The sequence below is a fragment of the Carica papaya genome, chromosome 7 (assembly GCF_054855325.1).
Source record: "Carica papaya isolate Zhongbai chromosome 7, ASM5485532v1, whole genome shotgun sequence".
In the NCBI taxonomy this organism is placed as follows: domain Eukaryota; kingdom Viridiplantae; phylum Streptophyta; class Magnoliopsida; order Brassicales; family Caricaceae; genus Carica; species Carica papaya.
Window position 1 is genome coordinate 13,992,995 of NC_142315.1, and position 72,089 is coordinate 14,065,083.

Genomic DNA, 72,089 nt, shown 5'->3' on the forward strand with positions numbered 1-72,089 from the left:
GTAAATGAAGTTCAGTAAATTAACAAAAAAATAAGCCTCCCTCTCGTTTCCTTCATCTCTGTCTCAATCTTCTTCTTCTTCTTCTTCTCACACTAAAAGGTTGATGAGCTCCATCTCCGTCCTCTCCTTGTCCGCAGCTTTTCTCCATCGTCATCATCTACCAAGCTTTCTGCAGCTTTCTTTATTCAATCATTGCAGACAACACATAAGGTAGAATCATGCATCAACTGGTTACCTTTCCTCTCTCGTCATTTTCTGTCAACTTCCCTCAGTCGTAGTTTTCGTCCAATCATCGGGGACAGATTGGTCAGCAAACCCGAAATACATGTACACCGACCGGAAATAATTTCTTTTTTCCCTTTAAATCATTTTGATCAAGCGAAACCTACACTCATATCCGCCACTTATGAGAATGCTATATACATCCGCAAACTAAGCAAAGCAGCAGTCGGCTATGAATGCTGTTTGGAGAAGCTTTATCTTAGTTAGGACTTATTTTAGTATGTTTAGCAAATTAATCAAACATTTAGACGTGACCCAATTTTAGAAACATCTTGATTTACGTAATAGTAACTAAATATGGATGAAATCAAAATCTCCAATCACCCCATCAGGTATTAAGGTTTGAATACAGTAAATATAGAGACTGGAGAGAAGAGAGAGAGAGAGAGAAATGATGAATGTATTAGAATAGAAAAATGAATTAATAATAATAATTATGGGTTGAAGAAGGAAGTTCCACACTTGCATTTCCATCCTTCAGGCTCATAATTTGCATATTCAACTCCAAAATGATGAGAGTTTGCAGGTATTTGAATTGCATTGCATGGCCTGCAACCACCGCACTTGTGCTCACAGTCGGGCGGCCTGGATCCAAGTCTGCTCAGCTCTCTTCCATACACCTAACAAATTATATATAACTAATTAATTAACACACCATATATACACATATATCACTATAATTAATTGACTGATACCTGTTTTGAACGAAAGCCAGGCTCTGAAAAGCTTAGGGTTTGGCCTGTTTTTATCAATTGCAGCCATATTATGTTAGAACAAATTGAAAAATACTGCTGAATTTTGATAAAATAAGAGAGAAAAGATTTTAAAAAAAACAAAAATGGAATTTTACGTGGTTGGGGAGAAGAAGAAGAATCATATGAAGTTAAATGGTTGCCTGTTACAGCAACCCAGCTGATGATGACATGCGTAGAAACTACTGTTATAAAAAACCACATCTTTCTCTTCACCATTCTTCTATAATAATCACAATATGCGTCTGATTGATCAGACAGAATGAAGCCTATCTGTTTCTATATATATATATATATATATGATGTGTATATCATGTATAACTAACTGTTCAAAAAAAAAAAGAAAACTTTGAGGATATATAAACATATGTATATATATATATAGGATAAAATTTCTAAAGTTTCAGAGAGGACAAAACAACACCTTTCAAACACAAAAAAAAAAAAAAAAGGGATTGAAGATTTCCTTCTTTCTAGGCGGAGGGATTTTGCTTCCCATACAAGTGATTCTGTCTTCTTGTTAAAAAGTAATACAAAAAATTTAAAAATTAATTTTTTATTGACAAGTCATGTGAAAAAATGTGTTGTAGTAATAAATTCATCTAACGTTTGTACTCTTGAGTGATCAGTGCCTATATACAGTGTCTAAGCTCAGAACAACAGTATGAGGCTTTTCAATTCTGATGGAAAATAAATTCCCGCTATACATACAATCACACAAATTAAAAAATAAAAAATATACAACATTTATGGTAATTTGATAAGTATGACAGTAAAATCGATAGTCAAATAAGAGTTTCATATAAACAACAAAATACTATAATTTCTCTTTCCCTCAAAATATACACAAATTCTCTCTCAGGGAAATTATACACAAAAAATTCCCTCAACAAATCTATAGAGACTATTTGGATCAATTTAATGAATGAATTTGCAGGTAACCCAGAGAACTCAATCTATAGATAGATCAATTTTTTGTAATGAAAAGAAATTATGGGGATCTTTCATACTATTTGGATTTTGACTTGAAAGTTTTAGTTTTTCTTAGAAATTTATAAAATCCCTAATTCCCAGATAACACAAAAGTAGAGCCTGCAATACTCTTATCAACAAAACAACAACAGAGTTGAAGCTCCCAAATGGTAAATAAACAGATAAAGCATTATACTATTTCCAGACCAGTCCTTTTATATAAATAATCATTAATTTCCCTGTTAATTTTCATTGTCATACTAAAAGAATTAAAAGTAGAGGAGTAGAGACAGACAAAATATTATGTGCAAATTTTGGAAGTGAAGTAAGTAGTTGTCAGGCATAGCTGAGAGCTTTAATTAAGTAGGAGAGAACTTCTTTAAGTTGGGTCAATTTCAGACAGCTTAGCTGACAATGAACTTACTTGTACATATATATATATGTACATATTCATGGTTCTCTCAATCTGAACCGTCCATTCTGATTAATCTGAAAATGGGCTGCTCTGACTCCGCCATTATTACCTCATTATCGAATTTATTGCATGATCATCAAATCTTGAAATTGCTTTGACTCTTAATGGGTATCCTTCTCTCAACTTTGACTTGGACCATTCTGCAAACTACAAGTTTTTGTTGAATTAAAGTCGCTATGATCAGAGTAAAATAACATCAAATGGAGATTACTCAAGGAAAATAATTAAGTTTGATCACTAATTAATTTAAAAACATTGGAAATTTCTATGAACATCTCGGTGAAGTTAGCAAATACTTTTGTTTTCAATTAATTATTATTATTATTGGGAATGAAAAGGAAAGGACAGAGAAATGGGATAAGAAGGCAGAGAGGGGGCCTCAACACACAAAGAGACACTTGGTGATGAAAAGACAAATCCAAATTAAATTGAGGTCAAACCAATTAACCACACTCACTTCTGCCACCTACCTGCGCCAGCCTCTCTCCGTATGTGCCTGTCTATATATATATATATATATATATGTAGTTAACTCAATTCAATTATTTATTTAAATTAAAGTAATATCAAAATCAAATCTAACGTAATTAAGGAGAGAGAGTTTGACATCCCAATAATAATTTATATCTTAATAGTTTCAATATTGAAGGTTCTACATGAAATAAACTAAGAGATTATCATTTGTTTGTGTTACCAAGTAGTCTTTGAAAAACTTAAGGAGAGAGAGCGAGAGTTTTTAGAATAAATTGTAAAAAATGTTGTTTACTTCCATTGATTCAATTTGTATTTATATACAAAAAGTCTAATTTTAGTGTATTACAATTATTAGAATACAAATAACTTCACTTGTTTAAATTTCCTTTGTAGTTATTTTCGAACATTTGTATTTAATTTGAATTCTCTAACAATTTTTTACAAATTAAAGATGGTAAAGACACTTAAAATTTATTATTTAAAATTTAAAATTTATTTTTAAAAAGGTTTCATAAAAATATTAATAATTTTATTAGTAGATACGATAAATTATGTAAGAACCCTGGAAATTAAAAGGAAATGTATATATTTATTTTAAGTGCGGAAGCGAATAAAATAGATTATGATTAACATCCCTTACACAATAATCAAAATGAATTAAACGTATGAAAGAATAAACTAACTAAATGAACTACTATGAATGAATACTATAAGGAAAACTAATAAATTCTTAGGCTTCTACTCGCTGTCTTCCTGCAGAACGGGCTCGGGAACCAAGTCCTACTGATCTAAAATTGTTAAGTAAGGAATGAGCTACACTAACCCAGTAAAAATATCACACTATCTCACTGTCACAGAAGTAAAGGTTGGTAGAAAACAAAAACGACCAATGGAGCATAATTTATAACAAACTCATTTATCAATAATAAAAACCTTTACTCTGCACTTACCTCAGTGAGATTCATGAAAACAACTTATAAAAAATAATAACATCATAAACATCATAAGATCATGCACACTCTGTAACATAACACATATCATGCTTTTGTATTTCAATCATCAAGCAACGAATTTCTTCTTTTATCAGCCTACTAGTATCCATGGAGATCCATAGGGGGTCCCCGCTACACGTGAACCATTCACATTAATAACTTAATTCCAGGGTCGTCCCCATACCCTATCTAGTATGTGCACCAAAATCATAAACCTCAATACTCTGTCCGGTATAAGGGTGAAACGGGTCGTCCCCATACCCCATCCGGTATGGGTGCCAAAACACATAAAGTCTCCATATCCCGTCCGATATGAGAGACCACGTTTCCGATAGGGTTCCTTATGGACCCGGTCCGTCTACCATCTTCCAGGATATCTATTCAAGCTGTCGACATTATCCATTTATCAATTCACATACCTTTTTTCATTTTTTTTAATCTCAATTATCCAATCAAACATAAACACGTAAACCAGTAATGGACACTAAACAAGGCAACACAACATCATATTCACAATAATTCAAATCATAATAAATGAAACCGTGATTCATGCATACGAAACCATAAAATAAACATATCAGGCACCATACTGCATTTAAAACTGTAAAATAAATCAAACAACATCTGACTGAAAAATACATCAGATTCGGGCTCCATTAGCAGTCTTAATAAATTATACATATCTATTAATTCATAAAATACCGTTTTATCATTTATTAAGCTTTAATTCCATGATAGGAAATAGGGTGAGGGATCCTTACTTGTTTCAGAGTCTGAAATCGGGTTCTCACTGCGCTTAGATTCCTTGAATTTTTTCCTGGAAACTGAAACACACTTCCCGTACCTGCGCATGTCCCCAAAAAATTCCAAATCAGACCCAGGGCCTATTCGGCCAATTTTAAAACTCTGGCATGGTGGCTCCACCGTGCTCCGGCGATGGCACCGCCGCCCACGGCGGCGATCCGCCTCGGGTTAGCCATTTTCGGCCGAATTCGGCCAAACTTGCATTGGTTCCTGTGATAAAACACCCCTAGGGTCCTCGGTGGGCCAAAAAATTCAAAAAAATCGAGACTTACCGACGGTGAAGCTCTTGGGTGCGGCGGCTCCTCCGGCAGAAGTTGCGATTTGGTATTTTGCTCCGGTCAACCTGTAGAGAAAAGAATGGTAGTCACAGTGGTATAAAAATTACATCAAACGGGAACCGGGAAGGGCCTCATCGGAGGCAAAAACTGAGGAAACCCGCGGCGGCGCTGCTGGACTTTGGCAGTATTTTTCGGCCAATTGGCCAGTGGTTTGGCTCCAATTTGACCACAGGGAGGTTCAGCATCAAAAAACGAGCCAAGGGGAGAAATTTTACCTCATTTGGCGGCCGAAAAATCTTCTGGTGCGGCGGCGGGTGGCCGCGGCTGGTTCCTCCGGTGGCTAGGTCGTCTTCTCCGGCGAGGGTTCTGGCGGATAGGGTTTGGGGATGGGTGTGGATGCGATTATTTATAACCTTCCTCTTTTAATCTGAGTCGTCCATTATAATTTAATCTGGACCGTCCGATCGTGATTAAATTAGAAATAAATATGGATCGTCCATCAAGATGGAATCTGGACCGTCCGTACGTGATTAAATCTGGGCCGTCCGCACGCGTGAGATATGGGCTGTCCATGCGTGCTTTTGATTTGGGCCGTCCGTGCGCGCGGAAACTGATCTGAGCAGTCTGATCGCGCGCACGCAGATCGCCTACGTGTCTCCATCCCGCGTGGCTTCCCGCATCAGCGTCCCTGCCACGCGGTGTGTCCTGGTTGGCCGGGGCTGTTGACGTGGCGCTATTTTTCTAAATTGCGTTTTGACTCCCGATTTTCGATTTTCTTTTCAAGAACACCCCTAGAATCCAAATTTTCACCATTTTTTTCCAAAATCAATTTCAATTAAATCCCAAAAATAATTTTATCCCATTTTATTATTTTTATTTCTATTAAATTAAATTAAAACCTTATAAATTAATTATTAGAATAAACTAAAATTAAACAAAATTCCAATAAAAATTAAAATAAAATAATAATAAAAAATTTGGGTGTTACAACTCTCCCCCCCCTTAAGAAATTTGGTCCCCCAAATTTGCCTCTTACTCTTGGTCGAATAAATGGGGATACTGGGCTCTAAAGTCTGATTCTAGCTCCTAGGTAGCCTCTTTTGGCGAGTGGTTCTGCCACACTACTTTTACAAATGATATTTTTCGGTTGCGGAGTATTCTGCTCTTTCGGTCCGTGATACTGACTGGTACTTCCTCATAAGATAAGTCCTCTTGGAGTGGAAGCGGTTCATGAGCCAAGACATGAGAGGGGTCCGGGTTGTACTTATGTAGCATGGATACATGGAACACATTGTGGACCTTGGAGAGCTCTGGAGGCAGTGCTAGTCTGTAGGCGGCAGTACCAATCCTGTCTAAGACTTCATATGGTCCAATAAATCGGGGGGTTCAGTTTTTCCCTCCTGCCAAACCTACTAATTTTCTTGAAAGGAATGACCTTAAGAAACACCCGGTCACTTTGTTCAAACATTAAATCTCTCCTCCGGATGTCCGCATAACTCTTCTACCTGCTCTGAGCTGTCTAAATGTTCTTTTTGATTTTAATTATTTTTTATGTGGTCTCCTCCACCAACTTCGGGTTGAACAATTTTCTGTCGCCCACTTCTTCCCAACAAATCGGTGACCTCATACGGAGCCATGCCAAAGCTCGCTTGGTAGCTGTTGTTGTAGGCAAATTGTATCAGGGGTAGATGGTCGTCCCAATGGCCCCCAAAGTCAAGGACGCAAGCTTGAAACATATCCTCAAGTGTACGGATTGTCCTTTCTGACTGTCCATAGTCTGACGATGGAAAGCAGTACTAAGAGACAGCTTTGTTCCCATGGCCTGCTGAAAGCTACTCTAAAATCGAGAAGTGAACCTAGAGTCCCTGTAGGATACCACTGTCACTAGAACTCCATGCAATCTGACTATTTTTCGGATATACATTCTTGCCAACTTGTCCAAAGGATCGATCATCCTGATGGCTAAGAAGTGGGAAGACTTGGTAAGCCAGTCAATAATTACCCAGATGGCGTCATGTTCTGAACATGCCTTGGGTAATCCTATTACGAAGTCCATGGCGATATGTTCCCACTTCCACTCCAGGATCGGTAAGGGCTGAAGTAACCTGCCTGGGTGTTGATGCTCTGCCTTGACCTGCTAACATACCAAGCATTTAGATAAAAAGTCAGTTATGTCCCTCTTCATCCCATTCCACCAAAACCGGGGTCGCATGCTTTGGTACATTTTGGTGCTTCCGGGATGTATGGCAAACTTGGAGTTATGGGATTCTGTCATGATGTCTCTCTTTAACTCACTGTCGTCTGGGACACACACCATGTCCTAAAACCGGAGTAACCCATCGGCAGAGACTCAGAATTCTGAGCTCGCTCCCTGTTCTGCATCATTCTTGCGGGCTACTAGGGCGGGGTCGACTGACTGGACTTCCCTTATTCTCTGTATTAACTCGGGCTGGACAGTCAGACGGCCCAAACATGCGACTCTCTTTAGGTCCTGAAGCCGAACCTGTTGTGTGGCCCCAATTTGCCTGCGTTCTGAAACCATTAAATGGGCTAAGATACCTGCATTTTTCCTGCTGAGGGCATCTACCACCACGTTGCCATTACCCGGATAATACAAGATATCACAATAGAGGAGATGAAGTCAAACAATTTCGTCAACATACAGATGGACTAACTTACTTATAGGATCAATGATTTTGATGGCAAAAAAAGTGGATTATCTTGGTCAATCGATCTACAATGACCCAAATTGCATCAGAACCATTAGTGGTCCTAGGTCCATGATCACATATTCCCACTTCCATTTTAGAATGAAAAGATTGTGCAACAGCCCACCGGATCTCTGATGTTCAACCGTAGCCCTCTGACAGGTGAGGCATCGAGAGACATAATTCACAATGTCCATCTTTATTCTTGGTCACCAATACTGAAACCATTAAATAGAATAAGATACCTGCACTTTTCCTACTGAGGGCATCTGTCACCACGTTGTCCTTACTTGGATGATACAAGATATCACAATCATAGTTTTTAAGGAGTTCCATCCACCTTCTCTGACGCATGTTGAGATTTTTTGAGTGAATATGTGCTTTAGACTCTTATGATCGGTATAGATCTAGAAGGTCTCTCTGTATAAATAATGGCGCCAGGTTTTCAAGGCGTGTATGATTGCGGCAAATTCCAAGTCATGGGTGGGGTAATTCTTCTCATGATTCTTTAACTGTTTGGACCCATAGGCTATGACCTTCCCATGCTGCATCAGGACACAACTCAGGCCTAGATAGGAGGCATCACTATAAACTGTATATCCCTCCGATCCACTCGGTAAAGCTAGTACGGGTGCAGTAGTCAGCCGCTCTTTTAATTCTGAAAAACTTCTCTCATAGTCCTCATTCCACTCAAACTTGGCATTCTTCTTTGTGAGCCGAGTTAGGGGAGCCGCTAGACTAGAGAATCTTTCGACGAACCTGCGGTAATAACCTGCCATTCCCAAGAAGCTATAGATCTCCTTAACTAATGTTAACTTTTTCCAGCTAAGTACCGCTTCAACCTTTTCGGGATTCATTGATACTCCTTCCTTTGATATGATGTGTCCTAAGAAGGCGGTCTGCTCAAGCCAGAATCTACACTTACTCAACTTTGCATATAGCTTCTTATTTCTGAGGATCTGCAAAACTTGAGCTAGATGGTGAGCATGCTCTTCTCCACTTTTTGAGTATACCAAGATGTCATCGATGAACACAATAACAAATTGATCTAAAAATTCTCTGAAGACCCTATTCATCAGGTCCATAAAGATGGCCGGGGCATTGGTTAGCCCAAATGGCATGACTAGGAACTCATAGTGTTCGTACTTGGTTCGAAAGGCCGTTTTGGGGATGTCTTCTGTTCTTATTTTTACCTGATGGTAACCTAATCGTAGATCTATTTTGAAGAAGACCTACGCACCCTGCAGCTGATTAAAGAGGTCATCAATTCTGGAGAGGGGATATTTGTTCTTGATTGTGACCTTGTTCAATCCTCTGTAATCAATACACAGTCTCAACGTTCCATCTCCTTTTCTGGCAAATGTGACTCCGGCACCCCAATGAGACACACTGTGTCTAATAGAACCACTGTCTTGTAGTTCAGTGATCTGTTTCCTCAACTCTTCCATCTAAATGCGGCTCATGCGGTAAGGAGCAACCGAAATGGGCTGGGTGCCTGGTTGTAGATCTATAGTGAACTCAACATCCCTGTCCACTGGCAGTCCAGGCAGTTCGTCTGGAAACACATCTGGAAAGTCTCGGACTACCAGAATCTCTTGGATACAAATTTCCTTCTTGGGCTTGCCTAGTTAGAGAAAATAGCAAGGTTAAAGTATTTGAAAATTAAGAAAACTTGCCATCAAGGAATAAGTATCAAATGATTTTATTAATTTGTAAATGGCTCCCCATTAGGAGGATTAAATACAACCTTCTTGTTAAAGCAATCTATGGTAGCATGATACGCCGCTAGCCAATCCATCCCTAAAATTACATCAAAATCCCCCGTGTCTAACCCTATTAGGTCTACACTCATTTTTCTATTTGCTATCTCCGCAGCACAAGCCCTGTAGACAACTTCCCTTAATAGTGTTTCACCCCCAGCATAGACACAAACAACATTGAATCAACTTTATCAAGTGATACATTAAGTTTGGATGCAAAAACATGTGAAACAAATGAATACGATGCACCAGTGTCAAATAAAACATGAGCAATATGGTCACAGATAGTGTACATACCTTGTACCGCGTCTGGGTCGGCATCGGCATCCTGTTGTGTGAGGTTATAAACCCTGTCCTGAAAAGGAGGTCTTCTTTGGTTCTGGTTCCTCGGACACTCTCTCGCATAGTGCTGGGCACTACCACATATGCGACAAGTGTTGTTGAGGTGATAGCATGGTCGGTCCACGTGATCCCTCCCGCAGTGCTGATAGATCTTGCCACGTGCTGCCCATGGAGCCTGGGGGGGCTTGGATCGCCGATTTGGGCCTCTTATTTTATTGGACAGGCACAGTAGGTGCTGGTCTGCGGGGTGGAGCTGAGGGTCTGTGACTCCCTGCTGACTGGGAAAGGGTGTTGAAACTCCTCTCCACAATCTGCGCCTTTGCCAGAACGGCTGAATATGTCTTGAGCTCTAGTACCAATAAGTGCCGCTTAATCTCTAGGTGGAGGCCCCATTGGAACTTCCTAGCCTTTCTGCCCTCATCCATCAATGTCTCAGGGGAGTATAGGCCCAGCTCTAGGAACTTACGAGCATATTCAGACACCGTCATGTTTCTCTAGATCAGCTGAACAAACTCTGTCTCCTTTAAATGTCGGATGTGCTCGGGGAGGTACTCCACCTGAAAGGCTGCTAAGAACTGCTCCCAAGTGACTGGTGTAGGCAGGGTGGTCTGCTTGAGCTCCCACCAAAGATCTGCTTCCCCCACCAGCATGTAGTAAGTAAGAGTAACTCTCTGCTCAGGAACCACTCCTAAGGTCTTGAAAGCCTTCTCTGTCTTCGCCAACCAGTCCTGGGCATCTTCGAAAGAGGACTCCCCTGCAAAAGTAGAAGGGTTTAGTCTCTTGTACCTCTCTACGTAGTCCGGGTCAATCAGAAAATGAGCTGAGTCCCGTGGAAGAGAGACTAGGCAGGGCTAAGGATAGACTGGGGGGCCCTCTGGTGGCACCTGCTGATATAGTGAGGGCACCGAATTATACTGTGGCGGTGCTGGGCAATACTGTGGCTGAGGCACCAGATTATACTGCGACAGTGGTGTCGGGTGGTACTGTGGAGGAGCAGGCTCTTGCCGGGGTGGCTCGGGATCCGCTCGCTGCAGCAGTGGCTCAAACTGTGGTAGTGAGGGAGGGTCGGGTAATTCCCTTCTCTCCTCTCGACCTTGCTGAGCAACAATGATCTTTTCAAGCATCTCAAATATTCTGTCAACATCTTCCCGAAGCAAATCATCCCGGGCTTCTCGGTTTAGTGGGGTCTCCCTCTCCTCATCTCTCTGCACCTGCATTTCACAAGAAAGGGTTGAGTAATAATTCTCAGTTTGGTATTCCTCTAAGTATTATTGTATAAGGGACGGGTCCGAGGAACGCGACTTTGATACCAACTGTAACAACTCCAGAAATTAAAAGGAAATGTATATATTTATTTTAAATGCGGAAGCGAAATTAAATAGATTATGATTAACATCCCTTACACAATAATCAAAATGAATTAAACGTATGAAAGAATAAACTAACTAAATGAACTACTATGAATGAATACTATAAGGAAAACTAATAAATTCTTAGGCTTCTACTCGCCATCTTCCTGCAGAACGGGCTCGGAAACCAAGTCCTCATGATCTGAAATGGTTAAGTAAGGAATGAGCTACACTAACTCAGTAAAGATATCACACTATCACACTGTAATAGAAATAAAGGTTGGTAGAAAACAAAAATGACTAATGGATCATAATTTATAACAAACTCATTTATCAATAATAAAAACTTTTATTGTCCACTTACCTCAGTGAGATTCATGAAAACAACTTATGAGAAATAATAACATCATAAACATCATAAGATCATGCACACTCTGTAACATAACACATATCATGCTTTTGTATTTCAATCATCAGGCAATAAATTTCATCTTTTATCAGCCTACTAGTATCTATAGGGATCCATAGGGAGTCCTCGCTACACGTGAACCATTTACATTAATAACTTAATTCCAGGGCCGTCCCCATACCTTGTCTGGTATGGGTGCCAAAACCATAAACTTCAATACCCCGTCCAGTATGAGGGTGAAACGGGCCGTCCCCATACCCCGTCCGGTATGGGCGCCAAAACACATAAAGTCTCCATACCCCGTCCGATATGAGAGACCACGTTCCCGGTAGGGTTCCTTATGGACCCGGTCCATCTACCATCTCCCAAGATATCTAGTCAGGCTGTCGACATTATCCATTTATCAATTTACATACATTTTTCTATTTTTTCTTAATCTCAATTATCCAATCAAACATAAACACGTAAACTAGTAATGGACACTAAACAAGACAACACAACATGTGTTAGATTAAAATCGTTATTGTGACTTAATTACTAAGTTCATATTAGTTCTTAATTTCTACTTTCTTTATTCTCCAAGTAGGCACATATTTATTAATCCATCCATGCCTTGTGGATAACTTCTTTTACTCATCACTTATTTCACTGTTAGAAATTTATTCACATAATCATTTTTCTTAATTGTCTACCGCTCATTTCAGTTTTCTATTTATCTAAAAAAATAAAAAGAAAATGAAGTAATTCAATAAATCTAATGAAAAATATCATAATATTCAAAACAAAGACACCATTTAACATTAAAACAACCTTTAAACATAAAAATTTAGATAAAAATCCTAACCATATATGGGAATTTAAACATAAAATTCCTAAAGATGCATTATAAAATGTAACACCCAACATTTATTTATTTTTATTTTTATTTTTATTTTTATTTTATTTTTTTTTATAAATATAATTATTTATTAATTGAATTGAATTGGATTTATTTTATTTTAATTTGATTTAATGAAAATAATAATAATAATAATAATAATAATAAAAAGTGTGAAAAATTAGTTAAGGATTTAATTGAAAACAATTTTGGGAAAAATAGGTGAAAATTTGGGTTTTGGGAATATTTTTGAAAGAAAAATAAAAAATCGGGGTCAAAACGCAATTTAGAAAAGTTACACCATGTCAGATATCCGGTCAGCAGCCCCAACCAACCAAGACACGCCAGGTGGCAGAGGCGCTGAGGTGGGAGGCCACGCGGGGGGAGCCACATGGGCGATCCGCGTGCGCGCGATCGAACGACTAAGATCCATTCCCGCGCGCACGGACGGCCCAGATTAAAAACGCGCACAGACAGGCCAGATTGCATCGTGCACAGACGGTCCAGATTGAATCGTGTAAGGATGACCCAGATTGAATCGCGATGAACGACCCAGATTCACTCCCTATATAATCGCGATCAGACAGTCTAGATTAAAAGTGATAGACGGCCCAGATCAAAAGTGGATGGGTATAAATAACTCCATCCGCACCCAAACCCTAACCCTAGCTGCCAGACCCCCTCACCGGAGAAGATAGCCCAGCCGCCGGGGAGCCGACTGCCACCACCCGCTGCCACACCGGAGCAATTTTTGACCGCCAAACAAGGTAAAATTTTCTCTTCTTGCACAAAATTCAATTTTAAACCCACCCATGGCCAAATCGGAGTGAAAAAACCGATCAATTGGCCGAAAAACGCCGCCGAAGCTTAGCAACGCCGCCGCAGGGTGTTTCAAAAAATGCCTCCAATGAGGCCCTTCCCAATTCCCCTTCGATGTGATTTTTCTACCATTGTGATCACTGTTTCATTCTCTACAGGTTGACTAGAGCAAAACACTCAACTGCAACGTGAGCCAGAGGAGCCGCCGCACCAGAGAGCCCCACTACCAGTGAGTTTCAATTTTCTATGTTTTTTTGGCCAACCGAGGGCCCTAAGTGTGTTTTCTTGCAGGAACCGATGCAAGTTAGGCTGAATTCGATCGAAAACGGCCAAAAACAGCCAACCCGAGGCGGGTCGCTGCCACGGGCGGCGGTGCTGTCGCTGGAGCATGGCAGAGCCGCCGTGCCAGATTTTCAAAATTGGCCGAATAGGCCCTGTGACTGATTTTTGGGTTTATTTGAGGCATTTATAGGTACCGTAAACTCATTTCAGTTTCCAAAGAAAAATTCAGAGAACCTAGGGACCGCCCGTAAGTGCAGTAACCATTTAGTTTTCGGCGTAAAATTAGGTAAAGACCCCTCACCCTATTTCCTATCATAGATGTGAAGTTTGAATAAATAATAATACGGTTTTTTGTACAAGTTAGATAGATATGCAATAATTAATTACAGTTTGTTAATGGAGCCCGAATCGGATATTGTTCTCTGTTGATTTTTGTTGATTTATTTTATAATTTAAAGGTATGATGGTATCTGGTTTAGGGCTTTAAATGCATGTAGTACTGTCTTACTTGACCACTGTATAATTTTGGGATTTAAAATATGACTGTATTACCGGGTGCATATTCATTGTTTATGTGATTGTGTTTAATTTGGTAATAGAGATTAAGGAGAAACAGGAAAGGGATGTGATCTAATAAACAAATAAGGTGACAGCCTCACTAGATTTTCTGGGAGATGGTAGACGAACCAGGTTCATAGGGAACCCTACCGTGAACGTTGTCTCATACCGGACAGGGTATGGAGACTTGATCATTTGGCGCTCATACCGGACGGGGTATAGGGATAGCCTGCTTCACCCTCATACCGGACGGGGTATTGAGGTTTAATGTCTTTGCACTCATACTAGACGGGGTATGGGAACAGCCTTGGAATTAAGATTGAGAGAAATAGTTCATGTGTAGCGGGGACACCCCTATAGATCCCCATGGATACTAGTAAGTTGGTGAAACGAGAAACGGTGATGATTAGTTATTGTTAATGAATATGAATTTATGATATGTTCTATGTTACTGATTGTGCATGAAGTTATGATCTGTATGATGTTATTGTTTTTATATGTTGTTTTCACATATTCAGCAATGGTAAGAAAAATGGTAAATAATTTTACTTTTAATGAATGTATTGGTTTAAATTTAGTGCTATATTGGTTGTTTTTAGTTTTCTACCAAGCTTTGCTTCTGTGCCTGCGATATAGTGTGATGTCCTTACTGGGGTAGTGTAGTTCACCCCTTATTTAGCCATTTCAGATAAGGAGGACTTGGTTCCCGAGCCCGATCAGCAAGAAGGCTGCGAGTAGATGTTAGATACTTTATAGTTTCCTTTATTTTTTCTATTTCTTATATTTCTTTTAGAGAATTTATTCCGTGATATTTATTTAGTACTTTTAAGTTATCGTATAAGGGATGTTAATCTTAACTTTTATTTCGCTTCCACACTCAAATTATTATATGCATTTCTTTTTAAATTTTTGGGGCTGTTACATAAAAAATTTTTTCGGTTAATGTTAAAACATTTAAATAGTAAATAAGCTTATTCGTTCCATATAACAGTAAAAGCTTTAGAAAATTTCCCTTCTTTTAAAGTGTATCTTTCTAAGTTTCAATCAACAAAAATTGTTATTTACTACTAAGATTACACTAACACTATGTAATCTATAACACATGTACAAAAGCAAAAATTATATTAACTATTATATTGGAGTCAAAACATAAAGTAAATATGTTTTGCTTTTCATAAAAAAATTATCAGTAGTAAAAGTATCATGTACATTAAGTTCAAGAAAATTTTTTGCTACTCTATCTAAAATATTAGAATAGAAGGGCAGAATTGTTTTAGGAAAATAACCATTTAGTTAATGAATTATGCTTTATTTTCTAATTGAATTAAACATTTTTCATCACAAATTGATCAATTATAAGCTAAAAAATTATTTTAAATTGGAAATTTTTCGTATAAAATTTTATATAAATAGTAGAATTTTCTACTATCTTCCTTAAGTAGTCCAAAAATTTACTTAATGTAAAAAATATGTTGGTTATATTTATCGTGAGGTATGACTAAATTGAAAAAAATTCTTAAAAATATTGATTATCTCGTGTCTTATTTTTAAAGATATGATATAATCATCTATATATAATTTAATTATTTTTTAAAATTTATTTTCGGTTACTATAATTTTAAAACTTTATAGGAAGAAAAAGGAAAAGTAGAAAAGAAAAAATTGTCTTTTATCAAACTTTCTATAATTGCAAAAAAAATTATTACAGAAAGTAGCTTTCTTTAAATCATAATGAAAAGAACTTTTAAAATTTAATTAAAACGTGGCCAATTGTTTAAGAATGAAATAATAATTTTCCTATTATTTTGTTCAATAAAAGATACTAAACTAATTTGATATTTATTCATAATATAGAGGAAATTTTTTGGATCGATAATACAAAATTTTTAACAAAAACTGACGCCATCATCAATAATAACATACATAAAAATAGTAGCACATATATGTATATTAAATTCACTAATATGTACTTGCAATTTTTCCAAAGCTAGGTAATATTATTTAATTATAGTGGAAAGAAATTCAGATTATAAGGACTTAAATTAATGTAATTAAAACAAAATTATCTTTTCTTGTTTCTTGATAAAAAATTTGTATTGAAAAAAAGCACTAATTAGAGTTAGGAAACATGAAGAAATCAATGTTTTATTACATTAATTTTGTGTTTACAAAAAAGAATTAACAAACCCATTGGGTCAAAAGGGTTCAATTAACCCATATCTAAATAATTCTCAGAAGCAAAATATTTCTAAACGAATGAAGTAATTACGAATTACATCAATAAAATCATAATAGTAATAAATATATATATAATTAGAATGAAGGAAAAAAAAATTAAAAAAAAAAAAGTCAAAGTTACTCCCTAAAAATTAAACTTACTCCAAAATGGGAAAATCCCGTTTTGGGAAATGAGCTTAGGAGGCTGCAACAGTCCTTGGGCTTGGAAGGCCCATGTATGCAATCCTAGGAGACAAATGGATCTTTGGGCTTGGTCGGGGCGAAGGAATCGGGCCGAAACAACCCATAGGGCTACGGCCCACCCGAGGCGATAGATTAACCTGTTCCAGTGCTCTGGATTGTAACTCTGTAGGATAGTCCCGAACACACCCGATTCTGGGCCCAGCGCCTGTGCTCCATTTGCACGACAACCGTTTGGCCAATTCATACACTGCTGCTTCCACCTTCTCATCATTCGCTGGGATATGATCCCCTGTAGTTTCCTTCATTCCACCGTTCGATTCTCTAGATGTAAAGGAGCCCTCCGATTTGGGCTCCTCCTTATTCGCCATAATTGAAAAACTATCATCGTCAACTGAACATCTCTGCAATTTTTTTTTTTTTTTTTAAAAAAGAACACGAAAATATTACAAAATCACTTTATTTTTTTTTATTTTATGGAGTACTCATTAAGAATACATGAATCGTAATTATTACAAACAAATGTAAATTATGATAAATGTGATTATCATAGTGCAGGCATTTAATTGTATTCATGAATAAAATTAAACACAGGAAGATGATGTGTGTATATATGTATGTATGTACCTTAACATTAGTGAGATCTACGTTGTTTTCTTGGAGGAAGCTAATGAATTCTCTGAAGTTCTCTTCTGTTGGGTGATAGTGACCGCTGTATGGCCATATAGCCTGGAAAGGTCCAATAATATTTACACATATAAACATATATATTATATGTATATGTATATGTACATGTATATGTATATGTACCTCAAGAACTCCGGCGTGGGCAACTAATCTTCCGGCGGCGGTGGTGGCGCCGCCAGAAAGAAAGCTGGAGTGCTGAAAGGCACCTTTCTTCTTTTGACCCACATATAAAGACCGAGTAGTGCTTAGTACAAATATCCACTTGGAGCCCTCCAGGGTTTCTACAAGTCCCCCACTTTGTCTGTACACAAGCTTCCCTTTTTCAACAACTACTTCGTATGTTTCTCTTTCTTTCTGTAACATTTATATATGTTAGATATTAATGAATTTAATAAAGTCAACATATACCTATATATTTGAATATATACTTACTGGTCCAAGATAGGTAATGCATTGGCGTTGTAAGACAGTTCTAGGACATTTTTCCAGATTTACTTCTTTCCCGTCTCCAACATCCAACCTACAGTCGTACATATTAAACAATCGGTTTTAGTTCTGAGTGATATATATATATATATATATGTATATGTATATACGTGCATATATATCAAGGACTGAAAAGATAAGTGGTTATTACCAATAGAAGAAAGGCTGGGTGCTTTCGCTTAGGAACCAGACATCATAGTAAATGTGCAAGTTGTGTCCGTATCTATGTCTTGGATCAATCTGTTCCATAACGTGGAAAGTCAATTACCAAAATTGAAGGAAACAATTTATTTTATATGTATATTGCTTCAGCTTTAAATTTTATCAACTCAAGATTTTGTCTCTTTACAAAATAGTGGAGAAAGGTCAAAAAACTCAAGCTAAATATTTTTAGAGTAATTAATTTATTTGAATGAATATTCAATAAAAGACTTACAGCTTCTAGCCAGTGTTGAAGGGCTAATTTTTGAGCTTTCTCATCCTTGGATAAGCCCTTACCCACCTGCATACAAACACACACACATATACACTGTAATTCTGTAAACAAAACATGAAATTACATCATAAAAAATTATATTATATATTATATGTGTCTGAAAATTGGATATTAATATTCATACCTTGGCGGCTCTTGTTCTAGCTCTAGCCCATCTGGAAACAGCAGATTCTGGTTTTTCATCATTGAAAAATGATACAGAACTTCGTTTTAGAGCTGCAAAGTCCAAGGCTTTCCACCTAAACAAACATACCCTAACTTTAGCCCACCAATAATATATACATATATGTGTATATATATATATACCTAAAAGTTAAGAGGATAATCAACTAACCAGAGCTCTTCAACGACGACTGCACAATCTGCAAGGTTTCTTCTTGTTCTATAACTCTTATAAACTTTCTGAAGCTTAACTGCCGCAGCATCAAGCTCGCTTACAGGTCTTGGCGAGAAAAAGATGGCTGGCTCCGGAAGAGCAAGATTAGGAACTTGTTGGAGCATCATCTTTCCATCTTTGCCGCCATTGGAGGACCTCGGTGTGGATGATCTCTTTCTGTACTCTTCAACTAAAAGATTCTCAAACGAGAAATCCTTGTCAAGAATCACCTTTTCAGGCTTGTTGTTTGTCTTCAAATTGATTGAGTTCCTTCTTTTAAGCTCAACACCAGACCCATCAACTGAGTCACTGTTGTTGGATTCTGAATCTGTTTTCTTGAAGCTGTCAACTCTCAAAATCACTTCTCCATCTTTTCTATGGAAACTTATGTTGAAGGCTTGACTAAATAGTCTGTGAGTTACAATTTCTTCCCAAGCAGATACCAGCAGCGAAAGAGATAAACCCATAAGCCTCAACACGCCTGTTCATCAATTTAATAAACCCAATATAGATAAGCACAAGTGGAGTATGATGGCCCCCATGAAAAGGGAACCTCAATAGAGTATGGACATTTATTTTTAGTCCACCCTATAAATTCAGTTTCTTATTAATGGTGGTTGGCTTCATTCTTTTCTATTTCATTTTATATATATATATATATATATATATAAGATGATGGGATCCAGTTCATTTCATAAGGAAAAGGATCAGACAAAAGAACAGAAAAATTAAAGTAAAAGGCAAAACGAAGGATATAAAAAAAGATCAATTGTTGAGTAGAAGAACAACATCATATAACATGAATCACATATGAGTAATTATTGTAAGAACTTCGTCCGATAAATGCACATATCCTATGAATATACAAGCAACAAACATGCATACAGCAAGAAAGATTGAAATAATTTCTATCAAACACTTGGCTATGTAGGCCTTACTTTTAACAAGGAGGATGTATGACATAGAATTGATCATATGCAGATATAAATTACGTACATACATATATATATATATAGACTCTCTGTAATAACTATACCTGTAATAATCAAAAGTCTTTGCCTAGAAAATGTTGTTTGTTTAAGTTGGTATCTCTCTGCTACCTAAATAGAACTCTTACAAGTAGAACAAAAAGGAGAGAGCCTAGCTTGTACAAGTTGGAAAGCTATAGTTTGGTATACTGGTGTTGTTTATATAGTGTATATATATATACATATAGATATTTATAATAAGAATTTGTACAGCTGGAATCCAGATAGAGAAGCGTCAAATACGTATGTATCAGAAGTATTAAAAGGGGAAGAAGAAGACGAAGATAAAAAGAAGAGAAGTGGTTGAATATATAGTTCGCAGCAATCAAGAAAGAGGGACGTTGGAAAATATATACAAAAACTTACCCAGCGGGTCTAATTCAAAGGTTCAAAACCACGAGTTGTAATTAATTGATGAATTCAAAGCTTCAAAATATTGAATTCCCCTCTGAGTGTGAAGGCTAATTGTAAAGCTAATTTGATTCCCAAATCTTTCTCCCTCAAAAATCAAAATCTTATTGACTATTTATACACAAATATTATATATATGTATATGTGCGTGTGCAGAATATGAGCAGGGGTGAAGAGAGAGAGAGCGAGATGGGCGGTCAAAAAAGTAAGCCTTTGCTCGGTTTCCATGAAGAAACGCGATTATATATATATACATATATATATACTCTCTGCGCCTGCGGAATTTTAATTTTTTTCTATTTTTTTGTCAGCTTCTTCGAAGTTTTATAGTTTTTTATTTCATGGATTTTTATTTTCCTAAACATTTACTCTATGAATTTATCTTTATAAATGGATGCTTTTGATTTCAGTTAATTACGGTTTAACTCAAATACATATGGCATATATATTTCATGATGAAATATTTTTAAATCAGCTTTTCTTTGTAGACAATATATGGAGAAATAAAAAATAAAAAGGGTGTTATATACGACTAGATATGTAACACTAAACGACATGAGCAGAAGAGATGTAAAGCAAGGAGTAGTTGTGATGGTGAATAGAAAATGCATATTAGTCAAGATCAAACTGGTCAAAATCAAAAACTCTTATAAGTCTCCTTTTGATTTGTCTGCATTTTGATCAAAATAAATGTTGAATGTTAGGCTTAATTTAACCCTGTCTCATCCACACTAGCACAACATTACCCTAATAATGATGTGACTTGATTTCTAAAATATTATATATATATATATATATATTTTAAATAATATTTTTAGACAAAATTTTAATATATCTCTAAGAGAATTTATAATTTTATTAATGATGTTTTCTTAATTTTTATCATAATCAAATTTTTTTTTTCGACATTATCTGTAAATATAAACTTACTTGCTTAGTTACGTTAAATTTTAATTTTTTTTTATTTTACTTTTTATTTTCTGTGATTATAAGTATATATGGATTTTATTTTATCAACACCTAATTTAATTTTATATCTTGAATTTTGGATAATCGGTGAAATACATATATAAATAATTTCACCTCAAATTTTGTACCAAGTAATTTTATTAAAAAGAAAATAAAAAATATTTTTTATATGAAAATAGAAGAGTAGAGTAAGCTTCTTCGAATTGCGGAAAGGCTTTTTAAATTTGGTAATATTCAACTTTTTAAATTTGATATTGACAAGGTTAAAAGTTTATCCAATAATATTTTTTTTATATCTAAAAATACTATTCAATTACTTTATTTTAATTTTCATCTCAAATAATTGATTATAATTAACTAAATCACACAAGGTCATAATGTTTTGAACTATAATTTTAAAATTCTAAGGATTTAATTGGTAATTATTATTTTGAATGGATAAATACTATGTAGACAGCGTCATAGTAAACATAAAAAATTTTCTTAAGAAAATAACATGTGTCAATTTTCTGCTTTACTTATATATATATATATATTAAATTAATAAAATTCCTTTTAGAATTTATGGTAAACTAGTCAAATAAAATAAATTGGAATTTTAAGGCTAAAAGTCAAAGTGAAAATTTTGACAACATTAATAAGAAAAAGAGTCAAAAACCCAAATATTAAGTTGAGCTAAAGAAATGTATCCAGTCGTTCCTCTCGGTTTTTGCCTCGTTGGTTCCTTCCTTGCCTTCTGCATTTTAGAGTATGTGATATGGGTGGATTTATATATATATATATACACACTCTTCAATTTTTTTAATGGAAAATGTATTAAAAGTTTGATTCTGATTTGATTTATTGATAAACAATACGGATAATTTAATTCAATATTTTAATATACAATTATAACTCAACGTGTTAATTTTTAAAAATAAATATATTCTTTCTAATAAAATTTAATTGCTTATTTATCATTTGAGAGGAGTTAATGTCACATACCCAATTACAAACTAATAAAGCTAAAACATTACTATTATGTACCTGTGTATGTATATATACTAAAAAATAGTTCTTCCAATTATTAATTGATAATTTTCTGTCATACAATCCATAAATACATAACAATGACTATTGACCATGTAATATTCATTGTGGGACAAACTAAATATCAACTATGGAATTAGAAATAATGACTCAATTTTTATTGAATAAAAGTGAGACGTATATACTACGTACAATTTTAATTAATGGTCAACCAAATATTTTAATTGTAGTTAATCACCTAATTTATGCGACTTGTTATCAATCATCTAATTTATAAGATTTGTTGTCAATCATCTAATTTGTAAAATTTACTGTCAATCGAATTATTTACAATAATTACAGAAATACAAAATTAAATAATTACTAAATTAATTCCTCTAATATGCTCCCTCAAGATGGAGCTCATGTGGACAGTTCAGTATTAGTATTCAAAAGTTGAAAGTGAGTGCGTGGAAGAAGCTCAGTCAAGAAATCTACTAATTAATCTTATGGGTGATAAGTAAAGCTCTACTTTGGACTTGATCCTGAATAAAATTACAACATACTTCTTCTGTGAATGGAAGATAAGATTGGAATAAAGATAAATTGCACCAATATTATCACGATGGATAATCGAAACATAAAAAACACAAATGTAAAACTCAGTAAGAGAACAAATCCAATATAACTCAGCAGTTATAGCAGCAATAAAATGATATTTAGCTTTAGTGGAGGATCAAGAAATCATGTGTTGTTTTTTGGAGGACTAGGACATGAGATTACAACTGATATACACAATATAAGCACTGGTAGAGGTGTAGTCATTCTTATTTCTAGCTCAGTCAGCATTTGAGAAGATATAAAGAGATAGAGATGTATGACAGTGCAATGAAAGACCATAATTAATTGTATTATAAAGCTATCAAAGTTAGTGCTTGACGGTATTCTAATAACCAATAGTAGGTTGATGCATGAATTGAGATAACTTATTAACAAGATATGCAATATCAAGGTGAGTGAGGCACAAGTATTGGAGACTTCTAACAACGACTCTATATTTAGAAGTATAAGTCACAACAATACCAGAAAGAATTATAAGTGTTAGCTCAGTGGTAAATGGAGTGCTGACAGATTTAGTCTCTGTCATATTTGTGCGAGTGAGAAGATCTGTGATATACTTCCGTTGAGAGAGAAGTAAACCAGTGGAATTAGTGGCAATTTTAACACCAAAAAGGTAAGTCAAATCACTAAGATCTTTGATGGAAAGGTTTTTGCCAAGAAGATTAATAAAATGTTGAATTACAGTGGGTATTGCTTCTAATAATAATTATATCATTAATATACACGAGATAGAGTAAATTATAACTGGTGTCGAAAACAAAGAGTGATGCATCTGCATGAGAGTTTGTAAACTCAAAGGCTATAAAAACTTGCCTTAGCTCATGGTACCAAGTTTTGGTACTTGTTTGAGACCATATATAGTTTCCGCAACTTACGGACATGTGTAAGATTATTACAGTAAAGAAAACCTAGTGGTTGTGCCATGAAAACATCTTTAGAGAGATGACCTTATAGAAAGGCATTGTTGATACCAAGTTAACGAAGAGACCACCCACGACTAATAGTAAGATTAATGACCAAATAAATAGTGGTAGATTTGAGAACTTGACTGAATATATCATGAAAATCAATACTAGAACGCTGATGAAACCTCTTAGCAACTAATTAAGCTTTGCACTTGTCGTTTGAGCCATTAAGTAAATGTTTAATTATAAAAATCTATTTACAGCTGACAAGATGTTGTGTTGAATAAGGTGAGATAAGTTCTCATGTTTCGTTTCGTATAAGAGCATCATACTCTTCAGAAATAACTTGACGCCATTTAGGATCTTTGTGGGCTTGGATCAATATGTGATTCTCAAGTTGATGGTTTGAGATGATGGTGGTGGTAAGATTAAGTTTTTGTATGGACTTATGAATTTTATTTTTAGTGCAAGTGGTCATGCTGTGGGTGTTGGTGGGTGGTTTTGGAGGCGGGGGATCTGGAGAGAGAGCTAAGGAATTAAAGGGTGGATTCTGTGGATTATTGTTAGTGTCAGTGGAATATTTTGATCGATCAGATGGTGAGGTTCGGTCTATCGAAGTTTGACTAAGAGGAACGTGAGTTCAAGTATGGGACGTGCAGTTTCAAGGGTGTGTTGTGGATGGGAAATGTGGAATAATCGGCTGGAGATTGGCTGTAAGATGGATCTAAGCCCAGGGCGAGGTTGTGGAAGGGGTATTGAGTGGCGCAACCTTAGTAAGAAGAAATGACGCTAATAGAAACCAATTTGGGAGTATTTATAATCTTGGATGACTAAAATAACTCTGAATGGATTTGAATAGAAAGATAGTTCCACTAACTTGACATGACTAGATGTGTAGATTTTAAAAGTGAAAGGATCAAGACAGAGATAGACATTTTAGGTAAAGAAACACCTAACAAACACACTAGGGAATGATCGAGACTCAAGTTTATGAGTAGAATAGGGACGAAGCCATAGATAACTAAAGATATGGGCTTCTCAAGCCCAACAACATCCCCTCGATTAAAATGGTGATTATATATTTTCTTCTCTCATCTTGGTCATGTGCTCTTTGAGCAACCAACTAGATAGGATCTTTGTGAAAACATCTTCCAATTGTTGCCCACTACTTACATGCCTTGTGACTATGCTCCCTTTTTATAACACCCCATTTATACTGTATTAAAATGATTTAGAAACTCTATTTATTCGGACCTTTGGCTGCTTGCACTTAATTAATTTACAATGTTTAACATTTATTGTGATTCATATTTATTTAATTTTTAGTTAAATTTTATTTAAATGATTTTCATTTAACTAAATTAAATTGAAAATAAAAATTTAGAAAAAAAATCAAAAAACAGTGAAACAAAAAAATATTTTTTTAGGAAAAATCTCGCGAGAAGGCTGATTGCCCGCGCGGGTGCTGGGCATTATGCGCACAGCGCGCACGTCCCATCTGCACGCACGCACACACGGGACATGCGCATAGCGTGCACAGTGCATGGCCAAGACCTGCGCGCGTGTCCTGTCGCACGCTGGTGAGTCGTCCGCACGTCACCTCACTCGTGGACAAGCGTTGCACTCTGTGTGCACGTTGTCCACGAAATAGGTCTGCGCGGATAGGCCCTATGCGCTTGGGGCCTACCTGCAGTTGGCTTACATGCGTGGTACCTAACGCGCCTAGGCCTTGCGCACGTGGTAGGAGACTTGTGCGCTATAGGCTAGGCTTCAGCACGCTGGCCAGAGCACTGCCACCTCGGGTAGTGGACCATCGCTGCTGGTGGAGGAGGCCCTCTTCCCTCGTTTTTCATGCCAAACATCATTTTCTCCTCTCTCTTCACCGAATTTCGCTACTCAGTGCGAATTCAACGTTTCTGAAATTTTGTAAATTGCCCTCCCCTTCCCTTCCTCTTTACAATTCAATTCTTCCATTTTTTAGAGGTTGAGAGAGAGAGAGAAAAAAGATAGTAAATAAAAGAAGAGAAAGAAAGGAGAACGGTGAGGGACAAAATATCAAGGTTTCGGTAAGAAATCTAGTATTTCTTTTGATGTTTTAAGGAGTATTTTTAGATAAGCTAATTTAATATGATTGTGATTTTGTTTATTTTGTATGTCTCTATGTTCAAACAAGTCGAATTGTTCTTATTTTCAAGCATGCTATGTGAATTACAGACACTTGATGAATTTGCATATAACGGTGAAAGTAAAAAGTATTAAAGAAAAGAAAAAAAAAGTAGAATGAAGCCTGTATGGTTCGAAGTGTATTTGTATTGATATGCATATTGCATCAAGTGTCTCATTAGACTTTTTATCTCTTAGGGGTATATGTTCCTCTTATTCTTCAAGGTATCTGCTTTTTCCTCCCCTATTTGGTCTTAAAAGGTAAGAGAACCACTCCTAGTAGATGAGGATGTACCCTCTGACGAGAGTGGTATCGTACTATCTGTAAGGGTCACTCATGGCTAAGTAATGTCGTAACTATAAATATCTATTAGGACCACTATGGTTGGTACGATTGTGATCATAGATCATACCATGGTTTGACCAGCAGAAAACGGGTTTGAGCAAATTACCGTATCTGTATTTAATATGGTCATTCCACTTGAATAGTTAAAAATTTATATCTGCCCTTAGAGATGGAAGTTGTAACGACTTCACGAAGCATGACACAAAAATCTGAGTATTTCATAATTTATTTGATTTTCTCTCTATTATCTAGTATGATGTATATTTGATTGTTTGTATTAACATATCGTTTTCTTAACAAATAAATAATTTTTCATAATGTGAGATAGGTAAGCGAGGAAGCTAAATGGTAAGATGAAATAACTAAATTTTGAAATCTTACGATGTTAGTTTAATACTAATTTTCTTACTGAGCATATAAAACTTACTCTTTCCATGCCCTCCCCCAGATGAGGAAGAAAATGAGGAACCATAGGTTGACTTACCCTTAGAATTCTATGAGGATCCTGTGAATCCACAAGTCTGAGTGCATAACTGTTTTCGCACTCTGATGAGTCTAATAGGATAGTAAAGGAAGTGGCCCTTATATTTGTTTTGTATTTTGCAATCACTTCTGACTTCAGTATATGTATGTCTTAGAACTCATATGTATTTGTGAAAGATTTGTAATGATTTTATTCCATTGCATAAATTTTATCATATACTCGTTATTCTAAATCTGTATCTGATACCTATTTGCCTTAATTAGCACTTGAGATGTCACACTTCTTATGTCTTCTCTTTCACTAAATGACAATCAAGTTCAATGTGTTTAGTTTTTTTATGGAACATAAGATTAGTGACTATAGGTAGAGCATCCTTATTGGCCTAATATAGTTATGTAGGTTTTAAGTTACTTTCTCCAAGATGGTTTAAAAAATACCTGATCTAGTTAAGCTCACAACATATATTAGCCACTACTCTGTATTCTGCCTCAATAGAGGATTTAGAAATTATTTGTTATTTCTTTGATTTACGAAACACTAGTAAGTTTCCAACCAGAACACAATACCCTGTAACATATTTCCTTCTATGAGGGCATCTCGCCTGTCACTGTCAGTGTAAGCAATTTTAATTTAGACATGCTTGAGCAAAATAAATCATGTCCATGTGTCCCTTTCATATACTTTAAAACTTTGTATATAGCCTTCAAGTGTTCATTTGTTGGATTCTCCATAAACTGAATAGGATATATCAGGTTTGGTGAGAGTCAAATAAATTAGTCTTCCTATTAATCTTCTATAAATTTTGGGATCTCAGAACGAGTCTTTTTTATCCCTGAGAGCTTGGTATTTTGCTCCAAATGGTAATGACAAACTTTGCTCTCAAAAACTCCTATATCATTCAATAAGTCCAAGGTGTACTTCCTTAGGCATATATATCTATCCCATCTCTTGACTTGGCAACCTCAATCCCTATGAAATATTTTAAATTTGCTAGGTTGTTAATCTTGAACTCATTGTCTAATTTTGGTTTTAATTCATCAATAAGACCATTATCATTTTTTGCGACTATAATATCATCCACATAAACTAGTAGCGTTATGAAGCTCTTACCATTGTTTTTTACGAAGAGGCTGTAGTCCACCTCGGACTGATTGAATCCTTTTTTGATACAGACTTTAAAAATTTAGCATACTATTGTCTGGATGCTTGCCTGAGCCCATACAAGCTCTTCATGAGTGTTCGTCTTTTTTTCTCCTTTCTTTGGACATCCGTGTAACAACTCTATGTAAACTTTTCCATCCAAATCTCTATACAGGAAAGTGTTGTTAACATCTAATTGTCGAAAATGTCATCCTTTTATTGTAGTTAAGGCTAAAAGCATTCGTACTAAAATTATCTTAATTACCGAGAAAAGTGTTTTATAATAGTCGAGACCCTCCCTATGTGTAGCCCTTTGCTACTAACCTATATTTGTACCTTTCCATTGATCCATCTACCTTGAAATTTATTTTATAAACCTATTTATACCTAAAAGCCTTCTTCTTTTTGGTAAATCAATGATCCTTCATATGTTATTCTCTTTAAATGCTTGCAGTTCACTTTTTATAGCATTTCTCTAATTAATGTTTCTGCTAGCCTATTCATATATATTGGGTTCTGTTTGAGATTCTACACTCACTATATATTTCTTGTATCCCCTTTAAGTCTTGCATATCTTATGGTTCACGAGATCGGTATGGCTCCATTTCCTTGAGCCTCTAAGTATGGGATTTTTTCTTCGCCATTTTGATATCAGATCTGTCCAAAAATGTAATCTTTTAAGTAGTCATAGAGTTTTTTGACCTTGGTGGATTATATTTTTTTTTTAAAAGTTGGATCTTCATTCATAAGTCTCTCAGTCTAATTCCTGTACTTCATGGCTTATCTTTTCACTTGAGTTCGTTTCTCCTACTAAACTAGGGTTCTACTTTCAAACTCTGTTCTTGCTCTCCCATAATATCACTTTCTATCACATTTTGAGTAGGGAGGACACTGTCTGGAAAATTAACAAAAACATTTCTTGATTATGGTGTCATTTATAACTCTTTTATGCATTCTATGCCTTTTAAAGGAATTTTTTTTTATTTATGGAAAACTACATTCTTAGATATAATTATCTTACTAGTTTCTTCATGAAATAACTTGTACCCTTTGATCTTAAATGAATATCCTGTGAAAATGCATTTTTTGGCCCTAACATCAAATTTATGTCTATTACTTGTTAATATAGATGCAAAAGCTAAACATTTGAATGTTTTCAAGTGATTGTATTCTTGTGTCTTCCCGTATAACACCTCAAATGGTGTTTTGTTCCCAATTACTGCAGAAGGAATTTTGTTAATAAGATAAGTGGTAGTACGCACAAAATCACTCTATTACCTGATGTCTAACCTACTTTAGAATTTCAAAACTCTTGCAGTATTGAGGATTTGTTGGTACTTCCTGTCCATCCTTCTATTTTGTCGGGGAGTCTCCACACAGGGTCTCTGATACATAATACCTTTTTCGTTAAAGAACTTTCTCATCTCAAACTCCTTGCTATTGTCACTTTTAATGACAATGAATTTCATGTCAAATTGAGTTTCAACAAATATACAAAATTATTTTATGTGTAAGTTAGTCTCAGCCTTACTTTTCATCATATAAAACCCATGTGCATTCACTATAATCATCAATAATAGCTAAAAAATATCAATATCTATCATAAGAAGTTTAACTACAAGACCCTAAATGTTCAATGCACAAATCAAAATAGTCATTTGCTCTACTATTACTATAATGAAAAGAAAGTCTATACATTTTTGCTAAAGGACAAATATTACAAAGTTTACAATTTTTAAAGTTCAATATATTTGAATTAACACTTGACTTAGATTGTGAAGGGTGTCCAAGTTTGTGGTGTCAAACATCAAAATCTTCTTCTTTTTAATTGTTTTTTGGTATTGTCACACCTGCAAAATATTATTTAGTGAGAATTTATGGTTCTTTGGATTGCTTAAGCTGATATAATCCATTTTTAATCTCCCTTACTCCAAGTGTCTTCTGGATCAAAAGGTCCAGAATAACAAAATGATTTTGGAAAAAAATTAAATAACATTTGGTATCTTGTGTTAATTTCTTGCATATATCAAATTGAAATTAAATGTAGAAATGCAACACATTATTTAGTGTGAGTTAATCATTGAGTTTAACTACTCCAACATGAGACATATCTACCTTTGTTCTATTTGATAAGACTATATTAGATGCAACATTCGATGTAATTTAGTGTATAAATGCGATGCATGCATAATTTGATCAGATATACCAGTATCTATTATCTAAGTTACATGTATATTTTCATCTATTTTCAACATAGAAACATTAAAAACAAGAACATATACCTGGGAAGTCATTCAAGCTCGGCTTATGTGAAAGTTCTGAAGACAATTGCACCATGTTTACTGAGGCTCTATTTTGTTAAATAAGTGCCATCAGTTCATTGTATTGTTCCTTGGTTAGGATGTTGTTTTCTTCATCTTGGTACTCCTCATGTATGCTATTAGAAGATACCTGATTCATATTAGGTTGTCTACCTTTGCCTAGTGATTTGTGAACCTTGAGTTTTCCCTTTATAATATGCCTTTGCTATGTGTTCAGGAATATTGTAATTAGAACAAATAACTCTATTTGGATTTGCTTTAAAACATCTTCTAAAGAATATCCACTCATCTTGCAGTGTGTGCAATAATATTTTTCTTATTGAGGCTTGTTATCTCATTTTTTTTACTTATTTCCCTTATGATAAATGTCATGGCCCTATTGGCCACATAATCCATAGAGATTTCTTTCTTATTTTCTTATTGTGGTATAATGAAAAAAAGCTTCATTTAGATCGAGGAAGGACTTCATCTTCAGAATTTTTGTTGTGACATTTTTATAGGATTCATCAGGGCCCATAAAGAACTTCATTGTGTAATCACTTTTCTGGTCTTCAGTGATAGGTTTCACACCTACACAAGTGTAATTAAGCCCTTTTTGTTTTGAGACATATATTCTTATTAGTTTTTTATTTTACATAAGCTACTATGAATTATTTAATCTAATACACTCTTAGTGCATTCTGTTAAAAGTGTTTTTACTACAGATCAAGCCATAATTGATGTGTCATTTTATGATAAAATGTATTAGCCCTTATATCAAGGGAAAGAGCATTCTATATCCAAGTAATTACAATGTCGTTATGACGCGCCCAATGCTTACTTTGTGGATTCACTGGATCATTTGGTTCTACTAGGGTTTCCTCTTTTAATGCTAGTTTCTTCTGTATGCTCAAAGCACATTGCATGGATTTTGCCAAGGTGTTGTAGTTACTTCCATCAAGCAATTAAAGGACCAAGATTGTGGTTGAGTATAGAGATTTATCAATGTAATACAAGTTGTTTAAATACATGTCCAAATTTATCTCTTCTAGAGCCTTAGGGTTTTGATATGTGGCATTCCTATATGAGTTTTGTCTTTCTTTTTTCTTGTTTCTAGTTTAGATCAACCAGCTGAATTTTTTTTTTAAAACTTTCGTTCTTTTTTTGTGGGTTTAGATCTCTTCAAACTCTCGGGTTTTAAGACTAGATTCTTGCTTCAAACAAATTCGAGTTCCTTTTTTTTTTTCCTTCAAATAGATCTCTTCTCACTTCAAGCAATGTTTAAAGATTCTACTTTTTTCGCTTTGATACCATGAAATAATTCCAAGTTTTGGTATCTAAGCTTGTAATAAAATGTTATTAAAACAAGAAGGAAATGAAGATATACCTTTAGCTTTGTCGCCACCTTGTCCCATTGGAACTCTCCAGTGTTTTCTTCACTTATCAGTTGTAAAGAAAAGGAAGGAATAAAATAGAAAAGAAAAGCTATAGTTTCGGTCAGTGGAAGAGGGGTTTATATACCCCGGTTAAATGAATGCATGTATATTTGAGCACAACTTCAGTGCAGCCTAAGCATATTTGATGAATCGTGCATTTTGGGCCTGGACCGACCGTATAATTAGATTGGGACGAAGTGAGTTGGGCTTCTTAGCTCAACGACATTTATATATATATTATATTTACATGCACAAATTTAGCCACTGAAGTTCGTCAATAATCAAAGATGTAATTGTTTATATTGATTGATGAAACATCAACTATAACATATATATTTAATATACAATTGAATTAATTTTACTAATATTTTTAATTTTAAACTAAAAATTTATATTTTTACATGTTAACAAGATAATTATAAAATCACTTAACTTGAATTGTAGAATGTTATATTAATTTAAAATTTTACCTCTTTATATTACATTATCATTCATTTAGAATTGAAATATGAACAACAATCATATAACCTAATAGTAAAATATAAATATATATGTAAAAATTCTTCAATGTAAAAAGAAAGATCATTCAATTTAATCTAGTTCAAATTGTTATTAATAAATTAAAATATTCATCTTTGGCAATCTCAATATTTTTATGTCAAGATAAAAGCCCCTGAAAAGTTCCACAGAAAAGGCCACCATAAAGCTTTTATATGTGACTGTTAGGTTTTCTCTCTCCTCTTTTTTTTTTTTTTTTCGTAAAAAGAAATTGTTTAATTGGGATTGCACCAGTAGAAGGTAACAACAAATATCATCTTTAGTACTTCTAAAAAAATATAAATATGCAACTCTCACGACTTTTTATGAATATTTTATATGCAAACTACACATGAACATAAAATTTAAAGGTTAAAAAATATAGGACGAATTATTAAGTTAGTTTATAAAATTTGATATCTACTATAACTCACTCTGTAATATTTTTTATTTATTTTAAATATTTAATTTTTTAATAGAGAAAAATAAATTAGAAAAACTATATTTGGAAACTACAAAAAATAATTTTAAAAAATTAATCAACTAATTAATTAAATTAACAATAAAAAAGACTTAATTTAGTTATTAGTTTAATAATTAATTAAAATCATCATTCTTTTGAGCTAATTATAAAAATGTTTAAATATATTTTAACTATTTTAATTTTTTTCTATTAAAAATAAAAAAAAAATTATTTAAAACAAATAAAGAACGTTATAAGTCAAAAAATGTAACTAAACAAATACATTAATAATTAAACTGTAATAAATGATATATTTTAGAAATAATTTCATAATTTATTCAAAAAGTATATTCAAACTAAAATATGGCCTGAATATGTAAATATTTTTCTAATTTGAAGCTCAAAACTTAGAGCTAAAAATTGTATAATTTTCTTTAAATAAATTCAAAAGCTTTGTTAATTTTTTCTTAAGAGTATATCAAATGAATTTTTCTGTAAGATAACTAACATATGTTAGATAAGTTTTTCTTAGATATCTTTATTACAATGCACCAATAAATGTCAAACGTTTCTCTTCGACTATAATTATTTGAAGACTAATGATGTAAGGGTACACAAATAAATGCTAATAGATATGGAAGACTTACATTTATATACATGAATTAATAGCACAACCCAGGAATTTTTTCAGTTTAATAAATATATTGTTTAGTTTTTAAATAAATATTATCTTTTTTTCATATATTTCATAATAAGTTATATCAAAATAATAAATATCATGCTCCTCACCTATTTATACATATATATCATATATATATATATATATATATGTAGCTGAAGAGCCCTTTTTTTTTATAAAAATAAAAATAAATTATGGGAACATTCTCAATCATTAAAATTAATATCACCTACCACCATCCATATAAATATAGGAAAGAATATATGTATAATATTATAGAGGAAGACACTGAGAAATTACTTAAATGAGAAGACTGTTCCTTCAATTTTGAACTTCCACTCAAAAATTCCAAATTCACCTAACAAAATCTCTGACTACCAACCACAAAGAAATGGTTTTGCAATTGCAAACTACACTCACTTTTTTTTTTTTTTTCATTTTTTTCTTTTTGACTGGTTTAACACTTTTTTTTTGGTATATCCAGAACTTTATTCTTAAAATACTATTTATAAAATATTAAAACTTAGAGCATTCATTCTTAAAGGTAAATTATGAATTAATCCTCTAAACTATTTGTAAGATAATATAGAAAATTTCATTAAAAAGGTATGTTTTTTTTTTTAAAGAAAATTTATCTTGCTTCTAATTGAATTTTAAAATTTCTAGTGATTAAAGATTAATGTTAATAAAATTTTATTTTCTTTTATTTAAAAAATACATATGATAATAAAAAATATTAAGGAAGAAAAAGAATCTTCAATAACTTCTTTTAATTGGTTTCAATTCTTAACCATATTATATTTACGAAATTAATACATGAAGATTAATCTTATTTTTGTAAAAACAATATCAGTAGAAAATCAAGCTTTAAAATAATTTTTTATTCTTTTCAAAAAGTAATTAAAGATTAAAATATAACGAAAAAAAATTAAACTTAGATTACAACTTAACACAAAACATATAGATTAAATTTTAATGATGAAAACACTTTTAAATTTAAACTAACATGATATGATAAATATATATAGAAAAAGAGAACAAAACATAGAGCATAGAAAATAAAAAATGCATAGACATCTCCAAGAAATTTCACTTGAAAAATTTCAATGAGTCATGTAATACCCTGCCCATCGTTATGCTTAATTGATTTGGAAAACTTTATTTATTCGGGCCTTTGGTCGCATTGAACTTATTTAATTTTTTCCGCATGATATTTATCGTAATTCGTAAAAATTTAGTTGATTTTTAATTATTTTATTTTTTTTAATTTTATTATATAATTTTTACATTTAACTTATTTAAATTAATTTTAAAAAATTGAGAGAAATCGAAAAAATGACGAAATAGGAAGAAATCCCGCGGTAAAAATCCTGCAGGATAACAGAATTGCTCGAGTGAATGCTAGGCCTGCGCGCGCCAACCGGGGCACTACTGTTTCAGGCAGCACGCCGCTGGTGGAGGAGACCCTCTTCCCACGTTTTTCGTGCCGAGCATCTTTTTCTCCTCTCTTTTTACCGTGTTTCGTCACTTGGTGCGAATCCGATGATTATAAAATTCTATAAATTGATTTTTCCCTTTCCATTCTTCCCCACACTTCCATTATTCCATTTTTCAAGATTTAGGGAGAGAGAGAAATAGTAGTCTAGTGAGAGAAGGAGAGAAACAAAGGAGAACAGTGAAGGAGAAAACATCAAGGTTTTGGTAAGGAATCGAGTATTTCTTTCAATGTCTTAAGAAGTATTTTTAAATAAATTAATATTATTAAATATGATGATTATGATTTTGCCTGTTTTGTATGCCTTTGTGTTCGTAGTCCAGATCAGTCGAATTGTTTTTATTTTTAAGCATACTGTGTGAATTATAGACACTTGATGAATTGCGTGTAATAAATATAATATGTAATCAATAAAAAAATAAAGAGTAAGAAAAGAAAAAAAAAAGAAATGTGGAATGAAGCATGATTAGTTCGAAGTATATCTGTATTGATATACATATTATATCAAGTGTCTCGTTAGGCTTTTTATCTCTGAGGGATATCTATTCCCCTTACCCTTCGGGGTATCTGTTTTTCAATCCCCTATTTGGTCTGGAAAGACGTAAGAGGACCGCTCTGAGTGGATGATGACGTATCCTCTAACGAGAGTGGTAATGCGAATATCTGTGGGGATCACCCAAGACTAAGTAATGTCGTGACTATACATATCTGTTAGGGCCACTATAGTCGGTACGACTATGGTCGTAGATCGTGCCATGATTTGGCCAGACAGAAATGGGCTGAGCAAATTTCTGTATCTGTATCTAATCTGGTCATTTCATTTAGGTAGTTGGAAATCTGTATCCGCCTTCAGAGATAAAAGTTGTAATGATTTCGCGAAGTATGACGCGAAAATATGAGCATTTAATGATTTATTTGATTTTCTCTATTATCCGTTATGATGTATGTTTGATTTGTTCATATTAATGTACTATGTTTTTAATAAATAAATTATTTTCATGATGTAAGATCGGTCTAAGAGGTGGCCAAATGATAAGCTTGTAAGTTAAAATCATTCACCTTTAAAACCTTACGATATTAATTTAGTTTTGTTTTCCTTACTGAGCATATAGAACTCACCATTTCTACCCCTCCCCTCCCTCCCCCTCCACCCCCTCCCCCAAGATGAGGAAGAAAATGAGGAACCGTAGACTGACCTACCATTGGAAGTCTATGAGGATCCTGTGGATCCATAAATTTTGAGTACATGATTGTTTCCACACTCTGATGGGTCCAATAACATAGTGAAAGAAGTGGCATTCTTTTGTGCTTTGTTTCTTTTGTAGCCACTTCAAGCCTCAGTTATATGTATGTAATTGGAACTCATATATATTTGTAAGGGATTTGTAATAAGTTTATTCTGCTATATAAATTTTATCATGCACTCATTTTCTGAATCTATATATGACACCCATTTGCCTTAATTAACATCTTGGATATCACAGATGGTATCAGAGCAGAATAATTGCGGATCAAATCCCTTACACTGAGGGCTTAAGTAGAAAAAGCCTTTAGAGTACCTAAGAAAAATAAGTCTTCTTTTCAAAATTAGACCACTAACTCATGTCTTCCTTTCTTTTGTAGGAATGACGCGAGGAAGACCATCTATAGAGAGTACTGAGCAACCTAAAGTCCTAGATCACCCAACTAGGGTTGAATTTACCGAACTCTTTTGAGTTGTCTAAAGACTAACTATAGCTGTAGGACAAAATCAAGTCAACCCTTGTCCATCTCCTACCTCGAATTCTAAAACACCGAAAGATCCATTTCCTATAACATAGTGGAGTTTTGGAAACTTAATCCCCCAAACTTTAAAAGTGGCCATGATCCTTTAGTAGCCGAAACCTAAATCCTATAGATAGAGAAGCTCTTATCTATCCTAGATCTGACCAAGGAATAGAAAGTTCCCCTTGCAGCCTTCATGCTAAATAACGAAGTGGAACACTGGTGGTGACTTAAAAAAGAAGTCCTCCCTACCCCTACTACCTAGAAAGTTTTAATGGATGCATTCTTTGATAACTTCTTCCCTGGCTATGTCCGAAAAAAGAAGGAGGAATTTCAGGACCTTTAATAAGGGAGTTTGACGATTGCCCAGTATACAACCCGTTTTGTTCAACTATCTAGGTTTGCCCCTCTAATAGTCACCCCTGAGAGCCGAAAATGTAGGAAGTTTATCAAGAGCCTTCGTGTCGACATCTATGACTGGGTCATGATGCTGAGACCTATCTTGTACGTGGAGGTGCTCGAACATGCCCAAGTGGCCAAAGATCTCATCTTGGCCAAACACCAACGCATTGATCGAGTTCGTACCCAACAATAACCCTAACAGCTTAGAAGGAGATTACCTGACCCAGTAAGTAGCCACCCTAATAAGCGAACTAATTCCAATAAAAACCTTATAAATTAAATATTAAAATAGAATAAAATTAAACAAAATTCCAATAAAAAAATAAAAAAAATAAAAAAAGGAAAATTTTGGGTGTTACAACTTTCCCCCCTTAAAGAAATTTGGTCCCCCAAATTTGCCTCTTACTATTGGTCGAACAAATGGGGATACTAGGCTCTAAAGTCTGATTCTAACTCCCAGGTAGCATCTCTTGGCGAGTGATTTTGCCACACTACCTTTACAAATTATATTTTTCGGTTGTGGAGTATTCTGCTCTTTCGGTCCGTGACACCGACTGGTACTTCCTCATAAGATAAGTCCTCTTTGAGTGGAAGCGGTTCATGAGCCAAGACATGAGAGGGGTCCGGGTTGTACTTACGTAGCATGGATACATGGAACACATTGTGGACCTTGGAGAGCTCTGGAGCCAGTGCTAGTTTGTATGCGGCAGTACCAATCCTGTCTAAGACTTCATATGGTCCAATAAATTGGGGGTTCAGTTTTTCCCTCCTGCCGAACTTACTAATTCCTTTGAAATGAGTGATCTTAAGGAACACCCGGTCACCTTGTTCAAACGCTAAATCTCTCCTCCAGGTGTTCGCATAACTCTTCTGCCTGCTCTGAGCCGTCTAAATGTTCTTTCTTATTTTAACTATTTTAGACGTGGTTTCTTCCACCAACTCCGGGTCGAACAATTTTTTGTCGCCCACTTCTTCCCAACAAATTGGTGATCTGCATGGACGCCCATATAACGCTTCATACGGAACCATGCCAATGCTCGCTTGGTAGCTGTTGTTGTAGGCAAATTCTATCAGAGGTAGATGGTCGTCCCAATGGCCCCCAGAGTCAAGGACACAAACTCGAAGCATATCCTAAAGTGTACGAATTGTCCTTTCTGACTGTCTCTCAGTACTGGACTGTCCATCAGTCTGAGGATGGAAAGCAGTACTGAGAGACAGCTTTGTTCCCATGGCCTGCTGAAAGCTACTCCAAAACCGAGAAGTGAACCTGGGGTCCGTGTCGGATACCACTATTTGGAACTCCATGCAATCTGACTATTTCCTGGATATATGTTCTTGCGAACTTGTCCAAGGGATCGGTCATCCTGATGGCTATGAAGTGGGACGACTTGGTAAGTCGGTCAACAATTACCCAGATGGCGTCATGTCCTGAACGTGCTTTGGGTAATCCCATTACGAAGTCCATAACGATATGTTTCCACTTCCACTCCGGGATCGGTAAGGGCTGAAGTAATCTGCTTGAGCGTTGATGCTCTACCTTGACCTGCTGACATACCAAGCATTTAGATACAAAGTCAGTTATGTCCCTCTTCATCCCATTCCACCAAAACTGGGGTCGCATGTTTTGGTACATTTTGGTGCTTCTGGGATGCATGGCAAACTTGGAGCTATGGGACTCTGTTATGATGTCTCTCTTTAACTCACTGTCGTTTGGGACACACACTCTGTCCTGAAACTGGAGTAACCCATCGGTAGAGACTCAGAATTCTGAGCTCGCTCCCTGTTCTGCATCATTCTTGCGGGCTACTAGGGCGGGGTCGACTGACTGGGCTTCCCTTATTCTCTGTATTAACTCGGGCTTGACGGTCAGACGGCCCAAACATGCGACTCTCTTTAGGTACTGAAGCCGAACTTGTTGTGTGGCTCCAATTTGCCTGCGTTCTGAAACCATTAAATGGGGTAAGATACCTGCATTTTTCCTGCTGAGGGCATCTACCAATATGTTGCCCTTACTTGGATGATACAAGATATCACAATAGAGGAGATGAAGTCAAATAATTTCGTCAACATACAGATGGACTAACTTACTTATAGGATCAATGATTTTGATGGCAAAAAAAGTGGATTATCTTGGTCAATCAATCTACAATAACCCAAATTGCATCAGAACCATTAGTGGTCCTGGGTCCATGATCACATATTCCCACTTCCATTCTAGAATGAAAAGATTGTGCAACAGCCCATCGGATCTCTGATGTTCAACCGTAGCCCTCTCACAGGTGAGGCATTGAGAGACATAATTCACAATGTCCCTCTTTATTCTTGGCCACCAATACTGACGTTTCAAATCACAGTAGATCTTGGTGCTTCCTGTATGGATAGACAACTTGGATGTATGAGCTATCTAGAGAACATAATCGTCGACAGTAGAAGGAACCCAAACTCAATTTTGGAACCGATATAGGCCATTGTGAGACATCCTATAATAAGAAAAATCATCCAAAGTGAACTTGCTGAGGTTTTGTGCAAGCTCAAGATCATTAGACTGGGCTTCCCAAATAGGGCTCGGATCTTGGCAATGTTTGCACCATTACCATAGTGGTTTAGATGGAAAGACTACATCGAGTATATCAACTTCTAACTGGATATCATCATCTGGGCTAACATGGCTGATTCCTTCAAACTAAGGGCATCAATAACTACATTACCTTTACTAAGGTGATAAAAGATCTTATAGTCGTAGTCCTTTAACAAATCAATCCAATGCCTTTGCCTCATGTTTAATTTTCTTTATGAAAACAGATACTTCAGGTTCTTGTGGTCGTTGTAGATCTCGAAGGTTTGGCCAAAAAGGTAATGACACCAAATCTTCAAGGCATACACAATGGTCGCTAACTCAAGATCATGAGTGGGGGTAGTTGCGCTCGTGGACTTTAAGTTGGCGGGAACCATATGCGACTATTTGTCCATGCTGCATAAGCACACCTCTAAACCAACATGAGAGGCATCATAAAATACCTGAAACCTTCCTGTGTTGTCAGGGAGGATCAACACCGGAGTAGTGCAGAGTTGGCACTTCAATTCCATAAAAGACTTCACATTTCTCATCCAAATGGAAGACTACTCCCTTCTTGGTGAGACAAGTCAAAGGGGCTGCAATCTTAGAAATGCCTTTGATAAAGCGTCGATAATAGCCAGCCAGATCTAAGAAGCTACAGATCTTGGTGATATTGGTTGGCTGGTTTCAAGTCACAATTGCCTCGACTTTAGAGGGGTCGATAGAAACTCCAACATCGAAAATCTTATGGCCAAGAAAAGATACATGGTTAAGTTAAAAGGAACACTTACTAAACTTAGCTTAGAGGTGGTGCTCACGAAGGGTGATCATGACACGGGTTAGGTGATCGGCATGTTCCTTCGGGCTTTTTAAGTACATTAGAATATCATCGATGAAGATGATGACTTATTGATCCAGTGTATGGTGAAAAACTCTATTCATCAAGTCCATAAAGTCTGTGGGGGCATTGGTCAGTCTAAAGAGCATAACTCTAAACTCAAATTGGCCAGATCGGCAGCGAAAGACCGTCTTAAGAATGTCCTCTTTCTTCACTCCCAACTGATGATAGCCAGGCCAGAGATCAATCTTTGAAAATATAAACAGTGCCCTGCAATTGGTTAAACAGATCATCTATGCGGGGTAGAGGGTACTTACTTTTTATGGTCACCTGATTGAATTCACAGTAGTCGATACACATACGGAGGGATCCGTCCTTCTTTTTGGAAAATAAAACAGGCGCACCCCAAGGGAAATTATTGGGGCGGATGAATCTCAGTTCTTGGAGTTCGGAAAGTTGGTTCTCCAATTCTGCAAGTTTTGCACGGTTCATGCGATAAGGGTTTTCAAAATTGGTTGGGTACCTAGAATCAAGTCAATCAAAAACTCTATCTCCTGATTGGGAGGTAGACCTGGTAGCTTATTTTGAAAGACGTTTGAAAATTTTCATATAACGAGGATTAAAGAAACTGCTGGGTCGAAATCCATGTTCTTGTCTAACACAAGATGAGCAAAGCAATAAATTTTTTTGAAAAAATAGCATTTTTTTATTTATTTTACATAATTTATACAGAACAAGGCAAGTTTACTCCCCAAGTGAATGTAATTTTACAATTATTGTTTCATAATCAACAATGACTTTGTATTTATTTAGCTAATCTGACACTGGAGGGTATGAAGAGGATCAAATCTACTTCTGAAACCCACTCAACATATGCAATACCGAAACAATAACCATGTAGAATTAAACCCCTCCCTCTAATTGAATATACATTTTTAAAGGAAAGTAAAAACAAAGACTAGAAAAATTAAACAACGAAAGGAAAAACACCACAGACTTACCGATAAGTTCATCCCCGCTCCTTGGCCTAACAAGACCTTTGAAGACTCCTATTTCCTGAAGAACTTGAAGAAGCTAATTTTAATAAAAATGCGAAAAGGAAAAAAGCTGAAACTCTCAAGAATTCTCTCAAATTTATTATCAAATGTGTGCTTTACATCATAGGGGCAAAAGTCTATTTATAGCCTTTCCTGAACAATCTAGATGAGTACAAAAATCTTGAGATAGTTAATAAAATAATACCTAGATAAAATTCTATCTTAATCTAGGATAATTACATAATAAAAGAATTATTCTATCCCAAATAAATTAATTAAATAAACCCAAGGGATAGAGTTATGATTAAAATAATAATTAAGTTGAATCTATATTTATCTCATGTGAAATCCATTTAAAACACATATGGAAATCACATTAAAATAATAAGATAAATAATTAAGATTAAAATATTATATAATTAATATGTAATTCAAATAATAATAATAAAATATTAAGGTGATAATTATTATGTGAGTTTTGAAAATTTTGGGCTAAAAAAAATCACATGAGCCATTTGGGAAAAAATTCAAAAAACTCATTAAACCTCAACCCCATCCGTACGGGCTGAGGAAGCCTGCATGTGAGTGCGGCTTGGGCTGGGCCTGCGTGCGCGAGGCCTTCGGGTCTCACAGGTCTGCAGCTTACATAGGTCCTTCCTCGTATAGGCCTGTAGCAGCTGCTGGGCTAGGCGTTCAACCCAATTTCTCTTCCCTCAGTTGCAAATTCATTATATCGGGCCTTGGGATATGGGCTGGTCTTTGAGTCTTATCGATTGGCCTTGGTTGGCCCACATGCAGGGGTGTGCAACATGGGCTGTAAGTTTTTCTCAAGCGCGCGGCTTGCTGGGTCGCGAGTTGGGCCTAACAGGTCGGGGGGCGGGCCACGTGACTCGGGTCGCCCGCCTGAGGTATCTCCCTTCTGTGTGACATCTCGGACACGTCAACATCGTCTTCCAGGATCAATCTGAAAGCCCATAACTCGTCCTCATTGATGCTTTTTGGGCAGGTTGTCTCGGTGACCCATAAGGCTTCACAGTCTTGATGGCATCGATGATCCATCTTACCCGATCTAAGCTTGCATGAACTGGATCCTTGGGCTTCATGGAATTGGGCCTTATCGTCGAATCTCGACTCCGTTTCCTTAGTCTAGGCTTTTATCGAGCCTTATTTTTAATTAGCGTGAAATCTGATGGTTGCCTCCCGAATAACTGGAACGCTCTCCTGGGGTCACATCACAGTCCATACCTTGAATGATATCAAACCCTGAAAAATTTAATAATATCATATCTACAATGAGTTCTTTATCTGAGGCTCTTACTTTACAATTTTTATATACATAAAAGGCTTCTTATAATCCCTTAAAGGGTGTCTCTACAGTTAAAATCCTACTTAGGGGTTTCGGCCTAAGGTCTAATTTACAAGCAAAGTTATAAGATATGAAGGAACGAGAGGCACCTATATCAATTAAAGCACGTGTGCTAGTATTATGAACAAAAAACATACCATGATTGATAGTGAGGGAGATAGGAACATCTAGCTCATCCATTTGGTAAACACGTCCCTGGACAATAGGTCTAGCGAGGTCATTGGGTCTCTACAAGCAATTCTTCTCCAAATACTGCATACTTCGGCACTTATAACAGGAGTGGTTCAAGCGTCGACATGGCTAGTCACCATAGTATCGACCACAATGTCGGCAAGGGGGAGGAATCTGAACAAGGTCTTTGGTAGGGGTAAAACAGTAGGGGCTGGAACAACATAGGGTCTCTTATTTGAATTGTCAAGGCCAGAATAAGGGAATCTCCTCTTCTGCTGCTATTGTTACTGACTGTGAAAGTGGGTGATGCGCTGGTTACGGGCCCAGATAAAGTTTTCAGCCAACTGGGCATTTTCCAATACCTCACAGTAGGAACTGGGCTTAGACATGGTCACTCAATCAAAGATATTTGGGTGAAAACCTTTCAAGAACTTTCGGGCCTTTCGAGCTTCAGTGGACACCAACAGTGGAGCGAACCTAGACAACTAAATAAAGTTAGCCGCATACTGGGGCTAATTGTCAGATTTCCTTATTGGAGTTCTATAAACTCTTCTTCCTTCTTATCTCGTACATATGTAGGGAAGAAGTTCTCATAAAAAGCATCTATAAATATTTCCCAAGTGGTGGGAGTTGGCAGTAAATCCTTCTTTACTCGCCACTAGTGAGCTTTTTCACCAGTAAACATGAAAGTAGCTAGAGAAACCTTCTACTCCTCTATCACATCCAACACTGTGAAGAGTTTCTCCATTTTTTGGGTCCAGGCTTCGGTGACTATGGGACCAGGACCACCGTCAAAGTGTGTAGGGTTCAGTCTTTTGAATTTTATGATGTGTTTCCATATAGGACAATCAAGGGGATGACACTTAGGAGAAGGAGGAGGTTGATAATTATTGGCTTGATTATGCATGACAATTGTTTTCAAGCCCTGAATGGCTCAAAACAGCTCGTTAAAATCGGCCCTAGTTGGTGTGTCTTGGGCCTTGATCTTATCTACCGATGGTTTCCCCCGTGTCATTTCCTACAAAATGAAAAGGGAGACAATTGGTAGGGATTTCAAAGAAGTTTCTAAATAAGGTTTCTAGAAGAAGTTTCTTATATGCTAAGATTTTCCTAATTCCGGTCTCAGTGTAAAGGATTTTACCATGAATTCTGCTCTGATACCACTTATGACATCCCCAATACTAATTATAGTGTAAGGGTGCCAAATACCAATATAGAATATTGGTATAGCATTTAAATTAAATATATGCAGCGAAAATTTTTCAATTTCAAAATCCCTTACAAAATACATGAGTTCCTAATTACACATACAACTGAGGACATAAGTGGCAACAAAATACAAAATACAAAATATAAAAAGATACAAAAGAGGGCCACTTCTTTCACTATGTAATTGGACTCACCAAAGTGCAGAATAAGGCATGCACTCGTCAATGATCGAGGATGCACGGGATCCAAGTAGGCTTTAAGGGGTAAGTCGGCAGACAATTCATTGCAAACATCTTCATAGACGTATTTAGGAGGGCCTAACATAGAAAAGGTGAGTTATATGAAACTTAGTAAGGGATACAGTATTAAAATGACATGAGTAACAAATTTTATAAAATTAAAAGTATTTAAGAAAATACCTTTTTTTGCTTACCTTTTTTCAACAATCTATTGATGTAAGGAAAATATTTAATATCAAGATCATCAAATAATATAAAGATAATTCATAAAGTAAGAAAATCAAATAAATAAGACAATAATTGTTATTAAGTTTTTTATCGTACTTCGCGTGAAGTCCGTTACGAATTTTTATCTACTAGCTAATACGAACTTCCAACTACCATTGTGGTGACACTAACAACAACTTATGAGTTGCTCAACTACAGTAGATTTGCGGCTCGCTACACCATAACTAATTTGTGACTCTGCCACACCATAGTTGATTTGCAGTTCGCCACACCATAACACAATTTATGACCACGGTCGTACCAACCACTTTGCTCTTAAAGACTATGACCATGATCGTAGTTCACCACAGTAGTCCTAAAAAATCCTACGCACTTTCGCACCATCATCCACAGGGAGTGGTCATCTCACGTCTTTTTAGATAAGATGGGGATAACAGAAGTAGATAAAATAGTCTAATAGATTAATTCATGTTTCATGTATCCATTCATGTTTTTAATGCCATGTCAACAATTTCATGTAATTTCTTCTCATATCAAATGTATTTCAACTTTGTTCATGAAATCACCATTAAACCTTTACACAATGCAGGTATAGTTTAAACAATTGTCATAATCAATAGCTCATCACACCCTCAAAATCATGCTACAAACATGCAATAAAATCAACATTCTTTTCTTTTAAAATCATGCCACAATGAAGTAATAAAATCAATATTTATTTCTTTATTTTCTAAAATACATCTTAGAATGTGCAAAAAAATACTAAATCCCTTACTGATATCGACAACTCTTTATAAGTTACTTCCCCTTCTCTTCAAACTTGTCTTCTCTCTCTAACTCTCTCTCTTTAGAATTTGTTCTTTGAAGGTGAAAATGAGTGAGGAAGAGCGGGGGAAGAGGTCTCATTTATAAAGGGAAAGAACCGTTAGATTTGTGACACGTGTCACAAATCCGTGAAGAGAGAAAAAATGATCACATCATCGGTGTCAATCGGTCAAGGGAGGCACAGGTCCCAAGGCGATAGTGGTGGTAACTCGAGACAACGACGGTGGTAGGCAATGGCACGGGGCCTAATAGCCACCAGCGGTCCAAATCTGCAGCACGTGGCAAGCTAGCCTGGTGCAGCGCAACTAGCCTATGCGCCCAGACGACACTTTGACACGTGTGCAGGCGTCCTATGCCTATCATGTCGCACAGGTGCGTGCGGGATGCACGCGCGGGGAGCTGCAAGCCGGACATGCGTGTTTGTGCGTGGGATTCGTGCGCAGATGGCATGCGGTACGACACCAAGGCAGATGGGAGATGCGCCTCGCACACTCACCCAACTAGCCTTGTGCTTGCGCGCGGGTTGGAGGATTTTTCCCCGTGGCATTTTCTATTTTTTTCTCTTCCTTTAATTGAAAATTTCAAAAATCTTTATTAAGGTTAAAATAAAATAACATACCATAATAAAATCAAAATAAATATGATAATTTTAAGGAAAAAGAATAAAAATTCAAAATAAAATAAAAGAGAAAGATATTACATCATAGAAATTTAATGGCCAAAGGTCCGAATAAAATGGAGTCTTAATACTACATGAAGCACAAAGGTGCGGGGCGTCATAGATCGGGTATCAGAGTCTGACTTGTAAGTAAACTTACAAAAGTAAGGTAATTTTTTTTAGGCATTTTACTTAGAGACTTTTGATGATTTTAGGATGCAATTTTTGTTCTGGTTAAAAACTCGTTTTTATAAAGAAAATCTAAGGTTTTAGCCTCAGATTTAAAGTAGTCCAAACAATGGAATAGGTAAGAATTATTTAATCCCTAGTGATATGTGATTTAGTTACTACATTTAATCCATTCCCAAATTATTTGTTTAATATTTAAAATAGAAATTATAAATTTATGAATTAATATATTCATTCATAAAATGTGAATATGAATATTGTATTAAACTTAAATAACTATGTAGATATGTGATATTCATACTCTGTTTGTTTTATGTTTAAAGGATGATGTGTAGATAATTTAGGGTTTAAAAATCATTTAGGGTTTGGAATTTTTTTCTTAATGGGATGAGCCCAAAACTATTAATGGGCCGAACTTAATTTTCTTAACGGGCTGAGCCCAATTATCTTAATGGGTTGAGTCCAAAACTATTAAGGGGACGAACCTAATTTTCTTAATGGGCCAAGCCCAAAACTTTTAGTGCATCGAAACTAATTTTCTCAATGGGTCGAACCCAAAACTGACGCTGGAGGGTAAGAGAAAGATCGTTTTGCCTTCAGAACCTCAACCCAATCGCATTTAATATCAAAACTCAAACCACCTAATTAAAAACCCTCCCTTTAATTGAAATTACAATTCTAAAATTAAGAATTTAATGACAAGAACTAGGGAAACAAAAAAAAGAAAAGGAAGGACCCCAGAGCTTACCCAATAAGTTAATCTCAACTCCTTGACTCAATCAAGACTTTGGCAAGCTCACTTAGCTTGTAAAGACTTGTAGAGAAGAATTAACTCAAGACTAATAAAGCTTAAAGCTTAACTTTTATTAATTCTCAAGATGTGTTTACAATGCTTAAGCTAAGACCTTTGTATAGGCTCTTGATTTCTATTTTTACATGGAACAGGATTTAGGATTCATATCATATTCTTATTCCTAATTTAATTTGAAAAAAAATACACAACTATTAAAATAATAAAATTCTTATTCTTATCCTTATCCTAAAATAATAATTAATTAATCATATGGATAAGGTCTAACATTAAAATATTAATAAAATAATTAAGTAAATCCTAATTTAAATTCAAATACATAAAATAGTCTAATAAAATATTAAAATATTAGTTTATCCTTATCCAAATCTCCAAGAGCCTTCATCTTCTTTGCTTCTCTAATTTCGAATAGAATTCCTCTCTCAATTTTGCATATTAATCACACGGGATTTATTTTGAAGACTTTGTTGCAGCTTGCAATCCTTGAAGAAGTTGGAAAAAGGTAGGAAATTAAATTCGAAAGGATTTAGGAGAGGTGAGCCACATGGGCTGCCTTTGCACCACGGGGATTGGGCCTGGATCACGCAAGCTTCTCGAGTTGAGTTTGGATCGCACGAGCTACTCGGGTTAGGCGTGGATCGCGCGGTTGATACTATGTAGGTTAGGCCACACTTGTGTGCCCCTACTAGGTGTGAGAATTGCTATCGGCACACATGTGGGGTACTTCCTGTGCATCTCTGTGCACATGCCAGGTGTGCGGGTTTATTTGTCTACACGCCTCATGATGCGGACATAGGTTGAAAAAACATTAAAGAGAAGCATGAAGAATATATTATAATGCCAGTTGATCTAATCACAAGATTTCAAGCTAAGAAGCTAAAACATACATTCCAAGGCTTTGTATAAAGATGGATACAACAAGAAATTAACATATATGGACTGTTTGAAGAATAAAAAAAGCCAAAAAAAAAAATTAATTTTGTCCAAATGTGTGGGCAGAATTTAGAATGAATGTTTAAGATCATTTTAATCATTAAATTCTGTTCATGTTTCACTAGGTCATTTAATACTATATTTTCCTAGGTAATTTGATACTATATTTTTCAATGTCATTTAATACCATATCTCCCTAGGTCATTTAATATCATATTTTCCTAAGTCATTTAATATCATATTTTCCTAGATCATTTCCTAGATAATTAAATTTTGTTCATGTTTTTCTAGGTCATCTAATTATGATTCTTTAGCAGAATCTAGGTGTTCTAGGCTGTAAATATCTCTTTTTTAATGTAATATAACAAACTTTTATTATTGAATGAATTTTATTATCTTTGGTAGAACTTTGACAATTGAGAATTCTTTTTCGTCTTGTTGCATTGAGAATTGAATTAAATTATCAAATTATCTTGTGGTGTTTTTTTATTCTTGCTTCTTTCATCCCAATCACCTAAGCTCTTAATTGCAGGTTAATTGTTAGTTTAGTAGGGAGGATTTATTTAGGGTTTTGAGTTATCTATACTGAATGTATATATTAGATTTTAGATGTAATCTTTTATCCTCGAGTTTTGCATCAATTTGGTATTAGAGCTTTGGCTTGGGATAAATCTTCAGGTATCATTTGTGTTTGATTTATCTAAGTTTATCTTCTTGTTCTTATTTGTTTAGGCTGTTCAATTTTTATTTTTATTATTCTTAATTCTGGTTGCACCTTGTAAGATATTCTTTAATTCTGTGTTCTTATCTGTTCATATTTTGTTCTTGTTAGTCGAATTAAGAAAAAAAAAAGACAAATCAAAAGAAAAGCAAAAAGAAAAGAAAAGAAATATAGAATTGGCTGCTGTTGTAAGTTTAAACTTATTGATTTCTTTGAGCATAAGATGTGTTCATTGAACTTTCAATTCTGTCCATCTTAGTTAAAGTGCATCCATATATTGCCTCACAATAGTATAATTCTTATTGTCTAGAGCATAGCTTACATTGGGAATAGATTATAGGTTTGCATATTTAGATTTCTCATTAGAGTGATCTAAATTCAATTATCATTAGTCCATAATCGTTTTCTTGCATTTTTAGTTTCGTTTCTTCATAAATCTTTTGTTTCTATTACACTAAAGTAGTTAATTGCATCCTAGTTACTTTAATTAATTTATAGAAACAAACCCACCTTAATTCATGAGTTTAGATTATGTTATTGTTTATCTAATTTGCATATAGTGTTAATTATTTACCTTATCATTCATTAGAATTCCTTGAAATGTTACATAAACAACAACTTATTTATCTTGATTGAGTTGTTTTCAATTATGAAATACAACTTGAAGAAGAAAATAGAGTGGTAAAAGGCTTGAGAGTATGAGCTTAGAAGAGGATAAATGCTAAAATCCTAAGTAAAAACACGAGAAAAGTGACAAATTTGTTCAAGAGTGAAACACATAAAGGAGTCTTGTGAGGAATTTTCTTTGCTAATATTTTTCTTGCATATTTTACATCATGTCTAATTCTGGAAGTGAAAAGCATGAGATAACTATGAATGACATAGCCTTTATGTTAGAAGCAATACAAAGGTAGTTTGCGAAGCATAATAGGGACATAGACAACATGAAAGGTGATATAGATAGCCTTCGAGGCCGACAAAGTGGTCCTAATAAAAGAAAGCAGAATAGGGGAAGAGAAAAATATGTTGATTGATGACGAGATAGAAAGGGAAGTAGATGAAAATAGTGAAGAGTCAACGGTACAAAGAAGACCTGAGAGGAGGGACAACAACATTAATTCTATTAAGATGAAAATTTCTTATTTTTAAGATAGAAATTATGTTAAAACTTATCTAGAAGTGAAAAGTGGAGTTGATATTTGAATGCCATAACTACTACGAGGAGAAGAAGGTGAGGTTGGTAGCTGTTGAATTTACTAATTATGCTTTGGTTTGGTGGGATCAATTGCTCATCACTAGGAGACGTAATAGAGAGGCACCCATCACCACTTAGACTCAAACAAAAGCTATCATGAGGAAAATATTTGTTCCATCATTCTACTATAGAGAGCTCTATCAGAAATTACAAAGGCTAACTCAAAGGTCTAAATCAGTTGAAGATTATCACAAAAAATGGAGATAACCATGATTCAAGTAAATATCGAGGAGGATAGAGAAGCTACCAAGGCACATTTTCTAAGTAGCTTGAATAGAGAATTATCGATATAATTGAATTACATCACTATGTTGAGTTGGAGGAGATGGTTAATATGGCCATGAAAGTAGAAAGAAAATTGAAAAGTAAAGGGATAATAATGTCATATTCTGGTTCTCATAGCAATTACAATTTAAAATGGCTAAAGAAGGAAGAGAAGGCCAAAGAGAAGAGCTTTGGTTCAAGGAAAATGCCACCTTTAAAAGATTATGATGATGATGTTTAATTTGCTGCTTGTGGAGAATCATTGGTTATTAGACGAGCTCTTAATATGCAAGTTAAGGAGGAAAATTTAGAATAAAGAAAAACTATGTTCCATACAAGATGCCTTGTAAGTGGAAAGATTTGTGTTGTGATCATTGATGGAGCGAGTTGTGTAAATATGGCTAATACTACTTTGGTGGATAAATTGGGTTTGGAATGTGAAAAGCACCTAAGACCCTACAAGCTGCAATGGTTGAATGATTGTGGAGAAGTGAAAGTGATTAAGCAAGTTGTAGTTCCATTCTTTATTGAGAGATATGTTGATGAAATATTATGTGATGTAGTACCCTGCAAGCTAGCCACTTTTCATTGGGGTGACTTTGGGAATTTGATAAAAGAGTCGTACATGATGGGCACACAAATAGGTACTCACTTACTTTTAATGACGGAGATTTCAAACTTGTGCCATTATCTCCTTCAAAAGTGTATAAGGATCAAATGAAGATGATACAAGATTCTAATGGGGATTCAGGTAGTGAGGGAAGTAAAAGAAATGAGGGAAAAGAGGCAAAAAAAAAAAAAATAACCCATTGGTGAGTGATTGCACTAGTGAGAAAAAGAAAGAGAGAAGTACAAGAAAGAAAAACATAATGAAAGAAGAAAATAATGAAAAAAATTGGGTTTGTATTTAAAGGAAAGGGAATTAAGGAATGCTTATGCAAGCAAGAGAGCTTTGATAGTGCTTAGGTTTAAAAAGATTTATTTCTCTAAAACTAACTTTAATCTAAATCTACCTAGTATGTTTGTTTCTTTATTGTAAGAGTTTGAAGATGTGTTTCCAAATGAAATGTTAAATAAATTAACACCTCTAAAGGGTATTGAGCATAAAATTGATTTCATTCCTGATTCTGTAATTCCTAAAAGACCACCATATAGGAGTAATCCATATGAAACAAAAGAACTCTAAAGGTAAGTTGATGAACTCTTAGCAAAGGGTATGGAAGGGAAAACATAAGTCCATGTGCAATTCCTGTATTGCTAGTTCCTAAGAAAAAATAGATAATAGAGTATGTGTATTGACTGTCATGCAGCCAATAAAATCACTGAAAAGTATCAACATCCTATTCCTATATTAGACGACACGTTAGATAAATTGCGTGGTACATGCATTTTTATAAAGATTGATCAAAAAATGGATATCGCTAAATTCCCATAAAACCATGTGATGAATAGAAGACTACATTCAAAACTAAATATGATTTGTATGAGTGGATGGTTATGCCATTTGGTTTAACTAATGGACCTAGTACATTCATGAGGTTAATGAATCATGTCTTGCATGAATTTCTTGAAATGCTTGTTGTAGTATATTTTGATGATATTCTGATTCGTAGTAAATTTTTGGATGATCATCTTATGTATGTTAGAACTATTTTAAAAGTTTTTAGAAAGGAACAATTGTTTGCTAATTTAAAAAAGTGTACTTTTTGCCTTGATCAAGTTGTGTTTTTAATGTTTGTTGTTAGTGCAAAGGGAGTTGAGGTTAATAGTGATAAAGTGAAAGCTATACAAGAATGGCCACCTACGAGTGTGTCTGATGTAAGGAGTTTTCACGAGTTGGTTAGTTTTTATAGAAGATTTATGAAAGATTTATCAACTATTACTGCTCCTTTAACTCTAGTAGTTAAAAAAGGATGTTGGATTCAAATGGAGAGAGGACAAAGAGCATGCATTCAAAACTTTGAAAGATAAATTGTATTCTACATATGTTCTTTGTTTACTAGATTTTTCTAAAATTTTTAAAATTGAATTTGATACTTTTAGAATGGGTATTAGAGCTGTTTTGATGTAGGATACATGTCCAAATACATACTTCAGTGAAAAGTTAAATAGAGCACCACTGAACTATTCTATTTATGACAAGGAGTTATATTCTTTAATTCATGCATTACAAGTGTGGCAACATTACCTACTTCCAAAGGAATTTGTGATTCATACTAATCATGAGTCCCTTGGACACTTTAAAGAGTAAGGGAAGCTGAATAAAAGTCATGCAAAGTGGATAAAGTTCATTGAGACTTTGCCCTATGTAATTTGTTACAAGTAAGGTAAAGATAATATGGTGCCAGATTTAGAAGGTATGCCCTTTAATTTCTACACTTAGTTCTAAGTTATTAGGATTTGAGCAACTTAAAGATATGTATGCTACTGATTCTGATTTTTGCAACGTTTATACTACTTGTGAACATGTTGCATTTGATAAGTTTTATAGGCTTGATGAATTTTTATTTTGTGGAAAACAATTGTGTGTGCCTACATGTTCATTGTGTGAATTGCTTGTTCATGAGTCTCATAGTGGGGGGTTAATGAGTCATTTTTGTGTACCTAAAACTTTGAACATTCTAATTGAGCATTTTTATTGGCCAAACATACGTAGAGATGTTAAAAAACCTTGTTCAGCCTGTATTGCATGTAGATAGGCTAAGTCTAAGTCCAACCGCATGGTTTATACACTCAATTGCCAATTTCTACTCAACCTTGGATTGATATTTCTATGAATTTTGTGTTTGGTTTGCCTAAAACTAAAAGAGGTAAAGATAGCGTATTTATTGTAATTGAAAGGTTTAGGAAAACAACACATTTCATTGAATGTCATAGCTAATTCGTTTTTTAGAGAAGTAGTAAGGTTACATGGTGTATATAAGACTTTTTTTTTTATCGTGATGTTAAGTTCTTGAGTCATTTTTTGAAAACTTAATAGAATAAGTTAGGAACTAAACTTTTGTATTCTACTATTTATCATCCACAAACTGATGGTCAAAATGAAGTTATTAATAGAACTTTGGAAACTTTGTTGGGTGCTGTTATTGGTAAGGATTTGAAAACTTAGGAAGATAGTTTACCATTCGTTAAGTTTGCATATAATCGTACTATTCATTCTTCCACAGGTATTTCATCATTTGAATTTGTGTATGGTTTTAATTCATTAACTATTTTGGATTTAATGCCATTACCTGCAAGTGAAATTTCTAGTTTAGATCGAAAGAAGAAGGCTGAAATGGTTAAAGCTATACCTGAGAAGGCACATGAGCAGATTAAAAAAAAAGAAACAATTTTATGCTCAAAAGGCTAATAAAGGGTAAAAATAATTTGTATTTGAACATAAAGATTGGGTTTAGGTGCAAGAAAAGGTTTCCAAAATAAAAGAAGTCAAAACTGGATCCAAGAGTCAATGGATACCATTTCAATGGTTGGTGGAAATTAATGATAATGCCTATCGAATTAATCTCCCTGATGAGTATTCGTAGTCTGCTACTTTTAATGTTTTTTATCTTTCTCTCTTTGATATGGATGCAGATTCTAAGATGAATCCTTTTAAAGAAGGGAATGATGCAAACGTGTACAAAAGGCATTAAAGAGAAATATGAAAAAGAGATTACAATGCCAGCTAGTCAAATCACAAAATTTCAAGCCAAGAAACTAGAACATGCATTCCAAGGCTTTATATAAAGATGGATACAATAAGAACTTAGCACATTTGGACTGCTTGAAGAATCAAAAGAGCTAAAGAAAATCATTAATTTCGTCAAAGTATGTGAGCAGAATTTAGAATGAATGTCTAGAATCATTTTGGTTATTAAATTCTATTCATGTTTTCCTAGGTCATTTAATACCATATTTTTCTAGGTCATTTAATATCACGTTTTCCTAGGTCATTTAATACTATGAGTTCTTAGATTATTTAATACCATGTTTTCCTAAGTCATTTAATACTATATCTTCCTAGTTCATTTAATATCATGTTTTTCTGGATAATTTAATATCATGTTTTCTTAGGTCATTTTCTTGATAATTAAATTTTATTCATATTTTCTTAGGTCATCTAATTATGATCCTTTGGCAGAATCTAGGTGTTTTAGGCTATAAATATCTCATTTTCAGTGTACTATGTCAGACTTTGATTATTGATTGAATTTCATTACCTTTGGTAGAACTTTGAAAAGTGAGAATTTTTTTTTTTCCTGTTGCATCCAAAATTGAATTAACTTATCAAGTTATCATATGGCGTTTATTCATTCTTGCTTCTTTCATCTCAATCACCCAACTTCTCAATTATAAGTTAATTGTGGGTTTGGTTTGGAGGATTTTTTAGGATTATGAGTTATCTACATTGAATGTATATGTGAGATTCTAAATGTAATCTTTGATCATCGGGTTCTGCATCACTTCGGTGTTGGTTCACGCAGGTGGTGGACCCATATGTGCGGGTGGTCCTTCCTGCATATGTGGTTGCCTGCATATGTGCCAAAGGGATGCCCCATGCGTGACACATACTATCAACCATTCTTTTTTGGCATTTGGCCCAGTTTAGCCATGAAGTCTTTTGGCCACCTTGGGTTGGGCCATATATTGGCTTTTCTTATTACCTTGTAACTTCTTTAAGCCCATGATTAGTTGGGCCTTAAGCTTCATTTGGACAAACTTATCCCACTCCTTAGAATAGTCCAATTCAGTAAAGTAGTCAGGGATGGAGTTATTTTCCTATTCAGAGTGTTCCTGTTTAGGAAATTGGAGTTTACTTTCCCTTTTTGAGTTGATCCCATTTGGAAAAAAAAAAAGGGTTCTAGAATTGTTTGCTTATTTGGGACGGGACCTATAAGAAAATTTATGGGAAAATGCTTTCTCCTTTTTCCTACGCCTACGTATGCTCGTCTATTGTATTGTATGGGTAGGATCTTATGATGCGATGAACTCACAGGTAATTATTCCACATGAGTTCAGGCTTCAATGGAGTTCCTCCTCGATGCAGGATTTCATCTTTAGAACTAAATTTGAGCCATCTAGGATCACATCATCTCCCCTTTCTTTAGAAAGATTCATCCTTGAATCTTGCCCTTCATTAAAAGGAAAATGATTAGTGATACCAACGTAAGACACACCATACTTGTTTGGCCCATCGACTTCTTTATTGGGTGGTTCATGACTAGGATCACACTTCCTCCTAGATCATACAAGGTATCATCACTGGAAACAAAAGAGTTATTAAATAAACACGACTCATCTTGGTGGCCGACTTTATCTTTTTCTTTTGTATCTTCCATGATAGGGTGCTCAACTTTTACGGGAGCTTGAATCTCATCTTGAATAGGAAGGTTCTCCATCACATTATGATATGGTTGGGCCTTCGCATCCCTTAATGCTTTTTGCACTAAGTTCTTCCATTCATTAAATAGATATTGGAGTTTTCACATGTCGCACCGTAGTTCAGCAAACTCTTTGCAAAAACTCATTATGAGAGATTCTTACAAAGGAAGATTAGTGAAAGCAAATAGATTCTCCCTCACCTTTTCTCGTGTTTACCTCAAAATCTCTCAACTATAGCTTCCTCTATCGAGTTGAGCATTCGAAATTAGATTCACTTTAGTTCGGGTCTACATGTTAGCCTTTCCTTGCGCACAAGAAATCTTAAAGGAACCTAATTCTATAGGAGCTCAAAATAGGCACACAGAAGAAGGATTTGTGTGCTTTTATTTATACATTAAGTAACTAAGAATAATTAGTTACTTAGTTATTTACTGGAACAATAGTACAATGAAATAATGGAAACATAGATCATAAAGGAAACAAGTTAGACTTAATAGTGTAGGGATCCGATTAATCTCAATAGATATAACTGAAAGGTGTATCCTAATTATGCTACCCAATACTGGCTACGCTCTACGAATGGTCAAGTTTCTTTATGCAATATTTTAAACTAAAATTCTAGAATACAAAATGGTTAATTAAAAGTGAAGCAACAAAGGTTTTCGCTCATAGTGGGTGAGTTAATCTTCCTTTTTGATTTATGCAAATGAATGATGCAAAAGGAGTGAAAATCAAAAGTTTTCACACACATTTATTGGGTTTTGGGTACTCCGCCTTTGAATCCATAGAGGTTTTCCAATCTCACTTACTAGGTGGTTACTCTATTTTTGAATGCAATATGTAAACGGCGTGCTAATTGCCTTATGGTGGGCAATTAGGATATTTTTGTATCTTTAATTTTGTAATTTTTTTGTAATAAACATGAACCACTTGAACTAAACAAATAGATATGAATTCAAGTGGAATGCAATATGAATTAACACAATAAATTTAATTTGAATTATTAATTAATTCACAAGAGTGCTAAAGCAATTAACATAAACAAGTTCACAAAGAGCCTAAACTCTGATACCACCTGATGCAGGAGGGTATGGAAGGATCATTTTGACTTTTGAAACCTCATCCTAATCGCATGCAATATCAAAACTCAAACCATCTAATTAAAACCCCTCCCTCTACTTGAAATTACAATATTAAAATTCAGAATTTAATAACAAAAACTAGGGAATTGGCGCAAGGCTAACAAAACTTAAAGCTTAACTTTTATTAATTCTCAAGATGTGTTTACAATGCTTGAGATAAGGCCTGTATATAAGCTCTTGATTTATTTTTTTTTACATGGAATTGGATTTAGGATTCCTATCTATATTCTAATTCCTAATTTAATTGGAAAAAAAATACATAACAATTAAAATAATAAAATCTTTATCCTTATCCTAAATTAATACTTAATTAATCCTATGAATAAGGTCTAACATTAAAATATTAATAAAATAATTAATTTTATCCTAATTTAAATTCAAATACATAAAATAATCTAATAAAATACTAAAATATTAGTTTATCCTTATCCAAATATCCAAGGGCCTTTATCTTATTTGCTTCTCCAATTTTAAAAAGAATTCTTCTCTCAATTTTGCATATTAATCACATGGGACATATTTTGAAGACTTTGTTGTAGCTTGGAATCCTTGAAGAAGTTGGAAAAAGGTAGGAAATTAAATTCGAAAGGATTTTAGATAGGCAAGCCACACGAGCTACCTTTGGGTCGCATAGGTTGGGTCTAGATCGTGTAGGTTGCTTGGGTTGAGCCTGGATCGCATGGGCCACTCGGTTTGTGCCTGGATCGCATGGGTTACTACTGCATAGGCTTAGATCGCACGCGTTCGCCCTTGCTGGGCGTGAGCTTTGCTGCCAGCGCGCATGCAGGTTATTGCACACATGCAGGGCACTTCCTACCCACCTCTGTGTGCATGCTGGGCTTGCGGGTTTGTTTGTCTGCACACCTTGTGTGCTGGTTCATGTGGGTGGTGAACCTGCAAGTGTATGTGGTCCTTCCCACACATGTGGTTGGTCGCACATGTGTCAAAGGGATGTCACATGCACAACACATGCTATTCACCATTCTCTTTTGGCCCTCGGACCACTTCGGCCAAGAGGTCTTTGGGCCACCTTGGGTTGGGCCATAAATGCATTTTTCTTCTTACCTTGTAACTTCTCCAAGCTCATGAAACATTACTTGGGCCTTAAGCTTCCTTTGGACAAACTTAGCCCACTCTTTGGAATAGTCATATTTAGGAGACTAATAAGGGATGAAGTTACTTTCCTGTTCAGGGCATTCCTTATTAGAATATTGGAGTTTACTTTCTGTTTGAGTTGATCTCGTTTAGGAAACAAGGGGTTCTGGAATTGTTTGCTTATTTGGGACAGGACCTATGAGAATCTTTGTAGGAAAAGGATTTTCCCTTCTTCCTATGCCTACGTGTGCTCGTCTGTTTTATTGTATGGATAGGATCTTGTGTTGCGGATTCGCACGTAATTAGTTTGCAATAGTCCAAGCTTCCATGGGTTTTCTCCTTGATGTAGGATTTCATCTTTGCAACTAAATTTGGGCCGTCGAGGATCACGTGAAAAACTATTAATGGGATAAACCTAATTTTTCTTAATGGACTAAATCTAAAGCTATGATCGGCTAATGAGAGTTTAAGCCACTGAATATGGGCCCAAAAGAGATAAAAATGGTATGAACTAATCAATTTATCTAAAAAAGTTAAAATGGGCCAAACCGAAAATACTAAATGTGTTAGATAAGAATATTGGGCTACTATCCCAAATAAGGGAAAAACTATATAAACAATTAATTAAATTAAGAAATATTATAATGGGACTATATGAAATTTTTAATGGGCTAAATAGAGGTGGAATAGTAGTGTTGGGCTACTGGCTCAGGGAAAGAGAAGAACTGTGTAAATAATTACTTCAATTAAGAAATGCTGTAATGGGTCAATATAAAATTCTTGAATTGACTAAATAAAGGCGAAATAGTAGTGTTGCGCTCTTGGCCCAGAGTAAAGGAAGAATTTTATTAATAATTAATTAAATTAAGAAATGTTGCAATGAGTCAGGTATAAAATTTTTAAATGGGCTAAATAGGGTTATTGGGCTATTGTCCCAAAGAAGAAGTGTATAAGTAATTAATTAAACTAAAATGTATTGTAATGCACTAAATATAAAATTTTTAAACGGGGTAAATAAGAGTGTTAGGTTACTATTTGAAGACCCAAAGAAGGGAAAAAGTTTTGTAAAACTAATGAATTAAACTAAACGTATCCTGTTAGACAAAATTGAATTACATTAAAAACTCCGCGTATAATTGTATTTTTTACAAGTATAATTATGTTAACATTTTGATAAATGTGCACCACGAAACTACATAAACAAATAGTAGATAGAAAAAGGAAAATTGAAAATGCTTAAGGAACTTATACGTGTATTTTATAAAAGAGTGGCAATATAGGCATTAAGCCTCTTGTGAGTTAAGACTTATATAATAAGTATGTAAATTAAAGAAATTCAAAGTAATAAGGCATATATTAAAATAAGTGACAAGAAATCCAATTAATTGAACTATGGTAAATAAAATAAAGAGAAAAATAAAAACTAACGTAAAGTGAACGTTTAAAGGTCATGAATCAATATAAAGTGTTAAAGAAGTAACACCAGTTTGATCAATTTTATTTTTCTATTTTTATCATTTTATTTTTATTATTATTTATTTTTATTTAAGATTAAAAATAAGTTAACGGTTTAAATTAATTTACTAAAAAATGAGATGATATTAATTTATACATTATTTTTAGAATTTACTTATTTTAGTTTATGTGCTATTTTTGTAAACTCCTCGTTACTATATAAAAGGATTTCATTGTAAGAATTAAGCAGAGAAGAATAGAAAGTTATCTCATCTTTTTCAAAAATAAGGCTTCTTTTGATTTTTAATTAATATATATTTTAGAGTTGTCAAGTTCTATCGCTCCCAGATAGATCAATTTGGTATCAGAGTATTTTTTATCCTACCTACCGCAGAACTCAGGATGAACATCGTGATAAAAAAAAACTCTGCATATACATTAGCACGTAAAAAATTGAATCTCTAATTAAACCCTCCATACTTGAATTACTTTCAACCTATGAATGCAAATCAAGGTAATTGGAAAATAAAATAGAAATAGAAATGATGTCACGACTTACCCAATAAAGTATATTCAAATTCCTTGACTCAATAAGACGGTTGAAACAACCTCACTTGAAGAACTCTCACTCCCACAATTTAGTAAAGCTGAATGTAAAGAATAATTGAAAATTTATGAATCCGAATTGAACTTGTTTTTATAGCCTAAAGTGAGATATTTTTATAGGCTTTTACCAAATATATTCTAAACAGAATAAAAAACTAAAAATCTATCTAAATTATTGTCTATCTTAATCTAGACTTAAAATACTAATAAAAGAAATAATAAAATAATAATTAAAAAATAAAATAATAATCTAGATAACTTTGTCTCATAGCCGAATTTCACAATGTGCTCTTATCTTCCTTGAACTTTATCTTCAAAAATCTACTTAGAATAAGTCTTATATAAAAAAGAAAATAAATGCAAAAAACATATAAAAAAGGAATAGGGAAGAGTGTCCCTATCGGGTGACAACTCTCTTACACGAGTGGGAGCTTCACTCGCACAATCATGTTCTTCCCATTGCTCTTTTTAACTTTAGGACTCATCTTCTTCTTCAATATCTTTTGGATGCTGCTTCTTTAAGTCCTAAAAGGACTCTTAGACCAATTTTAAGAAGGAGCCATTGGGTATAATGGTGCTCACGTGGGAGAGAATCCTACAGATGCAAGTTATCCTGCCCACACATCTGATTGCCTGTACATGTGAATTCTTCACATATGCGGCATGTGATGCTCTTGGGCTTCCATTGCCGAATGGCCTTGCCTTGGTATCTTGGACCTCCTAAGTGAGCTCTTCACTTATCCACTCTTGGACTAAGAGGTTGAAAGCTTGTTGAAACTTATTTGCCCTATTTCTTGTGATTGGGTCTAAGGGCATTTAGATCCGGTTTTATAACTTGCCAAGTGCATCTTGAATGACTTTAGGCTACATATGGACTTGAGCCTGAATAGGAAATAAAAGGGAGCCATAATTGGTTTCCTTTTTGGTGAGGGAGAAATCCTTTTCCCTAGGGGATTGAGATTCTTTAGAGGCACGAGAATTCTTGCAATAAGCTTCCTTCTCGCGAGCACACTCTTTTCGAGCATTTGAAAGATGGTTTGTTGTGTCTGGAATCACATCAACCCCCTTTTTTTCGAAAAGATTCGTCCTCTAATCTTCGCCTACATCAAAAGAAGAAAAATCATAAACAATAAATTAGTGGATACTCCATATTCACCAGGTAGGACAATCTTGCAAGTGTTGTCATTGACAAACTTCAAGACTTGAAACAATCCATCAGTCCTGAGGTCCAACTTAGATTTTCGTTGTTTAGAAAACCTTTCCTTCTGTATATGAACCCAACCCAGTCTCCTGATTGGAATACAACTTGTTTTCTTCCTTTGTTGGCATTACGGGCATAGGATTCATTCTGCTTTTAGAAGTGTTGTTGGGTCTTCTCATGTATCGTTTTAACAAGTTTAGCTCTCTAGTGCCCTTCTATATTCTTAATTTCCTACAAAGGTATGGGCATTAGGTCTAGCAGGGTTAAAGGATTAAAATTATAAATAGTTTCGAAAAGTAAATATCCTGTAGAAGTATGAATGTTTTGGTTGTTTACAAAACTCAACTATAGGAAAACAGTCTTCCCAATTTTTCAAATTTTGATCAACCATAACCCTTAATAGGGAACCCAAGGTCCTATTGACCAACTTAGTTTGGCCATCTGTATGGAGGTGACATGCTGTAGAAAATAGTAATTTAGTCCCCAATTTACCTCATAAAACTCACCAAAAGTGGATAGGGAATTTGACATCCCTATCATTCACAATAGTTTTGGGAATGTCATGCAACCTCACAACATCCCCAACAAACAGGTTAACAATATTTTTCCCATCATCAGTCTTATGACATAAAATAAAGTATATCATCTTACTAAATCTATCAACTACAATAAATATGTTATCACTACCTCTCCTTGTCTTAGGCAATTCCAGAACAAAATTCATGAAAATATCTATCCAACGTTTTATAAGTACAGACAAAGGTGTATATAGACCATGAGGTAATTCCCTGAATTCAGCCTGTCTATATGCAATACATGTCTTACATATGCGTTCAACATCTCTTTTCATTTTGGGTCAATAAAAATGTTCATGAAGAATATCTAGAGTTTTTGCTTTCCCAAAATTGCCCCTGAGTCCCCTACTATGTGCTTCACGCAGCACCAATTCCCTAAATGAACAATTAGATACACATAATTTACCAGCCATAAGAAGGAAACCATCATGCCTATAAAACGTTTTGAATGCATAATGATCACATGCATGATAAACAATGGAAACTTTTTATCATCCACATACATTTCTTTGATATGTTCAAACCCTAATAGTTTAGAACTAAATATAGGAGTTAAAGCATACCTTCATGATAATGCATCAACAACAACATTACCCCAACCATATTTATACTTGATTACATAGGAAATTACTCAATGAACTTTACCCACTTATCGTGTCGATGGTTGAACTTACTTTTGCCCTTTAGATGCTTTAGGAACTCATCATTAGTGTGGATCACAAATTCCGTCAGCAACAAGTAATGTTGCCATATAATGATCTTACCAAAGCATACAACTCTTTGTTGTAGGTGGAGTAATTCAGTTGTGTGCTACTAAGTTTTTTGCTGAAGTAGGCTACTAGATATCTTTCCTGCATTGGGACTACTCCTATAACTATATCTAAAGTATCACATTTAAACTCAAAAGTTTCGTTAAAGTCAGGCAAAACAGGAACAGGTGCAGAACATAATTTATCTTTCAATAAAGTGAAAATAGATTCCTATTTTTCAGTCCATGCAAATTTTACATCTTTCTTAACCAACTCATTTAGTAGGGCTACCATAGAACTAAAATCCTTATCAAACCTACAGTAGAAGCTTACCAAGCCATATAAACTTCTTACCTCACCTGTGACATCCCAAGTACTATTTAAGGTAAATTGGTAGTAGATACAGATATAAAATAACGAGGGCATGATAAAATTTATGTAGCGAAATAAAGTTATTACAAATCCCTTATAAATATATATGAGTTCCAATACATACATATACTGATGCCAGAAGTAGCTGCAAAAACTAAGTCAAAACATAAGGGCCACTCCTTTCACTATGCTATTAGACTCATTAGAGTGTGAGAATAGTCATGCACTCAGACTTATGGATCCACGGGATCTGTATAGACTTTCAAATGTAGGTCAGCCTGCAGTTCCTCACTTTCTTCTTCATTTAGGGGGGAGGGGATGAAAAGAGTGAGTTTCATATGCTCAGTAAGAAAAATAGTATTAAATTAACATTATAAAGTTTTAAAAGTTAATTATTTTGACTTAAGAGCTTACCATTTAACCTTGTTTACCTATTTCACATTATGAAAATAATTTATTTACTAAGAAAATAGTACATTAATACAAACAACCAAACATACATCACACCAGATAATAGAAAAAATTAAATAAATCATGAAATACTCAAATTTTTGTCATACTTCGCAAAATTGTTACAATTTCCATCTCTAAAGGTATATACAGATTTACAACTACCTAAGTAGAATGATCAGATCAGATACAGTTATGACCATTTGCTCAGGCCCATTTCCGACTGGTCAAACCATGGTATGATATATGGCCACGGTTGTACCAGCCATAGTGGCTCTAATAGATATCTATAGTCACGACATTACTTAGCCACGGGTGACCCCTACAGATAGTGCGATACCACTTTCATCAGAGGGTACATCGTCATCCATTGAGAGTGGTTCTCTAACATCATTCCAGACTAGATAGGAAAGGGAGAAATAAATACCCCGAAGGGTAAGGAGAACAGATACCCCTCAGAGATACAAAATCTAACAAGACACTTGATGCAATATGCATGTCAATACATATACACTTCAGACCATACAGGCTTCATTCTAATTTTTGCTTTTTCTTTTTCCTTTTGTACTCTTTATTTTTACTGATTACATATTATATTTATTACATACAATTCATCAAGTATCTGCAATTCACATAGTATAATTGTGAAGAAGAATAATTTGACTCATCTGAACATAGAGGCATACAAAACAGACAAAATCACCATCATATTAAATGAGTTTACCTAGAAAAATACTTCTTAAGACGTCGAAAGAAATACTAGATTCGTTACCGAAACCTTGATGTTTTCTCATTCACCATTTTTCTTTTTTTCTTTTCTTCTCTCACTAGACTACTATCTCTCTCTCTGTCTAAATCTTGAAAAATGTAAGAGTGGAAGTGTGGGGAGAAATGGAAGGGGAAGAGAAATTTATAGAATTTTGGAATCGTCAAATTCATACCAAGTGGCGAAATTTGATGAACCGAGAGGAAAAAAGATGCTCGAGACAAAAAACGAGGGAGGAGGGTCTCCTCCACCAGTAGCAGCGATGCATTACTCGAGTTGGCAGTGCCTCGACAGGCATGTTGCAGGTTAACCTGCAGGCGCACAAGCCTCCTGCAGTGCGCGCAGGCCCCAGACACATAGGGCCTATATGTGCAGTGCCCATTACCCGCACGCGCAATCTGCTTCCTTGTAGAATTTTTCCCATGGGATTTCTTCTCGTTTTGCCATTTTTTCCGATTTCTCTCATTTTTGTATAATTAATATGAATAAGTTAAATGCAAAATTAAATAATAAAATTTAAAATTAATAAATTTAAATAAAAGCAAATTAAAATAAAAATTAACCAGATTTACGAATCACGATAAATATAAGCAGAGTGAATTAATTAAGTTTAATGTGATCAAAGGCCTGAATAAATAGTATTTTTCAAATCATTTAAGCACAGTGATGGGCGGGGTGTTACAGTCCGCCCACCTTAAAAAAATTTGATCCCCAAATTTATCTCGAATAGGTCCGGATACTTTTTCCTCATCTCGCCCTCTAATTCCCACGTTACTTCTTTCAGGGTATGATGCTACCATCATACCTTCATCATGGGAATTGTCTTGTCAGGCAAGACCTTATCACTCCACCTAAGATCTCCACATGAACCTCCTCATAAGTCATGTCAAGCTGTACTTGCACCTCATCGTGAGGAATAATATAAGAAGGAACAGGGTGGTACCTCTTGAGAATCAAGACGTAAAAGACATCATGCAGATCCGTGAACTCTCGAGATAGAGCGAGGCGGTATGCCACGGATCTAATCCGCTCAATGATTGAAAAAGGTCCCACATAACGAGGGCTCAACTTCACTCTCCCAAGGTGATAAATGATCTTGCAATCGTAATCTTTCAGAAGATCCATTCAGCGCTTATGCCTCATGTTTGACTCCCACTAAGAGAATATATACTTGAGACTCTTATGGTCAGTATAGATTTCAAAAGTTTGACCATACAAGTGATACCACCATATCTTCAGGGCAAAGATAATGGCTACAAACTCCAGGTCATGGGTAGGGTAGTTCCATTCATGAGTTTTGAGCTGTTGGGACCCAAAGGAGATTACTCTTCCATGCTGCATCAGGACACAACCCAAACCAATATGAGATGCATTGCAGTAAACTTGGAATCTCCCAAGATTGTCAAGGAGGAAAAATAGGAGCAGAGGTGAGATGGTGCTTCAGTTCCATGATGCTTTCACTGCACTCATAATTTCAGACGAAGGGTACACCCTTTCAAGTGAGTTGGGTCATAGGGGAAGCAATCTTGGCAAATCCATCAATGAATCATTGGTTGTAGCCTGCTAAGCCAAGAAAACCACGTACCTCAGCCACATTGGTGGACAGATTCTAGCTGACCATCATTTCCACCTTGGGCGGGTCTATAAAAACTCATTCACTGAGATTACATGACCAAGAAAAGAAACTCAATCCAACCAAAAGGAGCACTTAATTAATTTTGCATATAGTTAGTTTTGGCGGGGAGTCTCCAACACTTTAGCCAAATGCACAATGTGTTCCTCAAGTCTTTTAGAATACACTAGAATGTCATCAATAAAAATAATGACGTACTGATCTATTGCGTGCTGGAAAACTCGGTTCGTTAGATCCATGAAGGCTGCTGAGGCTTTGGTCAATCCGGACGGCATCACCCTAAACTCTACAAATCGTACTCGCATTGGAAGACGAGTTTTAGAATATCTTCTTCTCTAACTCTCAACTTGTGATATCCGGTCTTGAGATTAATCTTAGAGAAGACTGTGACTCATTATAGTTGGTTAAAGGGATCATCGATCCAGGATAAGGGGTACTTATTTTTAACAGTCACTCGGTCCTGTAGTCCACACAGAGTCAGAGGAAATCATCATTTTTCTTTACGAACAACACTGGAGTGCCCCAAGAAAAATAACTAGGGCGAATAAATTTTTGGGTGATAAGGTCAAAAAGCTGATGTTCTAGTTCTGTTGGCTCAGTGCGACTCATGTGATAAGCGGGCTTCAAGATTAGCTGGGTTCCAAGCAACAATTCAATTAAGAACTCTACCTCACGTGAGGAGGTAGACCAGGAAGTTCGATGGGAAAGACATCCGAAAAATTGTAAAAAATTAGTATAAAACAACAGTAAGATCAGCATCCATATTCCTGTTCATTCAATTGTTAGAAAAATGATAACAATAACTTTTATTCCTTTTTCGAGGATCGTAAAGTTACAATTTTACTTTCACAATCTATAATAGCCCTATACTTTTTCAACAAGTTCATTCCTAATATCACATCAAATCCTACAAAATTTAATACTATCAGGTTTACACATACCTCTATTCCTGAAGTTTTTATCCTACAATCCTTATATACATAGTGAGCATCAATAGTCCCTTAGAGGGAGTTTCCACCACTAGTGTTTTTCCTAAAGGTTCTGGTCTAAACTCTAGATTATGAGTAAATGCACATGAAATAAAAGAGTGAGTTGCACCTATATCGATCAAAGCCTTGGTAAAAGTGTTATGAATAAAAAGCATACCCTAGATAAGGACATGAGTAGGAAGGGTACTAGACTCATCCAAGTAGTACACTCGACCTTGTGTTATGGGTCGGGCCACATCCTTTGGTTGTTGGGGGCAGTCCTTTATAAATTGTTGGGTGCTTGCATAAATAGCATGCGTTATTGATACGTTGAGAGGGCAGGTCACCATGTTAGTGACCACAATGCTGACATGGTTGGTTAGATTAAACAGGTGGAGCTGTAGGTGAGGGCAAGGCAGGAAGAAGGGAAACTCTAGTTCGTTTGTCTATAGGGTTGCTTATTAGGTCAGGCAATCTCCTTCTAAGCTGTTGGGGTTGTTGTTAGGTACTAACTCAAGCAATGCGTTGGTGCTTGGCTAAGATAAGGTCTTCAGCCAACTAGGTATGTTCGAGCACCTCCACATACGAGCTGGGTCTCATCATCGTGACTCGGTCATAAATATTGGCGCGAAGGCCCTTGAGAAACTTTTTAACTTTTTGGCTTTTAGGGTTGGCCATCAAAGAGGCAAACCTAAACAGTTGAACAAAACAAATTGCATACTAGACAACAGACAGACTTCCTTAGTGAAGGTCCTAAAATTCCTCCTTTTTTTCTGAACATAAGCAGGGAAGAAGTTATCAAAGAAAGCATCCATGAAAACTTCTCAGGTTGTAGGGGTAGGCAGGACTTCCTTCTTAAGTCACCACCAGTGTTCTGCTTCACCATTTAACATGAAAGCTGCAAGGGGAACTTTTTGTTCTTCGATCAGGTCTAAGACAGAGAAGAGTTTTTCTATCTGTAGGATCCAGGCTTCGGCTACTAAAGGATCAGGACCACCTTCAAAGTTTGGGGGGTTAAGTTTCCTAAATTTTGCTATATTGTGTGAGATGGACCGATCTATGTTTCAGTATTCAAGGGCAGGGAGTGGACAAGGGTTGGCCTGACTTTATCCTACGACTGCAGTTAATCCTTGGATGGCTCGAAAAAGTTCTATAAATTCAGCCCTGGTCAGATGATCTAGGGCTTTAGGTTGCTCAATACACTCTACGGATGGTCTTCATCGCGTCATTCTTATAAAAGAAAAGAAGACACGAGTTGGTGGTCTAATTTTGAAAAGAGGACTTATTTCTTTTCTAGGTATTCTAAAGGGTTCATCTACCTAAGGCCTCAGTTCAAGGGATTTGATTCGTAAAATTCTACTATGATACGATATGTGACATCCTAAGTGCTATTTAAGGTAAATGGGTGTCAAATATAGACACAGAATAACGAGCGGATGATAAAATTTATGCAGGGGAATAAAATTATTACAAATCCATTACAAATACATATGAGTTCCAATACATACATATATTAAGGCCAAAAGTGGCTTCAAAATACAAGTCAAAACATAAGGGTCACTCCTTTCACTATGTTATTGGACTCATCAGAGAGCGGAAACAGTCATGCACTTAGACTTGTGGATCCACATGATCCTCATAGATTTCCAAGGGTAGGTCAGCCTGCGGTTCTTCACTTTCTTCCTCGTATGGAGGGGAACATGAAAAGAGTGAGTTCCATATGCTCAGTAAAGAAAACGGTACTAAATTAACATTTTAAGGTTTCAAAAGTTAATTATTTTGACTTAAGAGCTTACCATTTAATCTCATCGTTTAACTATCTTACATTATGAAAATAATTTATTTGCTAAGAAAATAGTACGTTAATACAGACAACTAAACATACATCATACCAGATAATATAAAAAATCAAATAAATAATGAAATGCTCATATTTTCGTATCATGCTTCGCGAAGTCCTTATAACTTCCATCTTTGAGAGCTGATATTGATTTTCAACTACCCAAGTGGAATGACCAGATCAGATACAAATACGACAATTTGCTCAGACCCATTTTTGGCTTACCAAACCATGGTACGATCTACGACCAGGGTCGTACCAGTCATTATGGCCCTAACAGATATCTATAGTCACGACATTACTTAGGCACGGGTGAACCCTACAGATAGTGCGATACCACTCTCGTCAACTGGTACATTGTCATCTACTAAGAGTGGTCCTCTTACGTCTTTTCAGACTAGATAGGGGAGAGGGAAATAAATACCTCGAAGGGCAAGGGGAATTGATACTCATTAGAGATTAAAAGTCTAATGAGACACTTGATGCAATATGTATGTCAATATAGATACACTTATGACCATACAGACTTCATTCCACTTTTCTCTTTTTCTTTTTCTTTTGTACTCTTTATTTTTATCGATTACATATTATAGTTATTACATGCAATTCATCAAGTATCTGCAATTCACATAGTATGCTTGAAAACAAAAATAATTCGACTCATATGAACTTAGAGGCATACAAAACAAACAAAATCACCATCATATTAAATTAGTTTATCTAAAAAAAATACTCCTTAAGACGTCAAAAGAAATAGTAGATTCCTTACCGAAACCTTGTTGTTTTCTCCTTCATCGTTCTCCTTTCTTTCTCTTCTTCTCTCACTAGACTACTATCTCTCTCTCTCTCTCTCTAAATCTTGAAAAATGGAAGAATAGAAGTGTGGGGAGAATAGAAGAGGAAAAGCAATTTATAGAATTTAGGAACCATCATATTCGCGCCAAGTGGCAAAATATGATGAAGAGAGAGGAGAAAAAGATATTCGGCATGAAAAATGAGGGAGGGTCTCTTCCACCGGCGGCGCACTGCCCGAGCTTGAAATGCCCCGATCGACATGCTGCAGGCTAGCTTGCAGGTGCACAAGCCTCCTGCCGCGTGCTGTAGGCTAGCTTGCAGGAGCATAAACCTCTTGTCGCGTGCGCAAGTGCTAGTCTATGCGCACGCAGGGCTTTAGCATGCTGGGCGCCGTGCACAGGCCTACTAGGCGCAGGCCCAAACTGCATAGAGCCTATCCGTGCAGGTATGCTGCATGGATGATGCGCGCATAGTGTGCAGCACCTGTCTGCACACGAGGTGATGCACGGATGGCCCATCTACGCGTAGGTCCTGATTCCGCACCGTGCGCGCAAAAGGGACGTGTGCGTTGTTCGCATGTCCTGTGCATACGTGCGTGCGGAAGGGATGTGTGCACTGTGCGCACATCCTGTGGCTACTGTGCGTGCATGTGCATGCACATAGTGCCCAACACTCGCACGAGCAATCTGCTTCCCTGCGAGATTTCTTCCCATTTTTCCATTTTTTTATTTCTCTCAATATTTTATAATTAATTTGAATAAGTTAAATGCCAAATTAAATAATAAAATTTTAAATTAAATAAATTTAAATAAAGAAAATTAAATAAAACATAACCAGATTTACAAATTACTATAAATATTAAGTAAAATAAATTAATTAAGTTTAATGTCGCCAAAGGGCCGAATAAATTGAATTTTCTAAATCATTTAAGCACAGTGTTGGGTGGGGTGTTACATCACCAACCGAGGTTGGGGTAGCCCATTCTTTGATTGCTTTCACCTTCTACTCATCCACCTCAATGCCTTGTGTACTTATTATAAAACTTAAGAATATTAACTTTTCATTGCAAAAGGTAGAATTTTTTGCATTGACATACAACTATTCCTTCTGAAGGATTTCAAGAATAGACTAGATATGCTAGAGGTGTTCCTTTAAAGACTTATTATAGCTTAAGATATCATCAAAATAGACTACAATAAATTTACCAAGGAAAAGTCGTAGGACATGGTTCATTAGCCTCATTAAGGTACTAGAGGCATTTGATAGACCATAGGGCATTACTAACCATTCATACAGGCCGTACTTCATCATAAATATGGTTTTTCACTCATCCTCGAGTTTCATTCTAATTTGATGGTAATCGCTCTTAAGATCTATTTTAGGTAAAAATGGTAGAACCACTAACCTAAGGATATGGTGTCTATAATTTACCGTTATTTTATTAACGGCTCTACAATCCACACATATCCTTTAAAAAAATCCTTCTTAGGCACTAGTGGTATAAGAACAGCATAAAGGCTCAAACTCTCTCTAACATGTCCCTTTTTTAACAACTCCTTCACTTACCATTGAAGTTCCTTTATTTCCTCATGGTTACTTCGATAGGTGGGGCAATCGGGAATTGAGGTCTTAGGGACACATTTAATCTAATGCTCGATCCTTCAAAGTGGTTGAGGACCATCTAGGATCTCCTCTGGGAAGACATCCTCAAACTCCTGTAAAAGAGAGAAAATAGGACTAGATAAAGAATGGTTAAGGTGAGATAAATTCAAATAGTCTATTTGTACTGAAGTATAATTAGACTTTTTTGCTCACAAATTGCTTGTGTCACCTCTCTTTACTCACATAAAGACTCTCTTTTCCTTTCTCTCTCTATCTTTCTCTTAATTGGCCATCTTTATTTTTTTGGATCTTTTTATTTATTTAATGGGTCATTCCTTTTTTTTTTTCAGTGGTTGCCTAATTTCAATATGTTTTCATCCTCCTTTTCTCTCAGTGGGTCACCCTTTTTGTTTTTAGCCTTTTTTATCTCTTAATGGGCCATTTTTTTTCTTTTCAACCTCTTTTCTTTCTTTCTCTTTTTTTATATCAAAAGCTCTCTTGATTTTCAATTGATCCTCATGCACCTCTTTTGGTGATAGAGATGTAAGAACATGATTTACACCAATTTTTCACAATGAGAAATGGTTAGTAAAATTGTTATGTTGTACTTGTCTACCAAACTGAAAAGGTTTCCCAAGTATCAAATGACTGACATGAATAGATATAACATCACAACGTACCTCGTTCTTATATTTGCCAATGGAGAAGGATACCATGACTTACTTTGTGACATTAATTTTGCTACACTCATTTAATCAATGTAATCGGTAAGGATTAGGGTGCTTTGTGCATGTTAACCTAAATTTTTCCACGAGTAGAGTGTTTGCCAGCATAACTCCCCCCATGGATTATCATACTATGTACCTTGCCATTAATTAGATAGCGGGTATGGAATATGTTCTTTCATTGTTCTTTGTTTGTGCTCATAATATGTATGTTTAGAGCTCTTCGGACTATAAGTACATTACCCCAAATTGGAGTCCCTTCAATTGTTTAAGACATAGTGAAGTATATGTGTGACTACCCAGTACCCGGTGGAGTAACAATTTCCGATAACAGAACAGGTATGAGTGCATAAAAGAATTATACAGAGGAAGAAAAATTCATCCCTTCTAAAAATCAATGTTCGTACACATCAAAGGCCAAGAAATTTACTAACAAATATATACAAACATTATTCTAGTCACTTCCATCATTATAAAAATAATTGTTCATCAGAGTACAATCATCCATGTGCACTCAAATATCCACTAGTAGTCCACAAACAGATCTAAACAACCTTCAAGGGGCAGCTCGAGGAACGATTTTTCACTTTTCTCATTGTCTGGGAAAATAGATTAGGGATGAGTTCCATAAAACTAAGTAAGGGAAATTAAAAGTTATATTTATTTTAAAAGAAAGTATCATTACCTCCATAATCGATGATAT

The 72,089-nt window shown here is 35.2% G+C and overlaps 1 protein-coding gene across 3 annotated transcripts; it reads right to left on the reverse strand.

Annotated features, from left to right (window-relative positions):
• Positions 1-16,262: 16,262 nt before the first annotated feature.
• On the reverse strand, positions 16,263-20,203 carry LOC110817635 (IQ domain-containing protein IQM1). 3 transcript variants are annotated; one of them, XM_022046264.2, is made up of 9 exons: positions 19,633-19,948; positions 18,555-19,077; positions 18,345-18,459; positions 18,161-18,226; positions 17,876-17,964; positions 17,671-17,758; positions 17,362-17,592; positions 17,179-17,280; positions 16,263-16,955 (listed from the first exon to the last, which is right to left on the reverse strand). In XM_022046264.2, exons 2-9 carry the CDS (start codon positions 19,061-19,063, stop codon positions 16,548-16,550), a joined length of 1,608 nt encoding a protein of 535 aa, XP_021901956.2. In that variant the 5' UTR covers positions 19,064-19,077; positions 19,633-19,948; the 3' UTR covers positions 16,263-16,547. The 3 variants fall into 3 exon arrangements, with proteins under 3 accessions (XP_021901956.2, XP_088063999.1, XP_088063998.1); XM_088207873.1 differs by lacking the exon at positions 19,633-19,948 and adding an exon at positions 19,991-20,203 and having other exon boundaries at positions 17,179-17,592; XM_088207872.1 differs by having other exon boundaries at positions 17,179-17,592; positions 19,633-19,950.
• Positions 20,204-72,089: the final 51,886 nt, after the last annotated feature.

Coding starts and splice junctions, on each gene's coding strand:
- LOC110817635 (XM_088207873.1), bottom strand. CDS start 19,063: ATGGGTTTATCTCTTTCGCTGCTGGTATCTGCTTGGGAAGAAATTGTA. Junction 18,227..18,344: donor CTAGAACAAGAGCCGCCAAG/GTATGAATATTA, acceptor GTTTGTATGCAG/GTGGGTAAGGGCTTATCCAA. Junction 16,956..17,178: donor TAGATCTCACTAATGTTAAG/GTACATACATAC, acceptor AAAAAATTGCAG/AGATGTTCAGTTGACGATGA.